The sequence below is a fragment of the Ylistrum balloti genome, unplaced genomic scaffold, assembly GCF_031769215.1.
Source record: "Ylistrum balloti isolate Yb309-2 unplaced genomic scaffold, AGI_CSIRO_Ybal_v1 Utg369820, whole genome shotgun sequence".
NCBI classification, from domain to species: domain Eukaryota; kingdom Metazoa; phylum Mollusca; class Bivalvia; order Pectinida; family Pectinidae; genus Ylistrum; species Ylistrum balloti.
Window position 1 is genome coordinate 369,064 of NW_026781988.1, and position 72,089 is coordinate 441,152.

The window sequence follows — 72,089 nt, forward strand, 5'->3', positions numbered from 1 at the left end:
ACACGTGATACTCTGTCTGGATACGTCCCTATAGATACATGTATTTCTACGAACAACAGTGTGGATGTCGATGTAACTGAACTTAACTGTCCTATCGCTTACTCAGAGGTAGAGGAGGCTGTTAAACGGGCCAAATTAAATAAGGCGCCAGGATCAGATGATGTTCCGGCGGAAATTCTGAAAAATAATGTATGTGTAAACCTTTTATTTACGCTCATTGACAAATGTTTCCAGTCAGGTGCATCCCAAAACGCTGGAGGGAAGGAATTATCAATCCTATAACCAAACCTAATTCTACCAATCCACGGGAACCGCTAACATACCGAGGGATAACATTGTTGACGGTACCGTACAAAGTCTATTGTGATGTACTTAATAAACGCCTTACGTCATGGCTGGAAAAGCACGGTCTTATTGAGGATGAACAAAACGGTTTCCGTAGAAACAGAAGTTGCCAGGACCACATTTACTCCTTATATACAATTATTAACAACAGAAAACTAGCGAAACAATCAACTTATGCCTGTTTTATTGATCTAAGGAAGGCTTTCGATTCCGTCAACCGAGGCCTACTCCGACATAAACTTCAATGCCTAGGTCTACGAGGAGGAATTTTTAACTCGCTACGCTCGTTATATGATGACATCAGATGTTGTGTGCAAATCAACAATCATCGTACGGAATGGTTCAACGTAGATGTCGGTTTAAAACAGGGGTGTTTAGCGTCCCCTACACTATTCTCTATATTCATTAACGATTTGATCAAGGAGCTTCGACAGCTGAATCTTGGAATTGATGTGGATAATACAAATATTGCGTCGTTATTTTACGCTGATGATATTGTGTTGTTAGCTCCGTCTGCTGAGAATTTACGTGTAATTAACCACGTCGGTGATTGGTGTGCAAAGTGGGATTTAAAAGTTAATTATGGAAAATCTAACGTGGTCCATTTCCGTCATATTAACCAGCCTCGCACTACATGTAATTTTACACTCGACGGTACCACAGTTACTATCTCAGACAGATATAAATATCTGGGTCTCTGGTTCGACGAACATCTCACATTCAAAGTAGCAATCCAGGAATTATCCAAGTCAGCAAGTAGAGCCTTAGGTGCCCTCACTACAAAATTCCTGAGTGTAGGAGGTATGGAATATAAGGTATTTACAAAACTTTTTGAATCACTTGTACAACCTATCTTATTATATAGAGCTGCAGTATGGGGACATACGGAGCATCGGAAATTGAACAATATTCAAACGCGTGCCATGAAACTCTTCTTATGTGTCGGTAAACGTGCGTCAAACTTGGGTTCGTTAGGAGATATGGGATGGACTTCATTAGTAACAAAACAAAGGATGGAGGTTTTTCGTCAATACATTCGTTTACAAAATGTGGACGCAGACCGTCTTCTTCACAAAATTCATAAATGGTCTATATGAAGAGGAAACTCGTGGGAAGCTAGAGTTAAACGCCTAGCATCAAAACTTAACATTAGAGATATCATAAACAGTGCTAATAGTAATAGGTGGAAAATGTGTAACATCGGGCGAAGCCTTCGTATCCACGATGAAGCTGTGTGGTTCACAAAACTCTGGACAGATAAAGGAATAAATGGCAACAAACTGCGAACGTATCGACGTTTTAAGAAAGATATGATACCCGATAGTTACGTGATGTCTATCATTCCAAGAAATTATCGTCGTGCATTGTCGCGTCTTCGTTTGGGTTGTCTCCCCCTTTCCATAGAGACAGGTCGATATACAAACATTCCTCTAGATGACCGCCTGTGTAAACATTGTGAGAGTGGTCAAGTCGAAGACGAGATACATTTTCTATGTGACTGTCCAGTTTTTAATGAAATTAGAAGTGATCTTTTTAATGAAGCTACAGCCATTTTACCAAACTTTCCTTTATTAACTTCGTGTGAAAAATTTGTAAGGTTAATGGAGATGCCGGATATTCAGTTTTTATTAGCCAAAACAGTCTTTTTAATGCTTAAGTACCGGCGCTCACTTGTGTAGGAAATATCAGTATATTTTGACGAGGTCTACATGTAATTATCAATACAGGACATTATAATCGTAACTTTTATTGTTTTAACCATAACTTTAATGCTTAACTATATAGTGTCTCATAAGCCGATATCGGCTGGGTATCACTTTTATTAATAACTGTTCAATATTGTTTTTATTACTATGTACTGTGATATGTGACACTCAAATAAAATATATTGATTGATTGATTGATTGACTTATAGTGGTTGTCAATATTTTGCATGATTTCATAATTTTGCCTTGAGCAGTATTTTGTGTCATTACCTGCCACAGGCAAAATGACCTTACCTATGTAAGTAGGCCTTGCTGGTATTGTGACTGGTATCCAATCAAATATTACAATTAGCATATGGATTTGTTAATAATTGATTAATTTCTATGTGTAGCGAACAAAGCAAAATGAAAGGCCTTGCTGGTATTCCAATCAAATATTACAATTAGCATATGGATTTGTTAATAATTGATTAATTTCTATGTGTAGCGAATGATGGGGAGTCTATACAGCTAGCGGCCATGTCGAACTCAGGTGGTACGTGCTATGGATTGAATGGACACCTTTTTTGATAACGGCGAGGTACACTCATCTCAGGGGTGACATTCCCAGGACCCCTGGTTTTCTGATTATAATTATTTTGATAAGGAACAGTTATAACAAAGCGATTAACGGTGTTCGGGGCAGTCATAGAGGAAGGGTTGGCTCGGTACACACCTCCTATAAGCCACTAATAAGAGGACAAATTTGGATACGATATTGCAGGTGTTGGTTGTCGTGGAGAGTGTGTAACAGGATTTAAGACCGAACAGTGCACTCATGGGACTTGATCCCTGAACAAGGTTAGTAAGAACGGTGTGTGACAGCTCCAGGACAAATTTGAAACGTCATCTGTCATGTCACACAACTTCTATTTGTGGTGTAAAAAAAAACAGTGCATCAAAGAGCACGTATTTAAATTATATATATGTGTAGATATTTAACCAGATTGATTAGGTAGTCGAATTTGGGAAATATGTATCTCTAGATTAATCGATTTATATTTACACTTCGTGTGTCCAGCGATGTTTATTTCTCGAGTATGTTCACTTCCCAAGCCAATTCCAATCTATGTTTGTTTCCTTGTTGGGAGATTTAGTGTCCAGCAGCTGGATGACACTCTTCATGTGTTTGTGTCGTTAAATTAATCACCCAGGTGTGCAAATCGTGTGTCCAGCGCTGTGTATTCCCCAAATATGTCTATTTTCGTGCTTAATGTCCGACCAAGGTGTTTTCTTGTTGAGAAATTGGCTGTTCGGGGAGAGTTTCGGACACTGTGTGACAAAATAGCTGTAAAATTAAGGTAATTAATTATTTTAAGATACTTAATTGGTAGTAATTAGTGTTAGTTAATGATATATCATTGTGGTGGAGGGATTATATTGATTATATTTTCTTCACATATTGGAACATGTTTTAGATAAGTTGGAAGTTCAATGTACTGTTACAGTTGAGCAGAGAGAAGGATAATTATATCAAATTTAGATTCTCTACATTCCAGATGGACGTTCACATGCATCAATCTCAATATTGGGTTGAGAGGTTTGATAGTTTAACAGTGGTGTAGTCTATCTATCTATCCTATAGTATTGCTTTTTGTATATATATGAAAGTCTGGTTCAATCTCATAGAACTATGTCTTTATAGATATAATTACTGCAAGAAAAGTTGTTACAAAATTGGGTGTCAAAATTAGTGTATCGCAAGATACACAGAATGTTACAGAATGTAGTTCAATATTATTGTATCCCAGATCCCCGGCAGTCGGCGACGGGTCACCCATGGTCACAATAATTGACAGAAAAATCCACGAACGCTCACAAATATTTGAAACCTAAGTAAAACATTCCATAGATGATGACACTACTGTTACTTTACCATCAATTATAGTATAAATTAGTCGAATAACATTCAAGTAGGCCAAAAAAACGAAACGATATAACCTGGCTTCTGCTAGAAAACTAATGGCTGCCGGAGTGGGACAGAACGCGCGCTTCCACTTGTGACCTCACTACTGAAGAGCTCTGTTACAGTGCCGTTCGATGATCTCGTTCAGGTGTGTTTTTAGCGTTTTCGACAATAACTTTGGAATGCGTGGATCGTTTTCGGCGATTTTTGCGGTAAATGAACGAGCAAAGGTTATTTGATTTTATGACACATATATGACAAAGCATTCAGGTTCCTCTTTAAGTCGAGTAATCTTTGGCTGACTGTTGAAGGATTAAGTTGTAAGATTAATTTTATCAAATACGTAATATCAGGGGACTGGGTGTGAATTATGAATGCACCGTTATTCTGTAACTGTATTTACAGTGGTCAGCACTGCTATCTAGTAATCCTATTAGCCTATTAACAAACTTAGCTATCTTTAGGAGCAGCGGTCTGCCATTGATGTTGCGCCGCCGTGGTAAATACAAAGCTGAAACATGAAATTCTCCCGGTACATATGTCTTAGTTCGTGAATTTGCTGAAGTCCACCCTGATATGAAATCCAACCAATGGGGTACTGGATCGTGGCATGGCCATGACCAGAGTTACTAGTTTAGGGATAAAAAGAGGGGAGTTTTGGGGTAGGAGGGGGAGCTCGACTGGACAAGACTCAGCGACAGACTCACATTGCCAAATAAATTAAGAGACCATCTTTCGTCGTCAGCTTGTTGTGTTACACACATGCATCAATCTCAATATTGGGTTGAGAGGTTTGATAGTTTAACAGTGGTGTAGTCTATCTATCTATCCTATAGTATTGTTTTTTGTATATATATGAAAGTCTGGTTTAATCTCATAGAACTATGTCTTTATAGATATAATTACTGGAAGAAAAGTCTAACCATGATACTTCAAGGAAGATAGGCATGTAAATACATTTAATGTAATTACTTACTTCTTTATCTATCTGAAATGCTGTGTACACCCTATCTACCTTCCTCAACTACAAATATAATTATAATAAGTTAGGACTATTACTTTGCAATACATTTAAAATAAAGAGGTATAAAGTCCTTTCGATTTGTCTAAATCCTCATATTGGTAGGATAGTAATTGCAGCATCTTTGGTATTTCAAAGGTTTTATCTAGTCAACTTCATCATAGAGCTATTTATCATTTGGCTTGTTGGCGATAAATATATGGTTGTGTGTATTTTGTTTTTACCTATTTTGATTTGTTCACATTATTGTCGTCAAATTTGAAATAAGTATATAAGAAGATATAAAATCGCTTAAAATTAAGAAAAATAGCCTCTGGTTCTTTGATTTTAGTAATTTTTGCATTCTAAGGTGTAGGAGTATGGAGAAAGTAATATAGCCTCTAAGTACTGTCAGTACTTTGATTATAAGATAAATTGCTGGAAATAAATGTGTCACTAATTCAAACTACTGTTTAATGAAACTTATTCATTTGATAAGCAATGTGTCAAGTAACACATCTGGATTTTCATATGGGATTGGTTGAAATAAGTTAGCTTAAACAATAGTTCGTTTAATGTTCTAAAGTTTATCAATATAACACACATAGGTAGTTCACAGGGGCGTGGATAATTACTTGCATATATACACTTAGGTTGGTGTAGTCTGGGCCCCGAGAATCTGATCAGTGGGTGTACAGCTTCGGCCAGTTAATTAATTAGAGACTATCCCCACTTCCTTGATAATCACACTTATGCAATTTCCCGTTCGGACAGTGGCCACCTAGTAGTAGAGTAATTATCAGGGTCTATTTCAAGTAACAAATTAGCAGGGAGGATCTCAACCTTGCACCTCGAGCACAGGTGGGCATACTTCAACAATCGTATCATCTAGCAACAAGTTAAGGCCACATTAGGGGATGGCCGGACAAGCTTGGTCCAGAGTAAGATAAAAGGGGGAGATCTTTAGGTTAGAAGACACTGCCTTGGGGGAGCCCACCAGACGGACAGACGACATCACACCTGTATCCAGTGCCAGTAATAAACTACAGAAGTACCAGCAGCCGAGTTTGTCTCTTGTTTTGTAACACTCCCCTCCTCCCTGCCCCCTAGACAATTGTAACAAAACGAGTAAAAAAAAAAAAAAAAAGGGGGGGGGGGGGTTAATGATAACTTTGGAATGGTGTGTATCGTAGAGAGCAGCATCTTAGTTTAAAGTACATCAGGTCAAAAGTCAGTTAATGCTGGACCGAGGAAAAGATCCCGTGAGTGATAGGTAGTGATGCACGCCTGATAACGGGCGGGATGTGTACCCAAGTGGTGAAGCACCGTGGCAGAATATCGCCAGTATGATGCTCTCTTTTGTGTGTCTCGCGCTGGCGCACGTATTTGTAAATAAACAAGATAAGAAACAATGTATAAGGTAGATAAAAGACGGGAAGTTGATAACGGGAAACTCTAGTCGCACGTGCCTTCGGGGGCTGGGTTATTGTTGTCCAATTGGGACTAGGCTTAAATTAAGTATTTTGGTATTATTTATACAAAGACAATAGCCAGCAGAAGTCTAGTCGTGTTTGAGATCGAGTAGCTAGAGAGAGTTGGGAGTCGGACGTGGAGACGGGCAGAGTCTCGTATGGGACCTGCTCCGCGTTGGAGCGGGGCCCTGGCCAAGTTGGCCCATGGACATTTGTATGGAACTCTTTGATATGGACGGGTAGGTGTTTAGTTTTTGTCTGCCTTACACAGGTGGTTATTTTTGGTGCCACGACATGCTGCTGTATGTTGATTAGGAACTATCTTTTGTAATGGATATTAACGCGAAGTACTAATTATGGAAAACCACTATACGATGAAATAAACGTTTCGGCCAACCCAAGTAAACACCGTGTTTAGTCATTGTGTTACACAATGCTGTTTTGAGTTTGATACCACATGAATCCTGTTTGCAGCAACTGACTACATAGTTACTTAACCAAAACAAAAATGCCTGGACGGGCCAGAGGACGATCCAGAGGTCGGTCTCGAGGAAGTGGAACTCCTCAGGAAGAGCCTTCCAGAAGACCAGGGAAAGAACAAAAAAGCGCACCACCAGTAAGCACTGTTTGTTAATAATTACAGAATCGTGTTCTAATGAGAGTCAATTTTTATTTCAATTTCTAAAATGTATCAGTGTTTTCCAATAAAACTTCTAGTTCAGCAATTATTCTCTTCCAATAAGGTATAATTTGCAAAAATTATCATGATCAAGACAATTGGTTGTTCATTATGCACTTACTACTGAGGGGTAGAGTACATTTTACATTGGGAATTTTGTAAATCAACAGAATATATTTTTTATTATAGAAATATAGATAATAGTGTGCTGAACTGTCAACACATTTAAACCAGGTTTGGAAGATGAAATTATGTAGAGATATAATTGTAACCTGAATTCTGATCAATCTAGGTAATACTCACAGGGTGTTTTGTAGGTAGGAACATTTGTATATGTTATTCTTTTACAAGTTAAAATAATTAACTTTTGATAGGAATCAATTTGAAACACAATATGGATTTATTATTTCATCATACTGTCAAATGAGTTTGATTGTGTTACTGTTTTTCTCCAGACAACAGTAGCTGAGATTTATTGTGTTACTGTTTTTCTCTCCAGCCATCAGTAGCTGAGTTTTATTGTGTTACTGTTTTTCTCCAGCCATCAGTGGCTGAGTTTGATTGTGTTACTGTTTTTCTCCAGCCATCAGTAGCTGAGTTTTATTGTGTTACTGTTTTTCTCTCCAGCCATCAGTAGCTGAGTTTTATTGTGTTACTGTTTTTCTCTCCAGCCATCAGTAGCTGAGTTTTATTGTGTTACTGTTTTTCTCCAGCCATCAGTAGCTGAGTTTTATTGTGTTACTGTTTTTCTCTCCAGCCATCAGTAGCTGAGTTTTATTGTGTTACTGTTTTTCTCTCCATCCATCAGTAGCTGAGTTTTATTGTGTTACTGTTTTTCTCTCCAGCCATCAGTAGCTGAGTTTTATTGTGTTACTGTTTTTCTCCATCCATCAGTAGCTGAGTTTTATTGTGTTACTGTTTTTCTCCATCCACCAGTAGCTGAGTTTGATTGTGTTACTGTTTTTCTTTCCAGCCATCAGTAGCTGAGTTTTATTGTGTTACTGTTTTTCTCTCCAGCCATCAGTAGCTGAGTTTTATTGTGTTACTGTTTTTCTCCAGCCATCAGTGGCTGAGTTTTATTGTGTTACTGTTTTTCTCTAGCCATCAGTAGCTGAGTTTGATTGTGTTACTGTTTTTCTCTCCAGCCATCAGTGGCTGAGTTTGATTGTGTTACTGTTTTTCTCTCCAGCCATCAGTAGCTGAGTTTTATTGTGTTACTGTTTTTCTCCAGCCATCAGTAGCTGAGTTTGATTGTGCTGAGTTTGATTGTGTTACTGTTTTTCTCTCCAGCCATCAGTGGCTGAGTTTGATTGTGTTACTGTTTTTCTCTCCAGCCATCAGTAGCTGAGTTTTATTGTGTTACTGTTTTTCTCCAGCCATCAGTGGCTGAGTTTGATTGTGTTACTGTTTTTCTCCAGCCATCAGTAGCTGAGTTTGATTGTGTTACTGTTGTTCTCTCCAGCCATCAGTGGCTGAGTTTGATTGTGTTACTGTTTTTCTCCATCCATCAGTAGCTGAGATTTATTGTGTTACTGTTTTTCTCCAGCCATCAGTAGCTGAGTTTGATTGTGTTACTGTTTTTCTCTCCAGCCATCAGTAGCTGAGTTTGATTGTGTTACTGTTTTTCTCCATCCACCAGTGGCTGAGTTTGATTGTGTTACTGTTTTTCTCCATCCATCAGTAGCTGAGATTTATTGTGTTACTGTTTCTCTCCATCCATCAGTAGCTGAGTTTTATTGTGTTACTGTTTTTCTCCATCCATCAGTAGCTGAGTTTTATTGTGTTACTGTTTTTCTCTATCCATCAGTAGCTGAGTTTTATTGTGTGACTGTTTCTCTCCAGCCATCAGTAGCTGAGATTTATTGTGTGACTGTTTCTCTCCAGCCATCAGTAGCTGAGATTTATTGTGTTACTGTTTTTCTCTCCAGCCATCAGTAGCTGCCCCTCCCCCTAGTGAGGCTATGAGTATAGTCAATAACAGTAGGGGACATTACTGTGGTGGATTGACAACACCCAGACCAGGGGCAGGAGATTTCGTGAGAGCTCCAGTGTTGGAGATGACTCAGTTGAGAGTTGGAACCAGAGATGCCAGACAAATAGGAAGGAGAAGGGAGGATTTTTATTATGCTGATGTCCATACCCGTCGAGCTCATAACATAGACAAAAAAGGTTAACCCTGTGTTTTCTTCTTTTTATCATTTTCCAATGATTTAAAAAAAAATGACTGCAATGAATTTGGGAGCTGTGACGGCATTCTGTATAAAACTTGTTCAGTGAGTGATAGATCACACTAGCATTAATGTACCAATATCAAAATTCATGTGTAATTTTTTTAAGAAGGCATTAATGTACTGATATATACTGTACATTGATCAAACCATTATGTATATTACATGACCTCACAAAAGCATTCACAAAGCTTTTTCACAGCGATTTCAGGGTGGTCAGGTGGCGCAGTGGTAACACTCTCGCAGTGGTAACACACTCGCAGTGGTTACACACTCGCAGTGGTAACACACTCGCAGTGGTAACACACTGACAGTGGTTACACACTCGCCTTTCAACAAGTAAACTAAGGTTCAGTACTTTGATTGGAAGAGGTATGAGGTCATCTGCCTGACCCTTTGCACACTTGAATCTGCACCACCAAGCTTGGTTAATATAAGCTACTTGCTTTTTCATAATTACTATAATGAAAGAATCTAATCGTGACCAGTATGATGAGATAATTAGGCTCTTAGACTCCCTGTAAACATATCCAGTCTGTTCATGGTACATTGAACAGGTGACCATCACAAAAGTTTTGTCAGTATTTTGATTGTGGAGAGAATTTAAAAACATCACAGATTTCCTTTTGAACTTTAAAATAAATGTGAAAAAATTGGCGTTTAAGCAGGTAATGTAGGTCACTCTTGTTTGTTTGGATGAAGATGTTCAGGAACGTGTTTTTCACGAGGAAACGTGCGTAAAAAAGAAAAGACACAAGACAAAAAGTTATTGTAAAGATCATACAATCTTTTAGAATTGTAAAACTTTTAAGATCTTTGACGAGGGACATGCTGTCCTACATTGTTTAATAACTTGTAGATTTCAACTACTTCTCTTTATTTTACATTGCAGGAAGTTCTGGGATGCCGATACAACTTGTGGCCAACTTTTTTACTTTTGACTGTGATGAAGAGTGGGCCCTTTACCAGTATCACGTGGACTTCAACCCAGTGATAGAGAGTCGTAAGATGAGAGCAGGACTACTCTCAACACATGCTGAGCTTCTGGGGCGAACCAGAATGTTTGATGGAATGATCTTGTATTTGCCTCGAAGACTGCCACAAGAGGCAAGATAAATAGAACACCGATGTTATTTAGATTTGTAGATGTTGGCATTTGTTGATTGGACTTTTAAAAGGTCATCAAAAAAACAATATGAATTTGTTTTACTGTAATTAACTTATGGGTCTAAGATGCTTAGGGTGGTCACTTCCCTGCAATTTCACAATACAAATACTTTCTGTATTATGTCAGGACATTCAAATTAAATTTATTGATGTTCGTATACCATACATGCACCTTCTGTGCTGATGTGATATGTACAGCTAAATCCTTGACTTCTAGTTATTAAACAAATTTGCATTTTGACCCTTACATGGTTGTAACTATCCTTTTCTATTCTCTTCAGACAACTAAGGTTTTCAGTCAAACAAATCATGGCGGTGAAAATATTCGCATTACAATCAAATTGACTAACACCTTCAACAGTTCCAGTCCGCAGTTCTTGCATTTTCTCAACGTATTATTAAAAAGGTAAATTGGAAATATTAATCCTAGAATTAACTAAAAATTTGTCTTAACAGAAAATATGATAAGTGTTTTATAACATAAAGGATTTAGTGTTTAGGGTGATGCCATTGATAATTTAATGTATAGACTGCTCATTAGAACTGATATGTGACTTACCAAGGTAACATGGCTAATGGGTGACTTAGCTACGCTGACTTTATTACATCAACACTTTAACTGTACTGAAGTATTTGACATACTAAAGCAGCATTGTGTAAGCTTTTACACTTACTGACCTTGACAAGTTTTATCTCTAGGTTCATGGCTTTATATCATTGATCATTATTTGAGTGTTGTTCGTTGACCTCCTTTATAGTGAATTAAAAATTTATTGTCATTATGCTTTTGATGATTTTGGATGGATTGGTGATGATATTTTCATTCTGTTTAATGATTGAAAAGTAAATTTGTTTGATTTTCTACAGAGCACTGCACCTGATCAACATGGAGCCAATCGGTAGGAACTATTATAACATGGAACTTTCTGTCGAAATTCCTCAACACAAGTAAGTTATTTTCTTTGAATTAACCTTCGGCCAGGCTTACTATAACTATTTCCCAGATACATGGTCACTACATGTGTATTATGATGATGACACTTTTATTATGTAACACATAGTGGTTATTTCTATAACAACAGGTGATTTTTGTTCCAACAGGTGACAAGGTATATACCGTAAGCTTCTGATCTTGAACAACAAATGTTATTTGAGTAAATGTGAAGCAATAACTTCATGCATACTGTAAGGATTGGTATGAGGTCATGTTGTACATCTAACGTCAGTTTCTGCAGTGAAAATAATGATATCCGGTCCTACAAACAAATACAAAAAAGGAACCAGTTCCTGGAGTTGTAATGGAGATCCATTTTCACATTTCTCCTCTGTAATTATATACACTTCTCCTTCCGGAATCATATTTTCTTTGTGTTATGTGGATATTTGTGTATGTGACTTGTGTTATGTCTGGCTTTGTGTGTGTGACTTGTGTTATGTCTGGCTTTGTGTGTGTGACTTGTGTTATGTCTGGCTTTGTGTGTGTGACTTGTGTTATGTCTGGCTTTGTGTGTGTGAACTGTGTTATGTCTGGCTTTGTGTATGTGACTTGTGTTATGTCTGGCTTTGTGTGTGTGACTTGTGTTATGTCTGGCTTTGTGTGTGTGACTTGTGTTATGTCTGGCTTTGTGTGTGTGTGTGATTGGGCTTTGTGTTGACTTGTGTTATGTGTCTGGCTTTGTGTATGTGACTTGTGTTATGTCTGGCTTTGTGTGTGTGACTTGTGTTATGTCTGGCTTTGTGTGTGTGACTTGTGTTATGTCTGGCTTTGTGTGTGTGACTTGTGTTACATTGGGCTTTGTGCATTTGTGTTATGTCTGGCTTTGTGTGTGTGACTTGTGTTACATTGGGCTTTGTGCATGTGACTTGTGTTATGTTTGGCTTTGTGCATGTGACTTGTGTTATGTTTGGCTTTGTGTGTGTGACTTGTGTTATGTCTGACTTTGTATATGTGACTTGTGTTATGTGGGGCTTTGTGTGTGTGACTTGTGTTATGTCTGGGTTTGTGTTTGTGACCTGTGTTATGTCTGGCTTTGTGTATGTGACTTGTGTTATGTCTGGCTTTGTATGTGTGACTTGTGTTATGTCTGGCTTTGTGTGTGTGACTTGTGTTATGTCTGGCTTTGTGTATGTGACTTGTGTCTGGCTATGTGACTTGTGTGATGTCTGGCTTTGTGTGTGTGACTTGTGTTATATCTGGCTTTGCATATGTGACTTGTGTTATGTCTGGCTTTGTATATGTGACTTGTGTTATGTGGGGCTTTGTGTGTGTGACTTGTGTTATGTCTGGGTTTGTGTTTGTGACTTGTGTTATGTCTGGCTTTGTGTGTGTGACTTGTGTTATGTCTGGCTTTGTGTGTGTGACTTGTGTTATGTGTGGCTTTGTGTGTGTGACTTGTGTTATGTCTGGCTTTGTGTATGTGACTTGTGTTATGTCTGGCTTTGTGTGTGTGACTTGTGTTATGTCTGGCTTTGTGTGTGTGACTTGTGTTATGTCTGGCTTTGTGTGTGTGACTTGTGTTATGTCTTTGTGTGTGTGACTTGTGTTATGTGGCTTGACTTGTGTGTGTGTGTGACTTGTGTTATGTCTGGCTTTGTGTATGTGACTTGTGTTATGTCTGGCTTTGTATGTGTGACTTGTGTTATGTCTGGCTTTGTGTGTGTGACTTGTGTTATGTCTGGCTTTGTGTATGTGACTTGTGTAATGTCTGGCTTTGTGTTTGTGACTTGTGTTATGTCTGGCTTTGTGTGTGTGACTTGTGTTATGTCTGGCTTTGTGTGTGTGACTTGTGTTATGTCTGGCTTTGTGTGTGTGACTTGTGTAATGTCTGGCTTTGTGTTTGTGACTTGTGTTATGTCTGGCTTTGTGTTTGTGACTTGTGTTATGTCTGGCTTTGTGTGTGTGTGTGACTGTGTGTAATATCTGGCTTTGTGTGTGTGACTTGTGTTATGTCTGGCTTTGTATATGTGACTTGTGTTATGTAGGGCTTTGTGTGTGTGACTTGTGTTATGTCTGGCTTTGTGTGTGACTTGTGTTACATTGGGCTTTGTGCATGTGACTTGTGTTATGTTTGGCTTTGTGTGTGTGACTTGCGTTATGTGGGGTTTTGTGTATGTGACTTGTGTGATGTCTGGCTTTGTGTGTGTGACTTGTGTTATATCTGGCTTTGCATATGTGACTTGTGTTATGTCTGGCTTTGTGTTTGTGACTTGTGTTATGTCTGGCTTTGTGTGTGTGACCTGTGTTATGTCTGGCTTTGTGTGTGTGACTTGTGTAATGTCTGGCTTTGTGTTTGTGACTTGTGTTATGTGACTTGTGTAATGTCTGGCTTTGTGTGTGTGACTTGTGTTATGTGTGTGTGACTTGGTTATTTGGCTTTGTGTGTGTGTGTGTTACTTTGTGTGTGTGACTTGTGTTATGTCTGGCTTTGTGTTTGTGACTTGTGTTATGTCTGGCTTTGTGTGTGTGACTTGTGTTATGTCTGGCTTTGTGTTTGTGACTTGTGTTATGTCTGGCTTTGTGTGTGTGACTTGTGTTATGTCTGGCTTTGTATATGTGACTTGTGTTATGTGGGGCTTTGTGTGTGTGACTTGTGTTATGTCTGGGTTTGTGTTTGTGACTTGTGTTATGTCTGGCTTTGTGTGTGTGACCTGTGTTATGTCTGGCTTTGTGTTTGTGACTTGTGTTATGTCTGGCTTTGTGTATGTGACTTGTGTTATGTCTGGCTTTGTGTGTGTGACTTGTGTTATGTCTGGCTTTGTGTGTGTGACTTGTGTTATGTCTGGCTTTGTGTATGTGACTTGTGTAATGTCTGGCTTTGTGTGTGTGACTTGTGTTATATCTGGCTTTGCATATGTGACTTGTGTTATGTCTGGCTTTGTGTGTGTGACCTGTGTTATGTGGGGCTTTGTGTGTGTGACTTGTGTTATGTCTGGCTTTGTATATGTGACTTGTGTTATGTGGGGCTTTGTGTGTGTGACTTGTGTTATGTCTGGGTTTGTGTTTGTGACCTGTGTTATGTCTGGCTTTGTGTATGTGACTTGTGTTGTGTTATGTCTGGCTTTGTATATGTGACTTGTGTTATGTGGGGCTTTGTGTGTGTGACTTGTGTTATGTCTGGGTTTGTGTTTGTGACTTGTGTTATGTCTGGCTTTGTGTGTGTGACTTGTGTTATGTATGTCTGGCTTTGTGTGGCTTGTGTTTTGTGTGTGTGACTTGTGTTATGTCTGGCATTGTGTATGTGACATCTGAAATGAATGGCTAAGAGTTTGTGACATGTGTAATATCTGGCTTTGTGTGTGTGACTTGTGTTATGTCTTTGTGTGTGTGCTTGTGTTATTTGTGTGTGACTTGTGTTATGTCTGGCTTTGTGTGTGTGACTTGTGTTATGTCTGGCTTTGTGTGTGTTGTGTGTGTGACTTGTGTTATGTCTGGCTTTGTGTGTGTGACTTGTGTTATGTCTGGCTTTGTGTGTGTGACTTGTGTTATGTCTTGTGTGTATGTGTTGGCTTTGTGTGTGTGTGTTATGTGTGTGTGTGTGACTTGTGTTATGTCTGGCTTTATGTCTGGCTTTGTGTGTGTGACTTGTGTTATGTCTGGCTTTGTGTGTGTGACTTGTGTTATGTCTGGCTTTGTGTGTGTGACTTGTGTTACATTGGGCTTTGTGTATGTGACTTGTGTTATGTCTGGCTTTGTGTGTGTGACTTGTGTTATGTCTGGCTTTGTGTGTGTGACTTGTGTTATGTCTGTCTTTGTATATGTGACTTGTGTTATGTGGGGCTTTGTGTGTGTGACCTGTGTTATGTCTGGCTTTGTGTGTGTGACTTGTGTTATGTCTGGCTTTGTGTTTGTGACTTGTGTTATGTCTGGCTTTGTGTGTGTGACTTGTGTTATGTCTGGCTTTGTGTATGTGACTTGTGTTATGTCTGGCTTTGTGTGTGTGACTTGTGTTATGTCTGGCTTTGTGTGTGTGAACTGTGTTATGTCTGGCTTTGTGTATGTGACTTGTGTAATATCTGGCTTTGTGTGTGTGACTTGTGTTATGTGGGGTTTTGTATATGTGACTTGTGTTATGTCTGGCTTTGTGTGTGTGACTTGTGTTATGTCTGGCTTTGTGTGTGTGACTTGTGTTATATCTGGCTTTGTATATGTGACTTGTGTTATGTGGGGCTTTGTGTGTGTGTGTAACTTTGTGTGTGTGCTTTTTATGACTTGTGTTATGTGGCTTTGTGTGTGTTTGTGTATGTGGGGCTTTGTGTGTGTGACTTGTGTTATGTCTGGCTTTGTGTGTGTGACCTGTGTTATGTCTGGCTTTGTGTGTGTGACTTGTGTAATGTCTGGCTTTGTGTTTGTGACCTTGTGTTTGTGTGACATGTGTATATATTGGCTTTGTGTATGTGAGAAATAACTTTGTGTGTGTACTTGTGTATATGTGACTTGTGTAATGTAGGGGCCTAAAGGCAATACAAGGAATATTACCTAAAGCAACATAACATTATATGCTTAGTGTACCACACTTATTGTACCACACTTTTCCAGGACCACCTATAAGCATGCTTAGTGTACCACACTTAGATGTTCTGGTTATCATCTGTCCTGTCCTTAGCTACCACCTGTATATGCATGCTTATTGTACCACACTTTGATATTCTCGCTATCATCTGTCCTTAGGACCACATTATAAGCATACTTATTGTACCACACTTTGATGTTCTGGCTATCATCTGTCCTTAGGACCACCTGTATAAGCATGCTTATTGTACCACACTTTGATGTTCTGGCTATCATCTGTCCTTAGGACCACCTGTATAAGCATGCTTATTGTACCACACTTTGATTTTCTGGCTATCATCTGTCCTTAGGACCACCTGTATAAGCATGCTTATTGTACCACACTTTGATTTTCTGGTTATCATCTGTCCTTAGGACCACCTGTATAAGCATGCTTAGTGTACCACACTTAGATGTTCTGGCTATCATCTGTCCTTAGGACCACCTGTATAAGCATGCTTATTGTACCACACTTTGATTTTCTGGCTATCATCTGTCCTTAGGACCACCTGTATATGAGCATGCTTATTGTACCACACTTTGATGTTCTGGCTATCATCTGTCCTTAGGACCACCTGTATAAGCATGCTTATTGTACCACACTTTGATGTTCTGGCTATCATCTGTCCTTAGGACCACCTGTATAAGCATGCTTATTGTACCACACTTTGATGTTCTGGCTATCATCTGTCCTTAGGACCATCTGTATAAGCATGCTTATTGTACCACACTTTGATTTTCTGGCTATCATCTGTCCTTAGGACCACCTGTATAAGAGCATGCTTATTGTACCACACTTTGATGTTCTGGTTATCATCTGTCCTTAGGACCACCTGTATAAGCATGCTTATTGTACCACACTTTGATTTTCTGGTTATCATCTGTCCTTAGGACCACCTGTATATAAGCATGCTTATTGTACCACACTGATGTTCTGGCTATTATCTGTCTTTAGGATCACCTGTATAAGCATGCTTATTGTACCACACTTTGATTTTGTAGCTATGTTCCACTTTACTAGCTATCAGCTTTACTATAAAGAATATGTACAATATTGAAACAATTCTATTTAAAATCATCATTTTTAAAATTTTTTGTGGTATGGCTTTATATATAAAATGTTTACTGCTTGTGTTGTTTTTGTACAGGCATATAACATAAAGATTGGAGATGATCTTCAGCCGATGTTAGTGAGCCGAGTTAAACTAACTGGCATGAAGACCAAAAGTCTGGAAACACTCCTCCTTGTTCCAGAGTTATGTTTTCTGACTGGTAGGAATAATGTTAACTTTTTTCTGAATAATATTGATGGAAAGAGTTAGGGAAATTCGTCATTGGTAGAAGTAGTGCCAGGACTACGTATCTACAATAAACATATTCCATAGTTTGAGAGTGGAGGCATAAATTGTGAATAGAAAGAAATCAGCGAGAAATTTTAACAATCCTTTTCTTCAAACCCAGATATGTTTAGAATCTTGGCTGCTTAAGTGGTCACTTGTCATTAACACCAACTTTCATTTCAATAATCTTTCTATGAATACAGTGCTAATCAGTCTTATTTGGCAAAAGATTGCTGACAAGCATCATAGCCTTTCATCTTGCTGTTGAAGTCTTGAGAAGTCTAACTGGGGGGTCACCATAGCTCAGTCAGTAGTATGATAACATAACCTTCACTGAAGATCTGAGGTTCTATATTCCATGGTGATTGGTGTTTCTTAGGTAGCTGAGCATCACACCAGTCTGTGTTGTCATTTTGTCCTTGGGCAAGACACTTCACTCCAATTTCTTTGGATGACATTTGGTGGGCCTCTTGTACATTGTTCAGTGAGGTAGACACCAGCTACTACAAGGAGACTATAATTGAAATGACTATGACTGTTGCCGGGCCAATAACCCTGCAAATTTAAAACAAACAGAAATCTAACTTGTAAGTCACTGTGGAGTTTTGGGCATACTTCGCTGGTCCTAGGTGTGACTGCTGTTTATAACTGCATGATCTTCATTTACTTCCATCAAGATAGATGGGGTGGGGGGAGGGGGGTTGGTTAGGGGGTGATGGGGTGGAGTGGGGCATGCTGTAATCAGGTTTTCCTTTTCACAGACATCTCCTGTTAGACTTATTTACATTCATCTTAACTAACCTCTGACATTGCTCACCTGGGTATTATTAATAACAGTTATGTGACTTTTGATACGATACTTGATCTTGATCTACTAAAGGGAATATTCCTGTTATTTAGATATTCCTGTTATTTAGATAAAGACAACTAAAGGGAATATTCCTGTTACTATAAATATAGATAAAGACAACTAAAGGGAATATTCCTGTTACTATAAATAAAGATAAAGACAACTAAAGGGAATATTCCTGTTACTATAGATATAGATAAAGACAACTAAAGGGAATATTCCTGTTACTATAGATATAGATAAAGACAACTAAAGGGAATATTCCTGTTACTATAAATAAAGATAAAGACAACTAAAGGGAATATTCCTGTTACTATAGATATAGATAAAGACAACTAAAGGGAACATTTCTGTTACTATAAATAAAGATAAAGACAACTAAAGGGAATATTCCTGTTACTATATATATAGATAAAGACAACTAAAGGGAATATTCCTGTTACTATAGATATAGATAAAGACAACTAAAGGGAATATTCCTGTTACTATAAATATAGATAAAGACAACTAAAGGGAATAACTAGGATAAAGACAACTAAAGGGAATATTCCTGTTACTATAAATAAAGATAAAGACAACTAAAGGGAATATTCCTGTTACTATAGATATAGATAAAGACAATAAAGGGAACATTTCTGTTACTATATAGATAAAGACAACTAAAGGGAATATTTCTGTTACTATAAATAAAGATAAAGACAACTAAAGGGAATATTCCTGTTACTATAGATATAGATAAAGACAACTAAAGGGAACATTTCTGTTACTATAAATAAAGATAAAGACAACTAAAGGGAATATTCCTGTTACTATAAATATAGATAAAGACAACTAAAGGGAATATTCCTGTTACTATAGATATAGATAAAGACAACTAAAGGGAATATTCCTGTTACTATAGATATAGATAAAGACAACTAAAGGGAATATTCCTGTTACTATAGATATAGATAAAGACAACTAAAGGGAACATTTCTGTTACTATAAATAAAGATAAAGACAACTAAAGGGAATATTCCTGTTACTATAAATATAGATAAAGACAACTAAAGGGAATATTCCTGTTACTATATTCCTGATATAGATAAAGACAACTAAAGGGAATATTCCTGTTACTATAGATATAGATAAAGACAACTAAAGGGAATATTCCTGTTACTATAAATATAGATAAAGACAACTAAAGGGAACATTTCTGTTACTATAAATAGATAAAGAAAACTAAGATGAATGTTCTTAACACAAAGTTTGATGGACAATTGACCACAATAGTTACTGATTGGTTCTTATTTAAATATCAGATGATATTAAAAGCTGATGTTTTATCTAAGGACCCATTTAACCCATTGATGTAATTAGTCTTTGTGACTTTTTTATGTTTGAAGATTACAAGCTTAAACATATCCAGGCAATGAGTGTGTGTATCAAGACGAGAAAAAAAATGTTTACTGATATATCCATTCGCTCACTAGCGAGTAATAATATAGTGTCAATTTTAACATTACAGGCTTGTCAGATGATGTTAGGAGAGATTTTACAGTGATGAAAGATGTTGCTTCCCACACCAGGATTGCTCCAGAGGGCAGATGCAATACCTTGTCTGGCTTCATGAATCAGATAAATACGTAAGAAAGATTTTTATGTCACCCGAGAGTTTTGTTTCAGTTCAATGATTATGCTTGGGAAGGGAAAACTTTATTTAGACAAATTGAGAACCCTGTAAATTGTAATGGGAACATGAATATTTGATAATTAATGATTTGAACAGTGAACGATACAACACAAAAATAGAAAAGTCATTTTCGGTACTAAAATGAGTCTGTCTGAATGACAACTCACCCTTTAATTTTGTGGTGATCTTTAAGACTGAGTATCACAGGAAAACCGAAATAGTGGTTGGGTTCACCTTTCACCCAGGCGTTCAGGGCTTGTTTCAGGAAACAGACATAAAAACGTATTGGATCACATGCCTGATCATGTCGGTTTTCCAGGGGAACTCCAGTTTCTTCCATCAGTAAGATCCCTCAGGTGCTTCCACCCAGGCCAACAGGAGTGATTTATATAGAAATGTGATTAGTGAAATTAATGATGATGCTAACACAGTTGGAATCTTGGTGATATTTCCTACTTAGTTATTTTCAGAAATCGGGTACCTACCTAAAGAATATTTGGTCTGGATGCTTAGTTAATTCCTCATACTATCACTACCAACATGTGCACACTCTGAAAATTTGAGGTAAAATTTCATCTGTTGTTTTTAGAACACCAAAGGTTGTGGAAGAGCTGAGAGGATGGAGACTTCGGTTCTCACAGAACCTTCTGCAGCTAGGAGGACGTGTCTTACCAAAGGAAGCCATTTACCTGTCAAATGCCCAGGTAATTTGAGTTGTTTGAGACATAAAAGCTGAGAAGAGCAAGACAGCTTTGGGGGGACTATTTCTACTTTCTTCACTGATGTTACAGTTCAGTTGGTAGAACTGCTCTTTGTCAATCCCGGCTTCATATTGTCCCTAACATATCTCCTACACTCATTGACCAATCTTCAGCTAAATTTTACAATTAAATATCTTATGTGAAATGTTGTAATCTGAAATAAGATTGTGTTTACTTTTTTTACAGTGCTGATTGTACAAAGATTGTTCAAGGTTTGTCTTTACGTCCTGTGTATTTCTGACCTACATTTTGTCTGTTTGTCTTTACGTCCTGTATATTTCTGACCTACATTTTGTCTAATGTTTGTCTTTACGTCCTGTATATTTATGACCTACATTTTGTCTGTTTGTCTTTACGTCCTGTATATTTCTGACCTACATTTTGTCTGTTTGTCTTTACGTTCCTACATTTTGTCTGTTTGTCTTTACGTCCTGTATATTTCTGACCTACATTTTGTCTGTTTGTCTTTACGTCCTGTATATTTCTGACCTACATTTTGTCTAATGTTTGTCTTTACGTCCTGTATATTTATGACCTACATTTTTTGTGTCTTAATGTTTGTATTTCTACGTACATTTTGTCTTATGTTTGTCTTTACGTCCTGACCTGACATTTTTTCTTATGTTTGTCTTTACGTCCTGTGTATTTATGACCTACATTTTGTCTAATGTTTGTCTTTACGTCCTGTGTATTTATGGCCTACATTTTGTCTAATGTTTGTCTTTACGTCCTGTGTATTTATGACCTACATTTTGTCTGTTTGTCTTTACGTCCTGTATATTTCTGACCTACATTTTGTCTGTTTGTCTTTACGTCCTGTATATTTCTGACCTACATTTTGTCTGTTTGTCTTTACGTCCTGTATATTTCTGACCTACATTTTGTCTGTTTGTCTTTACATCCTGTATATTTCTGACCTACATTTTGTCTGTTTGTCTTTACGTCCTGTATATTTCTGACCTACATTTTGTCTAATGTTTGTCTTTACGTCCTGTATATTTATGACCTACATTTTGTCTGTTTGTCTTTACGTCCTGTATATTTCTGACCTACATTTTGTCTTATGTTTGTCTTTACGTCCTGTGTATTTATGACCTACATTTTTTCTTATGTTTGTCTTTACGTCCTGTGTATTTATGACCTACATTTTGTCTAATGTTTGTCTTTACGTCCTGTGTATTTATGACCTACATTTTGTCTTATGTTTGTCTTTACGTCCTGTGTATTTATGGCCTACATTTTGTCTAATGTTTGTCTTTACGTCCTGTGTATTTATGACCTACATTTTGTCTAATGTTTGTCTTTACGTCCTGTGTATTTATGACCTACATTTTGTCTTATGTTTGTCTTTACGTCCTGTGTATTTATGACCTACATTTTGTCTGTTTGTCTTTACGTCCTGTGTATTTATGACCTACATTTTGTCTTATGTTTGTCTTTACGTCCTGTGTATTTTTGACCTACATTTTGTCTTATGTTTGTCTCACTTCCTGTATATTTCTGCAGTGTAACTACAATCAGGAGGATGCTGATTGGAGCAGAGATCTTTGTGGCAAGGAAATGATAACAAGTGTATCTCTAGTTAATTGGGTAATTTGTTATACCAAGCGTGATACAGGAAAAGCCTCAGATCTGGTGAACACACTTAGTAAGGTGGGACCACCAATGGGCATGACGATCAACTGCCCACAGCAGTAAGTACACACTTAGTAAGGTGGGACCACCAATGGGCATGACGATCAACTGCCCACAGCAGTAAGTACACACTTAGTAAGGTGGGACCACCAATGGGCATGACGATCAACTGCCCACAGCAGTAAGTACACACTTAGTAAGGTGGGACCACCAATGGGCATGAGGATCAACTGCCCACAGCAGTAAGTACACACTTAGTAAGGTGGGACCATCAATGGGCATGACGATCAACTGCCCACAGCAGTAAGTACACACTTAGTAAGGTGGGACCACCAATGGGCATGACGATCAACCGCCCACAGCAGTAATTACACACTTAGTAAGGTGGGACCACCAATGGGCATGATGATCAACTGCCCACAGCAGTAAATACACACTTAGTACGGTGGGACCAGCAATGGGCATGACGATCAACTGCCCACAGCAGTAAGTACACACTTAGTAAGGTGGGACCACCAATGGACATGACGATCAACCGCCCACAGCAGTAAGTACACACTTAGTAAGGTGGGACCAGCAATGGGCATGACGATCAACTGCCCACAGCAGTAAGTACACACTTAGTAAGGTGGGACCAGCAATGGGCATGACGATCAACTGCCCACAGCAGTAAGTACTCACTTAGTAAAGTGGGACTTCCAATGGGCATGAGGATCAACTGCCCACAGCAGTAAGTACACACTTAGTAAGGTGGGACCAGCAATGGGCATGACGATCAACCGCCCACAGCAGTAAGTACACACTTAGTAAGGTGGGACCAGCAATGGGCATGAGGATCAACCACCCACAGCAGTAAGTACACACTTAGTAAGGTGGGACCACCAATGGGCATGACGATCAACCGCCCACAGCAGTAAGTACACACTTAGTAAGGTGGGACCACCAATGGGCATGACGATCAACCGCCCACAGCTGTAAGTACACACTTAGTAAGGTGGGACCACCAATGGACATGATGATCAACTGCCCACAGCAGTAAATACACACTTAGTAAAGTGGGACCACCAATGGACATGAGGCCCAAAGCAGTAAGTACACACTTAGTAAAGTGGGACCACCAATGGGAATGATGATCAACTGCCCACAGCAGTAAGTACACACTTAGTAAGGTGGGACCACCAATGGACATGATGATCAACTGCCCACAGCAGTAAGTGAACTACTTAAGTCATGTAATATTGGATTGTTTGGTGTTATGTGACAAACATTTCTTCGGGATGTACACAGACCATGTGACCTAATCATTTTTTCGGGAGGTACACAGACCATGTGACCTAATCATTTTTTCGGGAGGTACACAGACCATGTGACCTAATCATTTTTTCGGGAGGTACACAGACCATGTGACCTAATCATTTTTTCGGGAGGTACACAGACCATGTGACCTAATCATTTTTTCGGGAGGTACACAGACCATGTGACCTAATCATTTTTTCGGGAGGTACACAGACCATGTGACCTTATAATAATCAATGATTTTAGTGTATAGGTGATACATATATCAAAACCAAATTCTATATTCCATAAATTTCTAGTCGGTCAGCTGTCAGGATTGACATGTCAATAAATAAAAGGTGTATGCAAGTTATTTCTAGACATGACCAGTTCATAGCAAACCCATTTGTAAGATCAATTTTAAATGGTTTTTAAAATTTTGGTTGTCGTTGGTGGATGATAAAGGGTCACAATTAAGATGTGAAGGTTTTAAGATTTTAATTGTTGTTGGTTGATGGTGAAGGATAAAAAGATTTTAGTAGTCATTGGTTGATGTTGAAGGGTCAAAGTTCACATTTTACTTCTTTTGAAAAACTGAAGCTGTAGTTACAGATTGTGCTGTACACCATTCCATTATTGGGAGTGGAGGGATGGAGAGTGGAGCATGCCTGTGGAAACCCCTGCTTACCCTGGTTTTGTTTTGTTTCCATAGATGTTTGTGGAATGACGATAGCTTTTCTACTTTCCTGAACAATTTAAAGAGATATGTAACAAGAGAAACTCAGCTAGTTCTGTGCATCCTGCCCACCACAAGAAAGGATCGGTATGATGCAATCAAAAAGGCTTGCTGTGTTGACCATCCAGGTAGGATTGGAGTAATTGTGTATAAAATAGCTAGCCTGATGAGAGATAATATCCATCAGTAAATTGTTAATGAAAGGATAACATTTCTTTTGTTTTAAATTTACTGTATGCTGTCGCCATTTGGTCAGTTCAGGTGGCATATTGTCTCATCATACTCGAATGAAACACTCGATATAGAAGTCAAGGTCATCACCTTCTTTTATAGGTCAAACAATCATACTTGTTTGTGGTTTCCATCTTGAGGACATCTCTCAAGCCTATCAATGATTCTCTTGTTATATGATACAGACGTTGTTGTAAACATACACACAGATCACACACAGATCACCTTCTGGATGTATACACACAGATCACACACAGATCACACACAGATCACCCTCTGGATGTATACACACAGATCACACACAGATCACCCTCTGGATGTATACACACAGATCACACACAGATCACACACAGATCACCCTCTGGATGTATACACACAGATCACACACAGATCACACACAGATCACCCACTGGATGTATACACACAGACCACCCTCTGGATGTATACACACAGATCACACACAGATCACCCTCTGGATGTATACACACAGACCACCCTCTGGATGTATACACACAGATCACACACAGATCACCCTCTGGATGTATACACACAGATCACACACAGATCACCCTCTGGATGTATACACACAGATCACACACAGATCACACACTCCAGATGTATCACACACACACAGATACACACACACACAGACACAGATGTATACACACAGATCACACACAGATCACCCACTGGATGTATACACACAGATCACCCACTAGATGTATACACACAGATCACACACAGATCACCCTCTGGATGTATACACACAGATCACCCTCTGGATGTATACACACAGATCACACACAGATCACCCTCTGGATGTATACACACAGATCACACACAGATCACCCTCCAGATGTATACACACAGATCACACACAGATCACCCACTGGATGTATACACACAGATCACCCACTAGATGTATACACACAGATCACACACAGATCACCCTCTGGATGTATACACACAGATCACACACAGATCACCCCATGGATGTAAACACACAGATCACACACATATCACCCACTGGATGTAAACACACAGTTCACACACAGATCACCCTCTGGATGTATACCAATCTTAAGAAATAATATCCAAGAATTGATAAATTTTCATGTTGTGTTCAGATAAAAGTTTCATCCCAACTAAAACAATAGCTTGTGTGTACTACATAATTGGTATAATTGCTGATAAACATTTTTGTTTAGTGCCTAGCCAGTGTGTGGTAGCCCGTACTCTGGCTAAGAAACAGATGTTGATGTCTGTGGCAACAAAGATTGCCATTCAGCTTAACTGTAAACTTGGTGGAGAGGTCTGGCGTCTTGACATTCCTGTAAGTTCTACAAAAAAATGTTATGTTAATAAGGGACATAAACAACTTCTTTTGTTATTTGTTTGAAATAATTTTTTCTTCAAAATCACAGAGATGTTTAAATGACCATCACCATTCCATGGTCATATGGAATGGTTCCTTGGTCCCTCATTGTACATACTTGACAAATAACAAGATACTCCTTGAAGTAGAACAACACACACTGACCAGCACAAAGACCTTTTTGTTAAACTAGCTCTGGATTGACAAGAATTATTGTAGAAATATTTGCTCTAAGATTTGATATCAAGAAGTCTTTACAATTTATCTTTTCTCCAAAATAGCTGAAGAATTTGATGGTTATCGGTATTGATACGTACCATGACTCGGCTAGAAAAGGCAGATCTGTTGGAGGTGTGGTATGTAGCATTAACAGATCCATCACAAGGTTCTACTCCAGATGTACCTTCCAGCACACTGCGCAGGAGCTCAACGATGGACTCAAGATCTGTGTTAGAGGTAGGGAGGGTAAAGATCTGAAGATCTGTGTTCAAGATAGGGAGGGTAAAGTTCTGTGTTAAAGGTAGGGATGGTAAAGATCTGTGTTAGAGGTAGGGAGGGTAAAGATCTGTGTTAAAGGTAGGGAGCGTAAAGTTCTGTGTTAAAGGTAGGGAGGGTAAAGATCTGTGTTAAAGGTAGGGAGGGTAAAGATCTGTGTTAAAGGTATTGAGGGTAAAGGTCTGTCTTAAAGGTATTGAGGGTAAAGATCTGTCTTAAAGGTAGGGAGGGTAAAGTTCTGTGTTAAAGGTAGGGAGGGTAAAGTTCTGTGTTAAAGGTAGGGAGGGTAAAGTTCTGTGTTAAAGGTAGGGAGGGTAAAGATCTGTGTTAAAGGTAGGGAGAATAAAGTTCTGTGTTAAAGGTAGGAGGATAGAAATCACAACTAGTTGATCACCGATTGATACATTTAAGCAAGTGTGTTCTTTTACAGGTAAAATCTTGGGGCTCACTTTCCATAATTTTTCAAGAATTTACCACCTCTTGGTTTTGTATATAGATATAGCTGTATAAATCTACTGATACTAATTTATCATGAATATTACGAATTTGTGGTCGAAGTAAAATCAACAAAAATAATACCTCTCCACAAAAAATAATTCTTTCACTGTAATTTTCTTACCCAGTATAGTTGCATCCCTGCTTTGAATTCTGTTTGATTTCCTTGTCATACCCGAGGGGTAGATGGGGGATCATTCTGACAGGCCAACAGGATAATGATGTCGCAACAAGAATGCCAAGCATGGAGATAACATCAATATTTCATGTTTAGATGCCAAAAAGGGAGAAAATAATCCTTCAGTTCCCTTTAGGGTGAGATACGGTGGTCTCAACCCTCAGGGAAAGATTATTAAGTAGGCAAACTTTCCGCAGCCACATGTTGTCTGACCTTGTTTTTTTGCCTGGAGTTGAGATCATCCTATTTCACCCTTAAGGGAAAGATTTTATTAATCTTCAGTTAACAAACATTGAAAATGTAAAATTTTTGGTAGTAATTTTATGATGTTCAAAGTAGAATCATTTCTGATGATCAAAATTATTTTAAAGATGTAGTTTTATGAAAATATCAATTTGAAGTATACAGCCATGTATTTGTTCCCCTGATGTGGGGCATAAACATTTATGATAACAAATAGAAACGATTTGTGAATAATCTGTGTTTGATTGTAGATGCATTGAGAAAATATCATGAAGTGAATGGCATGTTGCCAGAAAAGATCGTCATCTTCAGAGACGGTGTTGGGGATGGACAGCTCCCAGCCGTACATGAACATGAGGTGCCACAAGTTATAGGTACAATCAGGGAGTGTGCTGGAGATGATTACAAGTAAGTTAGACTTATTGTGGTATCCAAATTCAACTGTAGCTCCGGGTCATCTGTTGTTAAGTTACCTTCCTGATATCTGAGAATAGGATGAAAATTTCTGAATGAAATTATATATAACTAAAGATTCACTTTCAATAATTGTTTTTATATGTCAGTGAGATTAGACACCTGAGTGAGCATATTCAAATCTTCTCTAAACTTCTATACATATAATGTTATAATTACAAGGAAATATGAACATTTCAACGTAATCATAATTCAAACTCAAATTCAATAATATTACGGCAAAAATGTCAACAAAAGAAAGATTTACAGAGGGACTCCGGAAAAAGTACTGAAAAAGGAGAATAAGACCAGGTGTTGTGGAAGAGTAAGCATCTTCTGCTTCATCCATGACACCCACCATGTAAATCTTTGTCAATCCTACTCAATAGTTTTTTTCACAATGATAATTGTAATACAGATATAGTTTATAGCTGATCAGTTCACACAAATCAAATATATCTGCATTTTAAGAAAAAAATGTTGCTGTTTTACAATATAAAAAGCAAAACTTTTTGTAGAAAGTTTAGCATTGTCCATTAATTCTTTTAGTTTGATTTATTATAGGAAAGTCATTGCTATTAAGTTACATGTTTTATGATATTGAAGGGACAATATAGATAATTATTTTTACACATTTTGATACCGTTATGTGCTATTTTTGGGCATTAGGCAGAAGTATGAGAATTTTACTTAACAAATAAAAAGGAATATCAGAATTTGTATTAGAGGCAGCTGTGTCAGGTTTCAGTGAAATATGGTTAAAAAAACACAGCAGTCGACAAAGCATTCCTTCCAACTTTGTCATACTCACTGCTTCCAGTCTTTGTACATGGAACAAAATCTTCATCGGTGAAACATTGTTGCACCACTGTAACTGCCATTGTTACTGTTACGGTGTGATTGGTGTGATGGTTTTGTCTAATGACAGGACCTGTGTAAGGTCTCCTCACACATATTCAGTGAGGTTTCAGCCTGTTACAAATGGTCTGTTGTACATATTGTTCTATCTGCAATCTCCTTGTTAATATAATTCAAATTGGCAATGTAACAATGATTATTGTGGGAAAACAAATTGTCATTTTTGTACATAAATACTGCTCATTGATATAAAGGTGTGAGTAGTGACCCTGTCCCTTAATTCTTTCACTTTTTATAATGTTGGAGGTCTGACATCTTTGCGAAATGTTATCATGATTCTGTATTTATTGCAGTTGCAAGGTTGCAGTTGTTGTAGTAAAGAAGAGGATAAACAGTCGATTCTTTGCAAAGGCTGGAGTAACATTCACTAACCCAGTACCAGGAACAGTTATTGATACAGAGGTCACTAAACCAGAGTGGTAAGTACCAGGAACAGTCATTGATACAGAGGTCACTAAACCAGAGTGGTAAGTACCAGGAACAGTCATTGATACAGAGGTCACTAAACCAGAGTGGTAAGTACCAGGAACAGTCATTGATACAGAGGTCACTAAACCAGAGTGGTAAGTACCAGGAACAGTCATTGATACAGAGGTCACTAAACCAGAGTGGTAAGTACCAGGAACAGTTATTGATACAGAGGTCACTAAACCAGAGTGGTAAGTACCAGGAACAGTCATTGATACAGAGGTCACTAAACCAGAGTGGTAAGTACCAGGAACAGTAATTGATACAGAGGTCACTAAACCAGAGTGGTAAGTACCAGGAACAGTCATTGATACAGAGGTCACTAAACCAGAGTGGTAAGTACCAGGAACAGTCATTGATACAGAGGTCACTAAACCAGAGTGGTAAGTACCAGGAACAGTCATTGATACAGAGGTCACTAAACCAGAGTGGTAAGTACCAGGAACAGTAATTGATACAGAGGTCACTAAACCAGAGTGGTAAGTACCAGGAACAGTCATTGATACAGAGGTCACTAAACCAGAGTGGTAAGTACCAGGAACAGTAATTGATACAGAGGTCACTAAACCAGAGTGGTAAGTACCAGGAACAGTCATTGATACAGAGGTCACTAAATTGATAGAGTGGTAAGTACCAGGAACAGTAATTGATACAGAGGTCACTAAACCAGAGTGGTAAGTACCAGGAACAGTCATACAGAGGTCACTAAACCAGAGTGGTAAGTACCAGGAACAGTAATTGATACTAAACCAGAGTGGTAAGTACCAGGAACAGTAATTGATACAGAGGTCACTAAACCAGAGTGGTAAGTACCAGGAACAGTCATTGATACAGAGGTCACTAAACCAGAGTGGTAAGTACCAGGAACAGTAATTGATACAGAGGTCACTAAACCAGAGTGGTAAGTACCAGGAACAGTAATTGATACAGAGGTCACTAAACCAGAGTGGTAAGTACCAGGAACAGTAATTGATACAGAGGTCACTAAACCAGAGTGGTAAGTACCAGGAACAGTCATTGATACAGAGGTCACTAAACCAGAGTGGTAAGTACCAGGAACAGTCATTGATACAGAGGTCACTAAACCAGAGTGGTAAGTACCAGGAACAGTCATTGATACAGAGGTCACTAAACCAGAGTGGTAAGTACCAGGAACAGTAATTGATACAGAGGTCACTAAACCAGAGTGGTAAGTACCAGGAACAGTCATTGATACAGAGGTCACTAAACCAGAGTGGTAAGTACCAGGAACAGTCATTGATACAGAGGTCACTAAACCAGAGTGGTAAGTACCAGGAACAGTCATTGATACAGAGGTCACTAAACCAGAGTGGTAAGTACCAGGAACAGTCATTGATACAGAGGTCACTAAACCAGAGTGGTAAGTACCAGGAACAGTCATTGATACAGAGGTCACTAAACCAGAGTGGTAAGTACCAGGAACAGTCATTGATACAGAGGTCACTAAACCAGAGTGGTAAGTACCAGGAACAGTCATTGATACAGAGGTCACTAAACCAGAGTGGTAAGTACCAGGAACAGTCATTGATACAGAGGTCACTAAACCAGAGTGGTAAGTACCAGGAACAGTCATTGATACAGAGGTCACTAAACCAGAGTGGTAAGTACCAGGAACAGTCATTGATACAGAGGTCACTAAACCAGAGTGGTAAGTACCAGGAACAGTAATTGATACAGAGGTCACTAAACCAGAGTGGTAAGTACCAGGAACAGTCATTGATACAGAGGTCACTAAACCAGAGTGGTAAGTACCAGGAACAGTCATTGATACAGAGGTCACTAAACGAGAGTGGTAAGGAGCAGATTTAATTGTCTAGACTATTGTTATGACCTCAGTTTAAGGCTGGTAGACATAACATCTTAAGCGTATTTTAAACTTACATATACTTTATGCTCTGTATAGTTTTAGACCATATTACAGTACTAGTCTAGCATCAATTTCGGCCTGCTTATAAGCCTGTTTGTTTTTAATGCAGTTCTTTATTACTGTCCTTTCAACCTTAAGAATTTGTGTTGACTCATTGTCGTAACTCATTTTTAATGATTCTGTAATTGTACCTTTCTCTGTCATTCATCCATTAACTATTACTTCACTCACTCATTAAAAGATATTTTGAAATGTTTAGAACTAATTAATATCTTAATACTATATTGTAATTTTACAAGGCCTAAAAATACCCATTTTTCTTGACGTATCAGACCATTTTCAAGTAAGGAGTGTTGTTAATGAAATTCTGATTCCTTCTCCTTAGACTACTGTTTGAAAAAAACATCAAAGTGTTTCCTTGAGGTATGCATTCAGTTCTGTTTGCTGAAAATGTTGAACCAGTTGACAGAAAAGATATTCAATAGGAAGAAAATAGTAGCTTTCATTTTACTGTACATCTGTTTAGTTGTAAGTTCATGTATTCGTGTTTTTAATTAGGTTTGACTTCTTCCTGGTGTCACAGTCAGTGCGACAAGGAACAGTAACTCCTACACATTTCAATGTTATCTTTGATACAACTGGTCTAAAGCCTGACCACATGCAGAGACTCACCTACAAGATGACACATCTCTACTACAACTGGCCGGTAAGTTATACCTAGTGATATTCACCAGAGAAAATAAATCTGTTACTTGTGTTCAGTACAATATACTTACTTGTGTTAAGTAAACTGCTGTCTGATCTGTGATAAAACAAATACCTTTTGGCTCAGCATTATTGCTATCACCTGCTTGCATTGTTATTATTTCTAAGATATCCAAGAAAGACTTTGGATCAGGTTTATCACAAAGTTGGGAAGCAGTCATGTGACCTTGAACTTTATCTTACGTTCAAATTTGTTTTAAAAACAGACTTTTTAGTAGTAGAAGACTTCAATTTAAGGTTAAACTTAGTACTGTGATAAGTTTTTTTACAAGCTGAAAGTGAGGTTATAGTATAAAGTCTAAATTTCTTATTTCAGGGAACCATACGTGTGCCAGCTCCATGCCAATATGCACACAAGCTTGCCTTTCTCGTGGGACAGTCACTTCACAAGGAGCCTTCCTTAGACCTTGCTGATCGTCTTTACTTCCTGTAAAACATACATTAACCTGACAAAGTCAAGCATTACCATGAACTACTTACTCTCTACAAGAACTTTTTACTGAGGATGTCATAATTATTACAAACATAAACCAGGTATTTTTTTACTTATTGATGTTGATCAATTTTATTGATTTTATTGATCAGATGTCATCAGTAAATCAGACTTACTCCAAGTTACCCATATATCAGCTATTGTTTGGTGTCCTTAATGTTACAGTTTTTGATACCCATTCACAGTTAATCAAAACATGTGTATAGACAGAGATGTTATATATGTCTTTGGTATAGATTATAGGTCAATATACAAGACAGGAATGATATGTATTCATGAATAGTTGACCAATAATAACTTAAACATTGTGCTGTCATACGACCCAATTTGTACATCTTTGATACAGGGCTGTGCTCTAGTGAGCTACTGGGTATCACTATGTTAGGGTGTCAGTCCTTATATTTTACATATTACAGGTCGATCATCTTTACAATTATGCAATGTTTTTATTACAAAATACCTATCACCACATTTATCCTGTGACAAGCAAAATATGTTAACCTATAACTATTGACTCTATAATTCAGTGGATGTTTTATCTCAAATGATGAAATATGTTGTAACAAAATAAGAGACAAACTCGGCTGCTGGTACTTCTGTAGTTTATTGCTGGCACTGGATACAGGTGTGGTGTCGTCTGTCCGTCTGGTGGGCTCCCCCAAGGCAGTGTCTTCTAACCTAAAGATCTCCCCCTTTTATCTTACTCTGGACCAAGCTTGTCTGGCCATCCCCTAATATGGCCTTCATTTGTTGCTAGATGATACGATTGTTAAATATGCCCACCTGTACAAGGTTGAGATTCCCCTGCTAATTTGTTACTTGAAATAGACTCTAATGATTACTCTACTGCTAGGTGGCCACTGTCTGAACGGGAAATTGCATAAGTTTGATTATCAAGGAAGTGGGGATAGTCTCTAATTAATTAACTGGCCAAAGCTGTACACCCACTGATAAGATTATCCTGGCCCAGACTACACCAACCTAAGTGTATATATGCATGTAATTATCCACGCCCTTGTGAACTACCTATGTGTGTTATATTGATATACTTTTGAACATTAAAAAAACTATTGTTTAAGCTAACTTATTTCAACCAGATCCAGATGTTGTTACAACAAGACAGCTGATGTCTAACTTTGATCTACAGTATGTTGTATAATACAAGACAGCTGATGTCTATCTTTGATCTACAGTATGTTGTATAAGACAGTTGGATCTACAGTATGTTGTATAATACAAGACAGCTGATGTCTATCTTTGATCTACAGTATGTTGTATAAGACAAGACAGCTGATGTCTATCTTTGATCTACAGTATGTTGTATAATACAAGACAGCTGATGTCTATCTTTGATCTACAGTATGTTGTATAATACAAGACAGCTGATGTCTATCTTTGATCTACAGTATGTTGTATAATACAAGACAGCTGATGTCTATCTTTGATCTACAGTATGTTGTATAATACAAGACAGCTGATGTCTATCTTTGATCTACAGTATGTTGTATAATACAAGACAGCTGATGTCTATCTTTGATCTACAGTATGTTGTATAATACAGCTGATGTCTATCTTTGATCTACAGTATGTTGTATAATACAGCTGATGTCTATCTTTGATCTACAGTATGTTGTATAATACAAGACAGCTGATGTCTATCTTTGATCTACAGTATGTTGTATAATACAGCTGATGTCTATCTTTGATCTACAGTATGTTGTATAATACAAGACAGCTGATGTCTATCTTTGATCTACAGTATGTTGTATAAGACAGCTGATGTCTATCTTTGATCTACAGTATGTTGTATAAGACAGCTGATGTCTAACTTTGATCTACAGAATGTTGTATAATACAAGACAGCTGATGTCTATCTTTGATCTACAATATGTTGTATAATACAAGACAGCTGATGTCTATCTTTGATCTGGAGTATGTTGTATAATACAGCTGATGTCTAACTTTGATCTACAGTATGTTGTATAATACAAGACAGCTGATGTCTATCTTTGATCTACAATATGTTGTATAATACAAGACAGTTGATGTCTATCTTTGATCTGGAGTATGTTGTATAATACAGCTGATGTCTATCTTTTTTCTGTAGTATGTTGTATAATACAAGGCGGCTGATGTCTATTGTTACACAGTAGGCGTAAACACACCGTACTTGTTGGTAACAGCTATGTTTATTACATGTTGAATAATAATAATGTTACATGTACAAAAGCAACACTTCATCAACATACAGAGTTCATATACTCATACTAGTGCTTCACGTTGTGTCTCGTATCAGAACTGTCCATCTGGTGGGCTCCCCAAAGGCAGTGTAGAGTTGGTTATGTTTGTTTAACTTTGGTTTGTTTGTGGTAAGGAAATAAGAAAATAGATAGCCATCACATTATTTTAAAGTGAATCAAAATATAAGAAATATCCGGTATTCATGTATTCCTTGATAAAAGCTGATGGAAAAATTAGATATTAAACAACTATACAGTATATTGGATTTTCCAAATTTCACTTTATCCTGAAGTAATATCTTTATGAATTCTTTTTATCTTACAGCTGGAATTGTATACACCTATCACATATATTTTCTGAATTCTGACAATGATGGAAAACAGGTATATTTTTACTTGTAGATATTGTGCAAATCACCTAAACTGTATGAAAAATATTTTTTGAAAATATAAATAAATGTTCAAATTTTATTGAAAGTATTTAAGTAGTTTTAGAAACAAAAACAAAACTGCCTGTGTATATTTTCTTGGAACTTTTATTTTCAAAAAGTGTTTTTATTCAGATAAACTAAAATGGCTTGCTACGTTTGTCTTTCTTTATCCTCATAAAAATACTGTCTATATTGTATAGTGTTGTATTTGATACCAAACAAACCTATACATTACAACATGTAGTATGTAGAAGGTAGGAAACAAACTTTATATTATAGTAATTAATATCTTTATAATCAAAGACACTGAGCGTGTGGTCTATAATTTTTCATATAATACATTTTTATATATTTTAGCCCACCATCATCAGATGGTAGGTTATTCAAATCACTCTATGGCCGTGGTCAGTCTGTCCGTCCAAAAACAATTTTGTTATCGCTATTTCTTGAGAAGTACAGGATGGATCTTTCTTAAATTTAATATGTAGGTTCCCTTTGGTCTCTACTTATGCTGTTTGATTTTAGGACTGATCAAGAAAAACAAAATGGCTTCCAGGCGACCATCTTGGCAGGTTAATATTATTATTGCTATTTCTGCAAAGGAATGTTCCAATTTCCTATCATTAAGAGTGAAAACAGAGAAAAGAAGGGAAAAGATCCAACATTCAAAGAGCATATAAACATCAAACAATGGTCGGCGCCAAGATCCCTCTGGGATCTCTTGATAATGAAAAAGATTGATAGAATATATGGCTGATGTGAAGTTGTACAAAAGTGCCTTTATAGCAGTTTTTACCTTCATATCACCACTAATAGTGTTCTTGAAGTGTATCTTGGTAAAACGGCCCCACGATCAAGGCCAGTTCAGTGCTGTTGAGGCTGTGTCCTTGGGCAGGCTTATTTACCTTGTTGTCTTGGTTAGCATGTGTTAGGACTCCAACATTGTGGAGGTGACAACCAATCATTGGTTGTATGGAAGCCTTTGCATGTTTTTTTTTCTATTTTGTTCTATTGGGAATTATTGGGAATTACTTAATGTGAAATATCTATTTTTGGAGAGGTGTAAATCAATGTTATATTTTAATTGTTACTTTGTGCAACATTTTTTGTTTGTAAATATCACCAGCAATATGTTAGATATTTTATTGTTTGCATAATTTTATACAAATAAGACAAAGATTTTGTTGTTATAACTTGTTCTTGTAGAAAAATTAAAATGATATATTAAATTACAATGTTTTTCTTTTCTCTAAAACCCCAATATACTCTATATGATTATTCGGTTTTTCTCTTTGTACTCTACTATAACCTATTTCCAAACATAATGTCATATCTTCATTCTTTGGTTGGCAGTGCAAAGATATGTCTGTGAACTCAACTGGAGCATCTTTTTTATGAAAAGTTTGTCAAAAGTCACAGACACAACCAATGAACTTTTGAATTGGAAATCCTTTATTTTCCATAATGGGACCCATCTCTTTGTTGCTAGAGAGGTCAGATCCACCATTTGTAAAAAAAAACTTGTAAACCACAAAAAAAAACGGTTTCATACCAAATTATGACAAAATTCTGTGATTTGTACAGAAGAAGGATTTATAAAATTTTGCAAAATTGTTTATGTTTGGCACTGCCCCTTAATCTACACTAATGATTCATACTAAATTGAGTCAAAGGATGTTTCTGAATAATTTGGCCAAAATATCTTCATCCCAACAAAAGATGAATGATTTTAAAGCTATTCCTCCTTATTCCCTGTTTGCCTGTATTAGGCTCCATCCATGTTCTCCAATGGGCATTGGACCCATTTATGGGACTCTTCCATACAGAGTGGGTTCTTCTTCCCCAAGGATTACTTCTGACCAGATAAGGAGCAAATCCCATCATCCCAACAGATAAAAGAGGAATTAAAACAACTTACTCCAGTGTGTGTCTATTGTGCCAATGTGTAAGTGTGAGGGTGTGAGGGTCAGTGTGTGGGAATCCAATTCACCCAAGGATGCCTCTAACCAAATCTAGATAAATTTCTTTCATTGCTTCTAAAAAAGAATTTCCCATAATAGGCTCTGATTTCAGGGGCACATATCCTTCCTATATATGAAATGAATTCCCTAAAATGTCCTGCTGTCCAAATTTGATGAAAGAAGAAGAATTTTATATTTATATTCCTGTATATTCCATCTCAAGCCCTGCACTCTCTGGCCCATCAATTTATACAATTTGGTTTCCTCTTCCCCCAAGGATGCTTCTTGCCAAAATTCAATACACCTTCATCCTAAAAGAAAAAAACTTTTAAATCTGTTACTCTATTTCCCATGCTTGGCCCTTTGTGGCCAAGATCCTCCATTCATACACAATTAGGTCTACTTTTCCCAAAGATGCTTCTGACCAAATTTATGCAAATATGTAAATTCCCTACAGAAGAGGGATTTTAAGGAATTTTTATATATATATATCTTGAGGGCCAAGGTCCTCTATTCATGTAAGCTTCTGATCAAAGTTGTAAAAATTCCAGTTGTTCCAACAAAAGGAAAAGGATTAAAAGACTTTGCTTTATACCCTATGAGGCCCAGCTCCTCAGGCCCCATAGGAGCCAGACCCACCATTTCAAAAAAACTGAGTCAATTCTTTCTTCAAATTTCAGGACCCAAAATTGAATATTTCAGTTTGTTACATGACCATGAAATAAATGGATATTGCGGTGAAAATATCTAAAATTTAAGCACAGTTACCCCATTTCAAAAATAACAAGAAATGCCTGTTCTTTAAAAAAAAATGGCATATGTATATGCATAATATTCTGATGCCTGCAGAGGTAAAAGAAACCGTAACACACTATTTTTAGCTTTTCATTGCTTTCTATCATCTCACCGGTTAGAAAATCATCATCACAACAAAAGTTATGTATCAGAAACTTTAGCTGTTAGACCTTAACATATTTAGTTAGATACACCAAATGTGGTACAATTTGTCTTATTATTTAAGTAGAAAATTGATTAATAGTCTCCATTTAATTGGGGGATCATTCGTATTGCATATTTTTTCAAGAAAAATTTTAGAAAAGAAAAAGAAATCCCGCGAGCCGGAGTCGAACCAGCGACCTAAGGATAGCTTTGACTTATACCACTACAGTCCTCCGCTCTACCAACTGAGCTATCACGGGAGATATTAACGTAGGAAGAAAATATTGTCGTACTTGATGAATATCACTTCCTGTCCGCTGTTTTTGTATACATGGAACATCCACCATTCTCTTACTTTTTCTATGATATAAAATCAAAAAGTATTTTTCTTTTTGTGTGAAAGTGATAAAAGTGTATACTGGTACACTGGTTTAGCGAAAGTTAAGCTTCGTCGTCTCGCTCGACTACTCCGCTCAGCAAACGACTTCAATTCAAAGAAAGACAACTCGCATTGGGCCATGGCACAGACTCAGGCGATTTTGATAAATTATAGAATCGATCGATCGCACTAATTTAGTTACTTAAGAATCCGTGTTTAACTTTCAGTAGAGACATAAACAGCATGTGTAGACCTCAGCTTTAATAAACGGTATATAGATTAAGTGTGTGACAGAACCAAGCAGTAATGTTTTGTAATATAAGGTAATGCTACCCACAAATATACGTCACTGCCTAGTCCGTGTTATTCTGGATTCTAAGCCGATATAAAAAGTCGATTGGACGTCATTTCAGAATGAACGTTATCAGTAAAAATATCAATAACATCATAATAAATGTGAATATTGACATTAAATTTCATATTAGAGACAGAAATTTTCAGTGTAATCTACAGTTTGATTGAATATTGATCCCCCCCCCCGAGTCATTTATTGGAATGGAGTTTAAGATCCAATATTGTTACAGATACTCAGTTCGGATTTAAATCAGGACAAAACAAAACAATACATAATGTGTATTTGTATGTTATAGTAAAGCTTTTGACAGTAAAAGTCATTAGAATTTAAGCGGTACAAACTTTGGAAGAGCGTTGTTAGGGTAGACTTGCTAAATATAATCATATCTATTTATCATAGCGTACGATCGTGTATAAATTATCCGCAGTGTTCGATATACTTATCGGAATCGCTATCGCCGATTGTTTGTTTTTATTGATTATCTTTAAATGACACGGAGGGCGAGATCATAAATTTTAAAGTAGGTTGGTTGTTGACACTCAGCGATCTTCAATGCTAGTTTGTCTGCAAAAATTGTACTGCAAAATTGAATTTAAATGTTATCATTGAAAAACAAAAATGAACCATGAAGTACAATGTACGGCATTCCACCAATAACTAGCGAGACGTTAAAGACCTTTTCCCTCGCAGTCTCACAACCTTTCACAAATGTTTTACACATGTTTCACACTCGCTTTCATACCTGTCTCACCAGTTATATGAATGGTGTATTATGGCGGTAAGGTTATTTTGCCTTGTTAGGGCATATATAGTTTCAATACATGCAAAGCATGTAATTCTTGTTCTCGTAATACTCCCACTTGTCCCAGTTGCTCAAAGATTAGTTAGACCAGTGGCCAGTGAACAAAGCAAGAGTAAAATTAACATACTAAACAGATCAATCTGGTCATTCACCATAAAATTGTTTACAATTCTGTTTGATTCATATTCGAAAATGTTCAAGAACTTCTTCTGGTTATCTCTAACCAGCCATTGAGCAACCGGAGCCGAACGCCTGATTATCTCTAACCAGCCACTGAGCAACCGGAGCCGAACGCGTGATTATCTCTAACCAGCCATTGAACAACCGGAGCCGAACGCCTGGTTATGTCTAACCAGCCATTGAACAACCCGGAGCCGAACGCCTGATTATCTCTAACCAGCCATTGAGCAACCGGAGCCGAACGCGTGATTATCTCTAACCAGCCATTGAACAACCGGAGCCGAACGCCTGGTTATGTCTAACCAGCCATTGAACAACCCGGAGCCGAACGCCTGATTATCTCTAACCAGCCATTGAACAACCAGAGCCGAACGCCTGATTATCTCTAACCAGCCATTGAGCAACCGGAGCCGAACGCGTGATTATCTCTAACCAGTCATTGAGCAACCGGAGCCGAACGCGTGATTATCTCTAACCAGCCATTGAGCAACCGGAGCCGAACGCGTGATTATCTCTAACCAGCCATTGAACAACCGGAGCCGAACGCCTGGTTATGTATAACCAGCCATTGAGCAACCGGGGCCGAACGCCTGATTATCTCTAACCAGCCATTGAACAACCGGAGCCGAACGCGTGATTATCTCTAACCAGCCATTGAACAACCGGAGCCGAACGCCTGGTTTTGTCTAACCAGCCATTGAACAACCGGAGCCGAATGCCTGATTATCTCTAACCAGCCATTGAACAACCGGAGCCGAACGCCTGGTTTTGTCTAACCAGCCATTGAACAACCGGAGCCGAATGCCTGATTATCTCTAACCAGCCATTGAACAACCGGAGCCGAACGCGTGATTATCTCTAACCAGCCATTGAACAACCAGAGCCGAACGCCTGATTATCTCTAACCAGCCATTGAACAACTCGGAGCCGAACGCCTGGTTATCTCTAACCAGCCATTGAACAAGCCAGAGCTGAACGCCTGGTTAATTCTAACCAGCCATTGAACAACCAGAGCCGAACGCCTGGTTATCTCTAATCAGCCATTGAACAACCCGGAGACGAACGCCTGGTTATCTCTAACCAGCCATTGAACAAGCCAGAGCTGAACGCCTGGTTAATTCTAACCAGCCATTGAACAACCAGAGCCGAACGCCTGGTTAATTCTAACCAGCCATTGAACAAGCCAGAGCTGAACGCCTGGTTAATTCTAACCAGCCATTGAACAACCCGGAGCCGAACGCCTGGTTATCTCTAACCACCCATTGAACAACCAGAGCCGAACGCCTGGTTATCCCCTAATCAGCCATTGAACAACCCGGAGCCTAGTCTTTAGTCTGTTATATAGATTTTTTTCGTTTTTTTTTCTATAACATATTATTCTTGGAAGTTTATCGGTCTCTTTATCACTGATGAAAGACTCAGGGCTATATTACTACCTATATAAAGTTGATAGTTTCAGCGGCGCCATTGTAAACATACTCCCAGGGTAACCGGAATACCGCAACAGCATCCTCTTGAAAGCCTCGGCGTTTCTACAACCAGCTTAATGAACCATTATCCAGTCTTAGGCTGAAAGTTTGCTCATTTCTTCACCCTAGCAGGTAATGTATACTCCACAAAAAATGAAAGCATAAAGTTCTCCCCTGCAGTACACCTTAGCTGTAAAGAAATGACGAAATATTTGGTCAGGTATTACATCAAGCATGATCTCCCTTCTCGACAAACTACCCTAAAATCAGCCAAGCATGACAATGTCATCGTCTGACTTTGTGAGATTCTTAAGTCTCGCAATTGCGATGTTAATGGATGATCATAGTCAAACTGCTGTCGCCTCTTGTACAATTAACTGTCTTTTTACACGTTCCCATGCTACTGGATCAGTTTCCGATCGTCCCAGGAGCGGTCTATTTGGATTCGTGCTAGAGGTGCCCACACCAGGTACTGAATTGTCATTTTATTTTCCACGCGTATCCCACTTTGATGAACTACTGACGACACGAGGAACGTCACACAAACTTTTCTTCTACAGTATTGTAAAGAGTAGATTTGTCCCTTCACATTCATATAAAATTATGTACAAATATCTCAGAATATCATAGGTTTTTGATTGCATAATTTAATTGTGTGGCGTTTCCTTTTTGTTGAGTATATTTGGAATAATTTGTGAATTTTTTTACTGCTGACTTTCGCACTAGCTAGTGTAGGGGTCTTGTAACCTACAGTATTAGGACGTCGACAAAAGATCTTCTTATCTCCGTTTCTTTTGTGGTTTATCTTTTCCCTTTACTAATTTCCCGGGTCGGTTCGAGTGCCGTCTTTAGAAACAATATGATATAGCGATAGTTTTAAACTATTAACATACGTCAATGACATTTTAAACAATTTTAGAAAATTAAGACTGAAGATCTATTCACTTTTGTGGGTTTTTTTTGTACAGTCACCCATTCTGATTTCCCAGAGTTAGTGACCAGACTCCAAGGGCCGAGAGATATGGAGATAAACATTCTAAGTTTCCAGAGATTAAAAAAGTTAAGGAGTCATATTCTGAATTCCAACTGAAAGATACCATTGCAGGGGTTTAATGATGCAAAATGGTGTTGTCTCTTTGTTTCTGAAACAATATGTCGAGCATTCTTTATTCGTTGTCAGACTGGACATGTTTGACAGAAATCATACGTGGTTTTTTTGTAAAATAGTTTTTATCGTCATGCGTGTCTTTCGTACAATCTTTTTAAAACAATTTTTTACTCGAAGTATGGCGTACAATATACCACTTCATTTCAAAAATTTACCAACACTAGAATATTCTAAATACCTTTCATCATGCTGATACTGCTGGTGACCAGAAAGGTACACGGTAATAGACCACTGCTGGTGACCAGAAAGGTACACGGTAATAGACCACTGCTGGTGACCAGAAAGGTACACGTGTGTAATTAAATTTCTTTTACAGGGCAAGTAAATTGGATTTACCTTACTGACGAACATATCGACAACAAATGACTGCAATATAAAGTATGGCCAATTTATTTCCAGGAAACCTTAATAATGCTGGTCAGCAGAGATACGGTGTCACTTGTAACAGTAACACTGACCAGTAAGAGCCCGCCCCCTCCCACCTGCAATACTTAACAGAAGTTATACATCTTTGGCAGGGTCCCCTTGGATGTGAGGATCAAAGGAAAAGGCAGGCTGCCGACCCGTGGTCGTGAATGAGTCGACATAATCTTGTTCAGAGAGTCGAATCTTGACAAGAATTTGACGGGCCTCGTCTGTCATATCTTCCAGTTTGTTCTTCTGAAATTTGATAGACTGTCCTCTAAACACCAACAAACAGCCAAGCCCTAACGATTCGAGTTTTTCAAAGAACTTTGTAGCTGCCCAGGCTGGATGTGTTGTCCTTGGTGAAGACATGCGCTGTTCCAGTGGCACGGGTGGAAATAGGCGGTACTGGCAGGCGTGTGACGCTGTTACAATTCGTCCTTTCGAAGTCATGAGTTTCCGAATCTTTTGACAACATTTGAATAGGAATTCACTATCTGGCATTTTGTAAAGATTACTGGAGTACTTGTTGTTCAGTTTGGCTTTGTTGGCGAATATCTGTCTGGGTATTGGTCTAAAGTTCGTTTGAGGATTTTGTCCTGAGCTTGAAGCTCCGACATTTGATGGTTTCTGGTCACGTGCCAAAAGATTCAAATTCGGAATGGATACTGGGACAGGAGTTTGATTATCGAAGTTCTGTTGAGAATATGCACTAGTGGCCGTGGCAAGTGAGGAGTTCCCCGAAATCAAATTACTTATTTGTCCTACGTCCATTTGCTGATCGGGAAACACTGGTCCGCCAGAGGGCGTGGTCAGGTTGTGTGGTCTCGGGGCTGCATAAGATGTTGTATAACCGTCACGAAGTATCATAATGTCGTTACTTGATGGGACGTAAGGTTCAGACCTAATGTCGGAGATCTGAAAGTCTAATGAGCTGGACGGCACGTTTGACAGATCGATCTTGCTCACAGTTGCTGTTCGTGGAATATAATCGTCGTTGTCGTAGTCCTCTTCCTTGTCCTCTATTTCTATAACATCTTTAGTGTCCATTCCCTCGTTTTCTATACATGATGTTGTCACTTTGAAATTCTTGGAATCTGTGGATTCAAACTCTTCGTCTGCCATAGCTGTCAGCTCTGATTGACGGGAATGAATCGATCTATTGCTATCATGCTCTTCTTTCGGCGGACCGAGTAGCAACGCAATCTTTTGTTGAATGATAACACGAACAAGGGAGTAGGCATTCCGAACCGTATCTTGGTCAATTATCCTAGGAGGTAGGAATGATCCGCGATTAACCATTGCTAGGCCATTCTTCAGTGCTGTTAGTACGGCACATAATCTAACCACGTGACCGGAAGCGAAGTTAACCGATCCTCGGCATTTTTCGTGATCTGCAAACCTGCCTTTAATGTTGTGAAGATCATCAAAACACCTGAAATGGAAGCCGTCACAACCATGAGTGAAATATAGAACTCAACTTGTCATTAATAAATATAAATAAGTATTAGTATTATTTGATACAGGTTGAATGATAAGATGAGTCATCACATCAGGTATTTTTACAAAACAGAATAGGTTCAATCGATCAACACGTGCCAAAACATGATACTTTTGTAAAAATTACAACATAACAAAAATCCATTGCCGCCATCGAAACAAGAAAATTTGATCCCAAAAACAGCACGTTTATACAAACATCTATAAATAATTTACTATAAATCCAGTTTATCCAAACCTTTTTGTAATGACAGAAAATTCTAGATCTGTATTGGATTTTGAGTGATCAGTTCCATTATCGAAATACATGACGACTTTATCATAATATGTGGTCAAATATTATTATATTTATCCTCACACTATCTAATAACACGAACTCGTCATAATAAAGATCAAGATTGATGGGAAAGAAGTAGACAATATAATATAATGTATTATTATACTAAACATTAAACATGGACATAAAGAGGAACTGATTTAGAGAATACGAGATGAAACATGTACTACACATAGAATCTAGAAATTCATAAAACAAGATACTTTGAAGTACAATAGATATGACGACTTTAAGATATGAAGACCGAATTCAAAATACACTTATATAAAGTAGAGTAGATACTACACAAAAAGTACACTATACATCATAAAGTAAACATAAAGAGTATATCAGCGTACAATGTAACTTTAAGTATACTATATACAGTGTATCTCAAAGTCCGCTACATAGTGTATCATTAAATACACTATATACAATATATTATACAGTACACAATATACAATGTAACATTAAGTATACTATATACAGTGTATCGCAAAGTCCGCTATATAGTGTATCATTAAATACACTATATACAATGTATTATATAGTACACAATATACAATGTAACATTAAGTATACTATATACAGTGTATCTCAAAGTCCGCTATATAGTGTATCATTAAATACACTATTTATTATATAGTACACAATATACAGTATAACATTAAGTGCAATATTTTATATACAGTGTATGATAAAGTTCGCTATATAGATTGTATCATAAATTACACTACATACCGTGTATAATTAAGTACACTATTCACAATGCATCATAAATTACTCTACAGCGTGTTATCAAGTACACTAGCTATAACACGCAGTACTTATCTACAAAGTGTAAAGTACACTGGGTCTAATATAGTACACTAAATACAAAGAACACCAGTACCCTTGAATATCTATACTTAAGTTACTTTCCTTCAGTATTGTTAAAATTGTTAGTATATTTTTCTCTCTATTTCTGTAACTGTTCGTCATTGGAGGACACATCAACAGAACAAGTTAGATACACATCAAATGTGTTAAAGTTCTGGCTAGATACAACACACATTATATATCATATATACATACTTCTGTAATTCTGTTTGTCCGTCTGGACTGAACGTGTAGGTGATGTTTTGAACCTGGTGAAGGTTACGGACGGACGATAGGACAGACTGTATAGACGGTGAGTTATGTGTCGCTTCTTCACTCTTTTCAGTGGACGGATACCAGTCAGGTGCGCATAAAAACAGGGTTCTCTCAAGAAGTCCTTCTGTATCTTCACGATCAAACAAAGCGGAAAGGTCCAAGGCTTGAGCATTTGCAGAAAAAGTTATATATTTGTTATTGTGCTTTTGATAACTTTGGTTCGTCGCTGGGAGATCAGGCCCATCATACAATCGTCTTAAAACGACGGGCTTAATTTCTGCTTCAAATTCTTTGCGTGTAAACCAAGATCCAAAATCGTCTAAAATAACATAAACAGAACTTATGGCACTGTGGTGATCTGACGACATGTCCTCATCTGACTGAAGCAGTCTTTTAATATTCTGTTCATCAATAATCAGCCTAGGGACAGATTGGTCGCTATTAACACTGTTCAAAGCCCCAATCTCTTGTTCAAGTTTTGAGTTTTCGTTTTTCACTTTTCTGAAGACCGTCGTTTTTCTCTCGCCACGCCTTGCAGCCACGACTGTCCATAGAACAGGGATTTCCTGCCAGTGTGAATTGACATCAATGACAGTGTTGGGACCCATACAACTAGCCACCGCAGACAATAGTGGACATAGCAATAACTCCTTAGCACAACTCAAAATAGCGGCATGTCCACTCACAAATCGGTCCACATCCGTACTCAAAATTCCATTCCAGTTCACTCGAATATGTTGTGCGCTTCTAAAACGGTCTAAATAGCTTGTTTTAGTAGAAAAATCCTCGTCCGCCATTGTTCCCTGTAGCAGCTATATACACTACACAAGCATAGCGCTACACACCACCGATCGATAGAATAATATGTAGATTTTATCCACAGAATGATGTTTATACTAGCCACAGCTACATGTGAAGTCTGGTATATTTTGTTGTTGTGTTTTTGACGCTAAATCCAGGTAAAACTTTCGTATGGTCGATAACTAGGCCTACACTACAAAAACGTTCGTTTGAAGGCTCGCTACACAAAGCTCGCTCGTCCTACACGAATCGTCTGCTAATGGCGGAAGCGTGCTAATTTTAGACCTGTACGCAGCCAGTTGTGTCGCTCAAGCTAATGCAGCTATCGCCTTAGCAGGGGGCGCCAACGGGGACTGCAATTAGGACAACAGTGCTAATTAGCGTCTTGTGTGTGATTTCTCACTTTCTGTCGACCAACAATGCTAACGATAACAGTTGTGGTAGTCTTGATGATCACATATCGGTGACAGTGGAGTGTCTAGATTCACAGCCCTCAATGTATATGTATATACGCCTTGGGGACGTTTCAACTCAGCATGTATATAAACGTAAAGTCGGATTTTCACCTCTCATGACTCACCAGCTCCCCCGATCTCTAAACACTCCATATTGAACGTTAACGTGTAAATAATGAACGAATTCATTCATTTTAAATGTTTCTAGTAATAGTTTATCAAAGAGACATATGGAATCAGATGTACTGTTACGTATTTTCAAGGTCATGAAATCACTTCTGAAGCTGTTTGTTTTTGTGAATCTCTGGATGTTTACCACACTACCTGAAAACTCTCTCATCAAGAAAGAGTACAACAAACCTGAACATCTGTGAAAGATTATTTTCGAGATATTGTTTGTGAAATAAACATCGTTATATTTAAATATTGGTCAGGCTGGGCATGCTGTTTACGGTACTAAGTACCAGAGACACAACTTTGGTTTCTAATGTAAACAAATCTCTTTCCTATTTTTTAATCTTTGGTATCATGATTTTTATGCAATGAAAACACCCATCTGTGATTCTTTTTCGTTTTTTCTTTTTGTACCTAATTAAATTTGATTTTTGCAACTGAAATAAAGAAGTAAATGGCTATTTTGATCCTAAGAATGATACATATTCCCAATCTATGGTGTTTACCTGCTGGCACCGTCTGATGCCACATTCAAGGGCCTGTCTCAGTATCACGGTGTTTGCGCCGAAAATGTCGGCAACAGACAGACAAACTCACAACTCAGAGTTTCGAGAGAATAGAATGATGAAAATAATAGGGAAGTTTAACGTGACATTAATTCCTTGAATCGAATTTACATATCGTGGCAGAGACAAATACAAAATGTAAAACACATATTGTGTTATGCGGGTGTCGTCGATAATACCCTTCCGGAACATCTTGTCTTATTTACCTTGTACTTTTTCAGGAGTCTGTAAATATTTCTGAAGTCTATTTATGTCATGATTTTGAATCATACTATATACTCAGTTTTCTTGTCAGCCCTCACAGAAACATACTATATACTCATTTTTCTTGTCAGCCCTCACAGAATTTTACGATATACTCAGTTTTCTTGTCAGCCCTCACAGAATCATACTAAATACTCATTTTTCTTGTCAGCCCTCACAGAATCATACTATATACTCAGTTTTCTTGTCAGCTCTCACAGAATTTTACGATATACTCAGTTTTCTTGTCAGCCCTCACAGAATCATACTATATACTCAGTTTTCTTGTCAGCCCTCACAGAATCATACGATACGGAGTTTTCTTATTGTCATACATATTTCTTAACTATAACAATTAATTATACAAGAATTTTTATCTAGAGTCGTGTTCTTGAACAAAGCATTAACTCTATAGAGCTATTATTGCGACTACAAGTATCAAAACAATTGCATATACACAAAACAAATTAGCACATTAAGAAATTAAAACATACATCACAGATAACTTTACAAACACTTCTAGCTAATAAAACTCATGCAGCATATATAAATGATAATTAAAGGACCGGAAGGTCCGATATACATATCGGCCAATATGGAAATGAGTAAAATTTGACCGAATACATACTAATATAGCATAATCTAAAACAGCGCGTAACAACTGGGAGATAAGTTAGAAACTGGCTGATTGTGTTTTGAAACACATAGCACTAAAAATAGATAAATAAATACAACATTCATTTTAAGTGACATAAAGCACATGGAAATAAAATGAAAAACAAACAAACAAAGGGGTAAAACGGACAAACAGTGGCATGATACTGCACAAAAGCATCAATAAGCTGTAGCTACATATTGGGCCGTCGAAAGCGTGTAACACCCTGCAGAAAATCATTTTCTATAAACCTAGCTGCTCTTTCTTGTATTTTTTTCTAGTTTCCTGGTGTTTTATGCCACAAAAATGCTATGCTAAAGGACAGCAGCTAAAATTTGAAAAAAATGAAAGATTTCAAAATAGTAATTTTGCATTTCCTTGAAAGATTACATCCAATTTTTATATAAAACAATAAATATCACGGCTACTTAGAAGCTTTTCTACAAATGTTAAAGATTTGTTGATCAAAATTCAAATCGCTGTCGATGTCAACACCCAACAATTTAACAGAACTTTCACATTCAATTGTATGATTGCCAATATTAAAAAACTGAATCTCCTTTGATGTTATTCACAAGCAAATGGCCAGAAATTTTTGCATGCCAGTTTTACTAAACCAGTTTATCAAATTTTGACTTTCTCTAGTACATCAGAGAGGTGTTTTTGGTTATGATTAGAGAAGGAGAGTGTTGTCATCGGCATAGTTGTATAAAATACTATTGTCAATATGATAAAAAATGTTATTTATAAAAATTATTTAAAAACAGAGGGTCTGGAGAACTCCATTAATAATCAACCCCCAGTCACTGGCACTGGGATCCAGACCAGTCCTCTGGCGTCTGTTGCTGAAATAGCTGCAGAACAGATCAACCGATGAGCAGTCGAGTCTATATGTCCTCAGCTGTTCCACCAGCAGTCCATGAGAAAGGCAGTCGAAGGCCTTGGACAGATCCATCAGGATGGCTCCAACATATATATTGCTGTCTAAGGCCTGGCGCCAGTCCTCCAGAAAACGCAGAAGAGTGGTCTGGCCCAAAGCCATTCCTGAAAGCTGCAAGGAAAGGGTTAAACACATCATCGAATCGAGTATGAAGTTGGTCATAAAGGATCCTTTCGAAGTTGATAAGGCACTTACAGGTCTATAATTTTCATTGTTCATATGATCCTTTTCAAATAAGAGTGACCTGGGCCTATTTCAACCTATCAGGAAATTATTTTTCTGCTATACAGAAATTAGAGAGTCAGAGCCAGTTTACTCATCTTGGCAGATATACCATCAACAAAAATTTTAGTATGAAGTTTGTTAATGACTTTTGACAGAACTGATAAGTCAATAGAAGAAACGCCAAAAGTTTTCTCTCTTCGAAAAATTATGTATGAATGGACTGGCGTATAGTCCTATAGACTAGATTTCGATGCCCCCTATATATATCACCACGAATTGGAAATCTCTTGCATCTGTTGAAAGCCACATGTTTTTAAAAAATTACCTTACTCAATCTACTATCAAAAATGGCGGTTTATTGGCTCTAGGAATCTTTTCATTAATTGGGAGGTGTTCGTCAATAACATTGTTAAGCAGAGTTTCATGTCCCATAGAAATATCATCTGTGTTGTCAAAAATATAAATAGCATGAAAGGGCACAGATGATGGTTGTTCTTATACTGCTCTATATTAAAATGTCTAAATTATGTGAACTTTACGCCCGGGTAGTTTAGGAGTTGTTCCTATATACCTATACCATTAAGATTATGCTATCACTAAATCCGCAGCTAAAATGCATGGCATTATGACACAATGAGAGTTGATTGTGAAAGTACACCATCCACAAGGGATGGCGCACAACCTTTAACAAAGCATCTAAGTGAACTTACTGAAAGAAAAAAGGCAAATAGATCCGGCAAAAAAGCACGGGAGTTACTTAGATAAAATAAATAAGTCAAACATATGGCATATATTAAAATATTGCGAACATAAATAGACATGTGTGTACTTAATTCTGATGTGGAATATACAATGTGATCAAGTTCAACTTCTTATTATCCGGATTTAAGCATCCGTCTATGGCTTCTAAATGTAGTGTTAACCTATTACCGGAAGTGCGATAGAAAACACTGCCGCTTAGTTTGACTTGCAGTATGAGGAACGATGTGTATTTCATTAGTGGCACTGTTTGTGGAATTTTTGCCCTATCTATGTGTGGTGACTGTGCCTATCTACGGCTCCTTTTGCGGTGTTGATCTTATTTTACGAGTGTCTTTCCTTCTATATGCATATGTCATATGTAGCGAATTCGTGCCTGGTGTTTTGGTAAGAAAGAGAAAATTATATCATCCTTATCCGGAAGAATTACAAAGATCGCTCCTCATCCGTAATGTACAGTATGCAATGAAAAAAACACGAAGACGTTTTCTCAGATGCCTCAAAAATTCACAACGAGAAAACTTTTGCAGGAGTATCTATTTCTGTTTTTAGCAGACGACATCTGTTCCAAGTTCTCCTTTTCTCACTATAGCACACCTGGTCCAAAATACATCTACACATTGTACTGTAGCAGGGACGTAGATAACTACGTCCCTGACTGTAGTGACTGTAGAGTCATGTCTCTCTCATCCCCCTGCATAGTTTGAACGGCTTTTTATTATCTATCCACGATTTAACTTTTGTCTGTGTCACGGTCGATTTCAGAACAAGTTTGACTTACCTCCTACCTGTATGTGCATTGTGTATCAAACACTTCACTGAAAAATTGAAATTTTCTTTTTACAAGAAATGTCTCAGAAATTCTAATTGACTCCATCAAGTTTTTCTCACTAGTGAAGTTAGAATCCTTTTCTTGGAGAAAATCAAATAATCCAGGCTTTCTTTAAATTTCCAGATTCCTCATTCCGAAACCTAAATCAGAAAGTTAACATTCTCCTCTCAAACTATACTCAAGTGGAAGAGCTTTCCAGATATTGTCATAGACACTACAACAAATTAAATAAAATCAGTCCACTGCTGTCACTTATATATATATATATATAAAAAAAAAACAGGAAAAAATAAGAACAGTAATTGAAATTTGACCCTTTAAATAATACTTTACTACTCCTTGACTGACATTTATCATTATCTGTTTCTAATCTGGTATTTTCTATTGTATCTCCTCTTACATTCAGTTACAAACAAAGTATATTAACAGGAAGTGATATTTAGATTTCTGTATGTCCATTTTTGAGGGTTGAAGAAGTGAAAGATATAAAAGAACCAGTCAGGGGTCAATCACTCTTGGCTTGGTAATATTGGCACATTGGCAACATAATTGGCTAAAGCATCTTTGTAGAGCTCTGGGCCCAGTACTAATTACTCAAAACTTGTTAGTAAAGAGTTGACCAATGGTTAGTAAAACTGTGACACTTGAATTAAAGATTAAAAGGAATGGTGTCAGATTGATATTTAGCATGCCTCAATTTCCTTTGAAAGTCCTTGTCAGTAGCAACAATATAAATTTTGCACCAAACACTGGTTAATTTTATCATAGCTTTGAATAACTGGGACGAGGTTTTGATTTTATCGGAGAAGCAGGGTTTTTTGTCATCTCCTGTTACACAAGATTGGCTGGCATCAAATGCAGGAGATGGGATCTTCAAACTTTTTCAGCCTTTCAACATTTGTCCTATGCTAATGGTTAAAAACATAACTTTGAAGAGCATCTTCTAAAGAAAATATAATGACATTCCTTATATCTAAACAGCAATACTTGATACCATTATGATAATTTCTATTCAGTACCAGGTATTGCCATACCTGAACATTGGGATCCTGTGCCTGATCTGTTTTTACCTGCCTGTTAACCTCGTTCCTTACCCATTGGTATGGATATACGACAAGGTCCTGTGGATGTCCGAGTTTGGGCTACAGGTAGCGGAGATTGTGCTGGCACTCAATTTTGTCATGCATGTCAGTCAAAGAGTGATGGAAAAAATTGAAGAGGAACAGTCGCCAGTTTTAAAGGTATCAATATACATAATGAAGTTATCAAATAATGATTGTAATGTTCAATACCTGTAGTTTCATCCTGTATGTATAAAAAAGAAAGAGAGCGAGCTATGATATTATTTATATCTAGTTACTAACCATGGTATGTAGTATCGTGTACATACAGTACCAGATATCCAAAAGAACAGAATTAAGTTTTAACAAACTGGGAATATATTGAGTTTATTTTCATAGGCAAATGTCTAACAGTTTCATGCAAACAGCGGATTTATTAATTTGAGTCATATTAATGATGCTGAGTTTGACAAAAGAAAATGACTTTGTTTCAGTTTGTGGTTATCTGCTTCACATCCCTGTGCTATGCCATGATGGCATCATTTGGTCTGGCCATTTACAAGGAGGGCTCTATGGTCCAGCTATGGTGAGTTGAACATTGATGTATAGCATTACTTTTTTTTTATTTATTCTTTATCTGATTCATGAGAAGATTCAAGTGTAGGTACTGATCCACTTATCTGACTTTATCAGTGAAAAGTGTACAAAAATTTTCACGTGGAAATGTGTTGTCATTTGTTAATGTTGAAGTTGTCTTTTGCCAGTGTTAAAGTTGTTTCTTTTGTCAATGATAAATATGTATCTTGAAGTACAGATGAAGTTGTATCTTTCGTCTGTGTTGAAGTACATTTGAAGTTGTATCTTTCGTCAATGTAATGTTGAAGTACATTTGAAGTTATATCTTCTGTTAGTCAAGATGTACATTGAGTGTAAATAGTTGTAAATTATTCCTCACAGGCTGCTGTTCCTAGTAATGGTGTTGTGTCTGGCCGTTCACAACATGATGTGGATGTCACAGGAAGGTAAGTCTCTTTTCTCGCTCACTCCTGTGATAATGACAGTCCCTCTCCCTCCTGTGATAATGACAATCCCTCTCCTCCTGTGATAATGACAATACCTCTCCCTCCTGTGATAATGACAATCCCTCTCCCTCCTGTGATAATGACAATCTCTCTCCCTCCTGTGATAATGACAATCCCTCTCCCTCCTGTGATAATGACAATCTCTCTCCCTCCTGTGATAATGACAATCTCTCTCCCTCCTGTGATAATGACAATCTCTCTCCCTCCTGTGATAATGACACTGTGATAATGACAATCTCTCTCCCTCCTGTGATAATGACAAATCTGTTATAATGACAATACTTCTCCCTCCTGTGATAATGACAATCTCTCTCCCTCCTGTGATACTTTCAAATCCTCTCCCTCCTGTGATAATGACAATCTCTCTCCCTCCTGTGATAATGACAATACCTCTCCCTCCTGTGATAATGACGATCTCTCTCCCTCCTGTGATAATGACAATCTCTCTCCCTCCTGTGATAATGACAATCTCTCTCCCTCCTGTGATAATGACAATCTCTCTCCCTCCTGTGATAATGACAATCTCTCTCCCTCCTGTGATAATGACAATACCTCTCCCTCCTGTGATAATGACAATCTCCCTCCCTCCTGTGATACTGTCAAATCCTCTCCCTTCTGTAATAATGACAATACTTCTCCCTCCTGTGATAATGACAATCTCTCTCCCTCCTGTGATAATGACAATCTCTCTCCCTCCTGTGATAATGACAATACCTCTCCCTCCTGTGATAATGACAATCTCTCTCCCTCCTGTGATAATGACAATCTCTCTCCCTCCTGTGATAATGACAATCCCTCTCCCTCCTGTGATAATGACAATCTCTCTCCCTCCTGTGATAATGACAATCTCTCTCCCTCCTGTGATAATGACAATCTCTCTCCCTCCTGTGATAATGACAATCTCTCTCCCTCCTGTGATAATGACAATCCCTCTCCCTCCTGTGATAATGACAATCCCTCTCCCTCCTGTGATAATGACAATACCTCTCCCTCCTGTGATAATGACAATACCTCTCCCTCCTGTGATAATGACAATCTCTCTCCCTCCTGTGATAATGACAATACCTCTCCCTCCTGTGATAATGACAATCTCTCTCCCTCCTGTGATAATGACAATCCCTCTCCCTCCTGTGATAATGACAATCTCTCTCCCTCCTGTGATAATGACAATCTCTCTCCCTCCTGTGATAATGACAATACCTCTCCCTCCTGTGATAATGACAATACCTCTCCCTCCTGTGATAATGACAATACTAATCTCCCTCCTGTGATAATGATCTCTCTCCCTCCTGTGATAATGACTGTGATAATCTCTCTCCCTCCTGTGATAATGACAATCTCTCTCCCTCCTGTGATAATGACAATACCTCTCCCTCCTGTGATAATGACAATACCTCTCCCTCCTGTGATAATGACAATCTCCCTCCCTCCTGTGATACTGTCAAATCCTCTCCCTTCTGTAATAATGACAATACTTCTCCCTCCTGTGATAATGACAATCTCTCTCCCTCCTGTGATAATGACAATACCTCTCCCTCCTGTGATAATGACAATCTCTCTCCCTCCTGTGATACTGTGATATCTCTCTCCTCTGATAATGACAATCTCCTCCTGTGATAATGACAATCCCTCTCCCTCCTGTGATAATGACAATACCTCTCCCTCCTGTGATAATGACAATACCTCTCCCTCCTGTGGTAATGACAATCCCTCTCCCTCCTGTGATAATGACAATCTCTCTCCCTCCTGTGATAATGACAATCCCTCTCCCTCCTGTGATAATGACAATATCTCTCCCTCCTGTAATAATGACCATCTCTTTCCCAATGTTACAATATAATAATGAGACAGTCACCTTCTAAGTATCAACAATTTAGGTCCTTAGCATCACTGACAAATCCTAGGACCAACAAACTGTAAGTTACAGTATCTTATTCTAATTTGATATTAAAAGATTCTGTTTACTTGTTTGTCTTTTTAACTATCTACCATTCAAAAGCAACATAGAGATTGGTGTTCATTTCTGTCATTTCTCACGTCACATTTATTTCTCTTTTCTCTGCTCTGAATTGGTTGTGGTCTAATTTACTGATTAATCTTAGGTATCCTGTGTGATGCGGCTTTTTCCTGTCTGTGCTGTGTGGCAGTGCTGTATGCCATGAAAGATGAAACTCAACTTATCAAGCACCCACTTAATACACCTGAAACCTGGTATAGGTAAGTTACAGGTATCATTATGATATTTATCTCTTCTGGTACAGGTACATTGCCATCCAGATGTAAATATTTTCAATTTCGTACATGGTTCTCAAGTGGTACAGATATATGAATATGAGAATAATTTGTAGCTCATTTGATCCTGCTGTACCTCTGCATCTATTAACTTTTTTTCCCAAATTGCTGTTAGTCATGATAAGTTGAATGGATTTTACCCAAATTTGGTCTGAAGCATCCTTTGAGGAAGGGAAACAAATTTAATACTAATGGTTGGTCTCAACCCCTTAGACTGGAGGGTCGGGTAAAAGGGGATAATTTTGCAAATTATGCAAAATCCTCCTGTAGAAATAATAGGAAGGGCTGACCCAATAGTAGAAATAAAACAAATTCTTAAGATGTTACTTCTCCTAGAGGACTTGATTTTGACAAAATTTGGTTGAAAGCCAGGGGAATAAATTTTGTGTAAATGATGGGTCTCGGTCCATTTGTGAGGGAGGGGCCGAGTTGAATAAGGGAAATGAGCAAAATTTTAAAAAATCCTTCTTCTGAAGGGATGTCAGTATCATGTCCAAATTTGATCCGAAAGATTATTGGGTGAAGAGGAATTTATATTGTATAAATGGTTGGTCTGGAACTACTGGGTAGAAGGGATGGGTCACAATAGGGCAAATACGAAAGTTCTTTAGAATTCTTCTTATTCAGTAGGAATTATTGAAGTTTGCCTAAATTGGGTCTAAAGCATCCTAGGATGAAGCTAAATTTGTGTAAACGGTTCATCTGATTGCCTTGGAGCAGAGGGGTGGGGTGTGATAGGGGAAATAGATTTAAATCATTTAAATAATTTTCATTTAGTTTAGATGAACCAATTTCAGAGAACTAAACATGCTGGGTGATACAGGCCCTATGGGCCTCTTGTTATATGTATCTTAGTTTACCGTTGAATGAACCCTTTAATTACCCAGTGTACAATGATAGAGAGCATTAATGATAAAGTGAAGAATAAAATTGTAAATAATGTTTGATAAATAGGTTTATACATCTAATGACTTGATTTGTCATTTCTCACTTACCAGTTTGGTAACTATAAATACATGTATCTTGTGAAAGAGAATTATACAGTCTGTATCTTAGAGAGACAATTTGTGTTGCATGGATAATACATGTATAATAAAATCAGGTAGAGTCATGAATCACTACTTAAAGTGTGTCAGAAAATAATTTACTGAGTAGGGAATATTGATGCCAGTATCGTCTTGTAAGATATTTGTGGGATAATATATGTTGATGTGTTTCACAGATATGACAAGAAACAGTCCCTCATCAGCATTGGGAGGTATATCATTGGCAGCTCAATAGGTAAGAAATCAATGGATTTTAGACATTTTAGAAAATGTAAAAAATTCAGATTTATTTGTCAAATAAAATTTGTGTCCATGATTGTCTCTCCTTTAACTTTGCCATTTTTCAACTTTTACTATTATAATTGACATTAAAAAACACTTTCAATAGAACCTCCAAGACTGAATACAAGCTGAAAGTGTACGTATCAATGTTAAAGATCAGTTTGTAATGTGTTCTCTGATGTTTATGTTGGATAAATGGAAGAAAACATTGCTGATGACTTTCATGGTTAGTATAAGAAAACAGTTTTGGATAACAGTGTGTCTTAATTTTGAGCACAAATCTGCAGTGTTGCCAGCCTCTTATCAAATAATATCTAGTCGTGGCCTTCAAAGTCAAGGAGTACAGGGTGTTTTATAGGTAAAAAGTCCTTACAATCAATTCTGTTGTATAGTTATTACAGCTGTTCACATTGAAATCATGTTGCATGTTTTTCTCAAAGATTATTTTGACTATATAGATGTAGAAAACAAATAGGAAACTTTTGACTACTGATCAGACGTAAAAGAATATTGGGTGATTCTGGAAATTTTTCACAATTTAAGCAGGTCATAATATGGCCAGTATCATGTTGTCCTGATGATGTCAGGTGAACATTTCCTGATTTTAAAGACATATTGCTTGTTTTATTTTTAATCTGCAGTCTAAAAGGTTGATGTAACAACTTTTCATGTTAATACACAAATGATCTAGATGTGGTGAGTGTGACTACAATAGACTGTCAGGACTCTCTATAGCATTATATATTTCATCTTATGTGTCTCGATGTGAAATTTCAGTTCTAACCATTGGAAAAGTGTTGTTTGAATGATTACTTTAAAAAAGATGGCTATTAGGCAGTATAGAAAATCAAACCTTGACAAACCCTAGTAAACTTTTGAAGGCAATGGCTTGCAGCAACCTTCATACTCAGATATTTCCACATGATTTGCAAGCAAAAATAAAAGACAGTTTTATAAAAGTGAGATGAATGTCAAGGCCTACAGGTCTGCATTTGAATGAAATTGTTTCTACAGAAACCAGATGATTTCAATATTGATAATGTATGTGAAAAATTATGGATGTTAAAGATTTTTTACTATTTTTGTTACATAGATAATGCTGGTCTTGCTCTTGAGTTCTTGATGAAGTTTTTGCGACCTTTCTTTCTGGTCACCTTGGGTATTCGGCTTTACTGTATTCTGTACATTACAGAAAAAGTCACCAAGAACTTCTTTGACAAGGTAAGAAGATGGTAACTGTGTAATTATTAGTTGTGGAATGATAGGTCTACTTATCAAGGTATTCAATAGCTGTGACCTGGAAGGCAATAGATTGATAGTGTATTTTCATGTTGATAAATATCATGGTGATTTGTTCTACTATTGATTTTTTAAAGATTTTTTTTTTATATTTAACAAAAATGCTTCTTGAAAGCAATATTTTTTTATATTTAACAAAAATGCTTCTTGAAAGCAATATTTTTTATGTTTAACAAAAATGCTTCTTGAACGCAATATTTTTCACCAAGTTCTTGCCAAAGTTTTTCATAGTGTTTTCTTATTTATGAAAGGGTCTTTGAGACCTTGATCAGGGATAGCACTAAATACAGGAAAGTGGTAAATCCATATTGTTTCAAATATAATCTATATGTACTTAAATTCACAAAGTATATTTTAAAAGGAGGTGGTGAGTCCAGGTCAGTGTTTTACACACATCCTTGAAATGACCCAATTTAATTAACAACATGGTGGAAGGAAGTGATATTTTAAAAGTTGTTCCCAGTAAAATGTAAAAGCTGCAATATGGCAGCATTTTGCTTGTAAAAATTAATGGCAAAGTATCTAAAAACTTATCACAAGGAAAACTCCCATTTTTGAAAATTTTCATTTGGTATACAGCTAGGTTATCCTATCTTTATTAGGCCCACAATGTATGGATTGTGTCAAAATTACTGTCACACCAAATAATTTTATCATTGTTAGATTAATTATTCACCTTTTAAAACATGAAAAAGTTTCCAGTGAAGAGGAAATTGATACTAAATATTTAATTAGATTAAGACTTGTAATGATAATAGAAATGATATTGTTCACTACAGTACAGTCTCGTCTCGAGTCCAGTTGTGTATTTCATCAAAGATATCACAGAATAGTATGTGTAGGTTTAAAATGAATAACACATATTACAATACTATTGCTACAGCGTCTTTGTCTCAATATTCACCCGTTATAATTATAGTGCCTTTTTATATAATTTTTATAATTTATTGTCAATACCATTCTCACACTTCTACAATGGATTTACCTGCTACAAAAACACGAAGGAAGATGCTTTATGAAGCCGTAGGCAAAACTGGTAGGATGTTATACAAGTGTTTTATTATCTTGTAAACTGTATATTTAGACCTGGCAAACCAAATGGCTCAGAAGCATGACATGAAGCTAATTTTGAGAAAAAAGAAAAGAAATGACATTTACCTTTAATCCAGGTCATAACTGTCACTGTTCAGAGCTGAGAGTTCTAAGTTTGTTGTGGAAGTTGGTTCAAATTGATTGGATGTGTCCACTGCTACTGGTGCACTTGTTAAGGTATTTGTGATGAACAGTGATTGTATTTTTGATGAATGTTGAATACTTATTGAGGGATAAGTAATAAGAGATGTATTTACCACTCTGTCCCTTAGCTGCAGAGAACCTGACCAAGACATTACTAGTATACCTGTAAAATGTTTGTATATTTTCTGTCACAGGACGATTCCATGGAAGACTACTTTGATCAAGAAGAGCGTCTGTCTCCGTGGCGATCCCCCATTACCATGAAGCTTGCTGTGATTTTTATGTTCACACAGATGACTACAAACCTGTTCTATGCTAGTCGAGGAATTTCCTTTGCCAGGTTCTATCCCCTCGAGTTCCTGGAGAACTTCTACCCAAGTGACATTGTTTTGGGTCGTGTGCTCCAAATTCTGGTGGTGAACGTGTTTTACATGTGGCGTCTTTACTGTGCAGAGGAATGGGAGTGGAGTGACTGGTTCTCTTCATAAATGTTCTGAATTATCCCCTCTACATACTGATCTTCATAGGCTCCCCTCCAACTTCCAAGTCTTGATCACCTAATTCTCCCCTGTGATAGTTAACTCCCAGTTATCTCCCCTGGGACTGATTCTGCTCTGAGGTCCATTTTTATACTTCATCCAGTTATTCCTCCTGGTACATTTCACTGCACTTTAAGTATATATATTTCAATGGTTGCCAGGCTACCATTTTTGATTTGGCTGTTAATAGATAATAGTTTAAAGATTAATGTCCTATTTCTGTAAAGATATGTTCAAATTTCTTATCAATAAGAGCAAAAGAAGAGAAGGAAAGAGAACACAAAGGAAGAGATCCAACAATGATGGGCAGCAAGGTCCCTCTAGGATCTCATGTTAATGAAAAACATAGAATATATGGCTTGTGTGAATTTGTACAAAAGTGCCTTTATAGCAGTTTTTACCTTAATATCAATCATTATATCACAACTAACAGTGGACGCAAACATCCATCTGGGATCTTTTGTTACTGATTATTAAACTCCCCATGTAGTTAAAGGTTGAAAGGTTATCACTTGGTGTGTATCCATCTAAGTGTGTGTCCATCTGTACAAGCATGTGTTCAAGATATCTGTTGAACTGATGGAAATGGCCAAACGGAGTCAAATTGACTAAAAACTTTGAAGGATGTGGATATGATAGAAGTTTCTTGAGGTGCTTTATCAAAATATTAAATTTAAGGACTCTACAGTCTCTGGAGTGTAGGTAAAATTTACATTGGAAATTGAGGAAAATGTCTTCCATTTTGATAGGACGTAATTCAGACCTAGTGAGAAGATTTAGTACAGGAGGACATTTTGATGGTAAGCTTATATTGACCGTGGCTGACCCCCAGTGACTTATGGGAGGGCCACAAAGGGTCATATTGACTCACTTAAAAAAAAAAAATGTCTCTAGACCAAGATATTTTAGAATTAAATAATATGCATGGATGAAAGGGTCTGAAGCTGCTTAACTAAAATTGTGAATTTCTTTACAGTTTTTACCTAATTTAATTTCCTATGGAAGAGATTTAATCTTGGTAACAATTGTTAACACAGGATGGCAGTTTAATGTTATGCACATTTTACATTGTATTACATGTACAATATATTTTATCTTACTTTATTAACAAGAGAATTTCCTTGACATATGTTACATCAACAAAAGTTTTTATAAAACTTAGGTGATCTTAAAGTAAGACCCTTTGGTCTCTTGTTTGATGAGTGTAGATGATACTCTATGAGATGGTGGAAATATGGTGCTTTCTTTAATAGTTATGTACATGTTAATGTAGATGTCATTAGGCTCTATTTCTATGCAGTAAACTTATTTTAAAAAATAAAGATAAATATTTAAAGTATAGAGAGGGAGAGAGAGCGAAGTAAAATAGAGAGAGAGCTAACTAAAATGGAGAAAGAGAGAGAGCTAACTAAAAAAAATATATATATATATGTATAGAGAAAGAGAGAGGGAGAGAGAGAGTAAACTAAAACAACCCCGGGAAGGATTTGCCTCGTTGTGATGTATCATTGGTCGGTGGGGCTTACTGCTGGTTATTGTTGACCCTAATATGGGGTCACCGGGTTCCTTCCGCTGTAAAACTCTCTTAGTGCTTAAATCTTGACCAAAAACTGTGATTACTACAAATTTCTATTCCTTGTTTGTAAATCAGTAGTCTTTAGTAATATGTACATGCCTACCATCTCTCCTCACGTGACCCTGGCTGTTGAGAAGACGATTAAGGACATAGGAAACGGTTTTGATTTTTTTCTAAACGCAAATCAAACGTTTCATGGAGCGGTTTATAAAGCACAGCGGGTACTTGCGGTGTCCGGTATAATCTGTCTCTTAGTTTCGAGCCTTCAAAATAAAAGCAGCCATGGTTACTGGGTCATAATTTCGATGCGTTTCGAGGTCACGTGACACCGGTACCATGACCGGGAGGATTCCACTTGTTACACTTACATTCATGTGTTTTCCAAAACTGACACGTCTGAAAGTGAATTACACCGACGTGAACACATTCGAGACAAAATTCTCTGTCCATATGAAGTGATCTCGACATAAACCACACGATAACGTATGTATTTGAGTATTTTTAACAACTGAATACGTCACAAGTTGACATCAGGGACGTACAACAATAACCTGTTGTGTACGTCCCTGGTTGACATTAAACAGGTCACCTTCCTAACGAGCAACTACGTGACGTGAAATCTGAAATTTTTTTTATGCGATACTCTGTACATCGTAAAAAAGGTTTCAGTTTATCAATTTAATTTGTATAATATAAATACCAAGATGTCTAACTTAAATGGATTTGTCCTAATCAAGAACAGCCAGTAAAACAAAAACGTGGAGGACCAACTTCTATTTTCCATTCCAATATTTGTTTTTTAAAATCCGAATAATGCATTGTTGCTTGGATGTAAAACATTGGCAGAACGCTGTCGGGTCGCTAATCAAGTGTCCGAGAGATTACGAACGTTCAATGATTATGAGGTTCCATTGTATCATAGCGATTTAATAACCCCCCTGTCGTTGATTAAAGTCGTATAATCATGTCGTTTCTATGGCTATTTTTAGGAAGCCTGCTGGTCGTTTGTGAAACGGTGTTGATCACTACACGAAGTCACACAAATTTATTGTTATAGAGAAGTTAAAATTGGTTTCTGAAGTCGTGACAACTGTTTTAAATGTTATTTAATCTCTGTTTAAACTTTAGACTTTTTCAAAATAAGTGATTTCTCATCGTTGTTTTTATCTATCAAAATTTGTACGAGTGATTCCCCTTTAAGCACTTTGTGAACAGGCTGTCAGCACGTAGTGGGAGTTACTGACAATATTATATTATAAATTAGATGGAGGACGCTACACACTATACGTCCCTAAATAGATAGTGCCAATCCCATGCCAAATGTATTATATATACAATGTATAAACGTATGAGTATATTCAACGTGTGTAGATATTTTTGATATCGTATAATTGATATATTGATTTTATTTTAAATGTAAAAAAAAGGTTTTTGTTACTAACCCAACTTGTCTTTGATCTGCAAATAGTTAGCGAAACAGTGCCTCGGTCTTTTACCGAACAGATCCTGATATATAGACTGGACATTCAGTATAGTAGGTATAATGTAGAATTGTGGGTAGCATCTTGTATGTGATACGGAGGGGACACTACACAATAAACAACCTATCGGTGATGAACTAAGTGTCTGTGTATTTATCTGGTGTTTTTGAGACATTTATTACCGAATCGCTACACATTTTCAATCGATGCAAATTGAATTGTTATCCTTTAAAAGATTGAAAACAAAACGATAGCTTTCCCAAAAAATTAAAATGGGTGTCACATGTGTGTCAGGTACTGAACTAAACATTTAATTAAAATATTTCATGTCAGTATTTTATGGGGTTTTTGTGTGCTAATATGAAACTATGTGTCAACGGTGGAGACATGCACTATCTATATTTTAAGTTACCATTGGAATGTCCATTCCAGTGAAAAGCTCATTCAGATTTGAATCAAACTTTCTATATTTTCTGTATATATGAGACGCAAAAACACCCACACTGTTAACATATTAAGATAAATCAACAAAGAAACCAGTAGAAATGCATCCTACCCACGTCAAATTCTCGGTTACATTGTACAATAAACATCAACATCAGATGAATGATACATCAATTTCGGTGATCGTTTGTACTTTTCACATTGATGATGTCCAACATTTCTGTCATTAGATCTCCACTGCATACAATTGTGCGATAACTGGTATAGTGATTATAAACATCAGGGATGTCGGTACTACCGTTAACAAGATGCGTCGTCGCTGCCATCTTGAAATGTCCCATCCGGACCAGGTACTCGAGAGTAAGAAATGCAGGACCGTCATCGTTATCACCTGTCGCTACTTGTATTGGTTTCACACTACAGGGTATAAAGACGGAGCTTTTGCGAGTAAGTAAGCCCAGGGCATGGTCTTTATGCGTTAGACCCATGTGATATTCAAGATGGCAGTCATGGCAGTTTGTTTCATATTTCGCTACATTTGCACTACTGACCTACGGTACGAACAAGACCTCTAGTAGTGAGTACTAGTAGGTCATTGTCGTCATAGGTCAAAGGTCATTCAGAATGATCTTCACGTCATCCACCTGTACCTACAGTACCTCTACTGAGTGAATGGCGATACAGCCGCTCCACAACCTTTGTTAAAAAAATGACAGAACATGTTCCAGAAATGACTAGGTGAGATCTAGTTTTAGGGCCTTAAGTACCAGTGTACGTTTCTGGGAAAACGATGTTTTGTGTATGACGTCATAAAAAACATTTTCCTATTCTTAAAGAAAAACGTTATACAAATAAGTTAGTCACACTCCCATTAAACATTGGCATGCAACGACGAAAATACCAGGATAGTTTGGGGAATGCTTCTATAGTAAAACAGTATCTTGTTTTCATGTTTTATAGCACAATAGACAGTTTGTTTACAATCAACAGCTATCCAGGACAACGAACAATGGTTCATCTTTAGCATTGAAAATGATACAGTACCGCTGACACGATCACGCTGTGGAAGTGTTTTAAACTATTTTTGAGATAATATACATTTGTATCGCTCGTCAACAATAAACAAATGGTGTTTACATGACACTTAAAGTGTGCAATCTTTCACTCCGCCTCGGCGGCACCAACCTGATATAATTATTGTCCTATCATCTCCACGGGTACACATAACAAAAACAGGCACACCACGATTTAAAATACATACAATATAATTATCAAACAAATGAAAAGAAAATTCCAGTGATAAAACAGTGTGTCTATTTCATTAATTTGTGTTTGAGTTGTTTTACCGGTGACTTAATAAAGATTAAATTTGTATCTGTAACTCAGCAGGGACTGCTTCGGGCAAATGGCATACTTCGTCATTTCTTCAATTCTTATTAAAGAAAAAGGAATACTATGTCTTTAATGCATGGTTGGCTCCCTAACGACATACTCCAGCTGTAAGACTGTTTAGTCTCTCCTAGAGATTCACTGTAGATTTCTCTACGGGAATACCCCTAACGACTGCAAAAAACATTAAACCTGCAAAGATAATCAAAATTAATATTTTTTATGGAAATTTGACGGCAAAAACTTGTGATGAATAGTTCTTTTTATTACTAATGTATTTTGAAATGATATTTAGCGGATAAAAAGAATTTAGATGAAAACGTAATAAAAATTGTTTTTTTTTTTTGCTTTTTTTCGGCGAAGAATCTTTTGTCAGATAAACTTTTCCGCCCTTGATTGGAAGGAAACATCAGCTGATAGATAACTTTTATCGTGTATTTAAACAAATATACCCTGTTAATTTTGCTTGGGGATGGGGCTTATTATATGTTGATAGAATTTAGATCAGCGACATTAACACCATAATAGGATACCATTCGTGATAGCTTACAGAACTGTAACACTAGAAAGTCAGAAAAGAAGAGCTCGTCTGGAATGTCCGAAATATTTTCTTTTTATATGGATTTACATCTTTACATATCATATGACCACGGTGTTATGTGGGTTTTCAGATAAGTGAAATATTACATGACAGCCGGAAATTACAGGGAAAATCGGGTCCTCGCATGCCTTTTTTTATTGTTTATTCGTAAATACTATTGTCCGGCGACGGTCGTCATGTCAAGTATATGTCACTGCAATTCAATAGCAAAATAGATTTTTTTGTAAACGAGTTTAATCTTATTTTATAACAAGAAAAGCGGTCTTCTATTTACTAGATACATTATCAGATATAAAATCACTACCGGAAACTACGTCTACCATCGATATCATACCGGAAGTTATTTCGCTTCGGCGGAAATGACATCAGCCCAAGTTTAACAGAATATAGGGACTGTACAGGCAGAATTTCGTAGAATCGATAGTTGCTTGACCTGTATTAAGCATTGTGGGAAGGTAATATGTTTACGAACTCCCAATGACATGAAAAAGATGTTTTGGTTCAAATAAAAATGTTGAATACATGGGAACTTTGTCGACACCGAATATTGCTGTAGCAATCTTTTTGTTGTATTTTTGCATTAATAGATGGTTAAATCCGACTAAAGTGATTTAGGGATACACTTGAGTATTAGAGAGCCATCCCTGGCCTCGGTTAGAATGTAATTCTGTAATTGTCTTTGATCGGATCAAGTCTGGATATAGATGGCTAGGCAATTATCATGATTGATATCCGGATGATATCCCTCTACGGATATTAGACTTCACATCAGATTATTTTTCTATTCAAAAGCTGATAACGACGAATGAGGTTATGGTAGGACCGACGGAGACTGGCCGAAATGTCAACAAGAGTCAAGTCTTTTGAATAAACGTAATGTGTGATTGATTTGCTACATTAAAGGACTGTCCCAACTAATATGAAAAAGTCGGACGAGGTTTCCGTTGAATGACCACGCACTAAAGTGTACTATAATTAAGTCTGGCACTATATTAGTGACCGATAGTTTTGCCAGACCAGTTTTTATTGGTATTTGAATTTTCTGGTGTTGAAGACTGTATAGTGTACTTGCTGTGTTTTGTGTTGGTATGCCTGAAGATAGAATAATCCTAAACGTCACCAACGGGTACCTGCTGTTTCGGTTAATTTACTGAATAAATGCATTAAAAGTTGATTAAATGGTAGTAATAACATGTCAGGTATTTACTACAATGTATTGTAACGTATTACCGAGTGATGTAACTCCAAGCTTGAAATATCTACCCACACAAATGGAGCATCCATTTATCAAATGATCCGTAATTTATATATTGTGTTGGAAAAGTTCACGCTGTAAGTAATCACCTGACATTTTAGTTTACAAGATTAACGACCTCTCGCCATCACGTTACATACATATATCTACATGTGCTATATAATTCATGTCCATAACACATTCAGCGATGTCTTTGAGTACGAGAGACCTCGTGGATATGTGTCATCTGATCTCCAGGAATCGGCCAACATTTTACTGGGATATGTACACTGTGATAGCTTCTTATATAAAAAATTGATTTAATTGTTGGTTGCAGTTTCAACGAAAGACGTGGTGTCCACCTGCAAGGGACATAACACGATGCTTAAATCTATGTAATATGGCTTGTTGTTTGATTGTACGGAGCATGACGTTTTACTTAAATGCACGGCACATGACGTTTTACTTGAATGAATACACGACGTTTTGCTTGAATGCATGGCGCATGACGTGTTGTTTGGATGCATGACATATTCCTTGAATGCACGGCGCATGACGTTTTAGTTGGGTGTGTGCCTGAGGTGTATCTTGGATGAGTACATAAATTTTTGCTTGAATGAATGAATGATGTTTTGCTTGAATGCATGGCGTATAATGTTTTGCTTGAATGCATGACGTGTTACTTGAATGCATGGCGCATGATGTTTAGCTTGAATGCATGAAGTGTTACTTGATTGAATGCATGACGTTTTGCTTTAATGCATGACGCATCATGTTTTGTTTGGATGAATGACACCTCCTTGAATGCATGGCGCATGGCGAGGCGTTTGAATGCATCACGTGTTGTTTGAATACAGGGTACATAACGAGTTGCGTGAATGCACTAAACATAATTTGTTTTATGCACTGAGATTGACGTTTTAGCATGGCGTGTTTCTTTAATCCGCAGGTAATGGCGTGTTTCTTGAAACCACAGGTAATGGCGTGTTTCTTTAATCCACAGGTAATGGCGTGTTTCTTGGGTCCACAGGTAATGGCGTGTTTCTTGGGTCCACAGGTAATGGCGTGTTTCTTGAGTCCACAGGTAATGGCGTGTTTCTTGAGTCCACAGGTAATGGCGTGTTTCTTTAATCCACAGGTAATGGCGTGTTTCTTGGGTCCACAGGTAATGGCGTGTTTCTTGGGTCCACAGGTAATGGCGTGTTTCTTGGGTCCACAGGTAATGGCGTGTTTCTTGAGTCCACAGGTAATGGCGTGTTTCTTGAGTCCACAGGTAATGGCGTGTTTCTTGAGTCCACAGGTAATGGCGTGTTTCTTGAAACCACAGGTAATGGCGTGTTTCTTTAATCCACAGGTAATGGCGTGTTTCTTTAATCCACCGGTAATGGCGTGTTTCTTGAGTCCACAGGTAATGGCGTGTTTCTTTAATCCACAGGTAATGGCGTGTTTCTGGAAACCACAGGTAATGGCGTGTTTCTTTAATCCACAGGTAATGGCGTGTTTCTTTAATCCACAGGTAATGGCGTGTTTCTTGAGTCCACAGGTAACGGCGTGTTTCTCGAGTCCACAGGTAATGGCATGTTTCTCGAGTCCACAGGCAATGGCGTGTTTCTTGAGTCCACAGGTAACGGCGCGTTTCTTGAGTCTACCACACGAATCTTCAGGACAAAGTCACAGGGACGTGGCACCCTACCCCGCGAATCTTAAGGACAAAGTCACAGGGACGTGGCAACCTACTCCACGAATCTTCAGGACAAAATCACAGGGACGTGGCACCCTACCACACGAATCTTCAGGACAAAGTCACGGGGACGTGGCACCCTACCCCGCGAATCTTCAGGACAAAGTCACAGGGACGTGGCAACCTACCCCACGAATCTTCAGGACAAATCACAGGGACGTGGCACCCTACCACACGAATCTTCAGGACAAAGTCACGGGGACGTGGCACCCTACCCCGCGAATCTTTTGGACAAAGTCACAGGGACGTGGCAACCTACCCCACGAATCTTAAGGATAAAATCACAGGGACGTGACACCCTACCTCGCAAATCTTCAGGACAAAGTCACAGGGGCGTAGCAACCTACCCCACGAATCTTCAGGACAAAGTCACAGGGGCATAGCAACCTACCGCACGAATCCTCAAGACAAAGTCAGGGGGACGTGGCACCCTACCCCGCGAATCTTCAGGACACAGCTACAGGGACGTGGCACCCTACCACCAGAATCTTCAAGACAAAGTCACAGAAACGTGGCATCCTACACCGTGAATCTTCAGGACACAGCCACAGGGACGTGACACCCTACCACACGAATCTTCAGGACAAAGTCACAGGGACGTGGCACCCTACCTCGCGAATCTTCAGGACAAAGTCACAAGGATGTGGCACCCTACCCCGCGAATCTTCAGGACAAAGTCACAGGGACGTGGCACCCTACCCCCCGAATCTTCATGATAAAGTCACAGAAACGTGGCACCCTACCCCACGAATCTTCATGACAAAGTCACAAGGACGTGACACCCTACCCCGCGAATCTTCAGGACACAGCCACAGGGACGTGACAACCTACCCCGCGAATCTTCAGGACACAGCCACAGGTACGTGACACCCTACCCCACCAATCTTCAGGACACAGCCAGGGACGTGACACCCTACCACACGAATCTTCAGGACAAAGTCACAGGGACGTGGCACCCTACCACACGAACCTTCAGGACAAAGTTACAGGGACGTGGCACCCTACCCCGCGAATCTACAGGACAAAGGCACCCTACCCCACGGTCCATACATTTTGTGCATAACATCCTTAATGAGAAACATTTGTTCACCTTTAGTTTTTATCGAGACAAGAATAGGATGGTAGGACAAAAAAATCGGATAGGTGAGTCGCTCCTGTGTACGACGGTATAGACGATTAAGAAAGAAACAGATTTACTCTTGTTGTCGGGTCCACAACCAACGAACCACTGAATGACGTATTCAATAAATTCGGGTGATCAGATTAAATTTCCTCCAACGAAACTAACGTTTCTATAGTCAAAAGCTGTTTCGACGTTCTTTATCAAAATCGCCATAAGCAACGTCAGAAAATTAAATCGGACCCAATTTTCAACCAGTACAAATTGAATTTTTAAAAGGCCAGAATGTAATGGGCGTCAGTAAAGGGAAACATGTTGGACTAACTGGATCTCCGTGTGATGATCAAACCTATATACGTACAGGCATGGGGAGGCTATTCGGTTCTTGTTAATATTTCTATATGGTCGAACAATCTTTTGGTGACGAAAGGCGACAACATGAAGAAGCCCATGGTGGTACATGAATGTGTCTTGGATGTACACAAACTTTCGGGTCATTTAGAAAAGGCCTGGTATTATAAGGCCTCCGTATAGAGACGAAACATTTGGAGAGACAAGCTTCTTACAGTATCGGGACCAAACCATGCGCCTTAACACATTATACGACTATCCTGAAATTGGCATTCATGTCTCGTAAATGACAGATCAAGATGGCATTGTCGTGTTTTCATTGCCAGTGTCCGTCAACATGATGTTCTTTTTACTGACGAAAACAGGATTAGACTCGGACAATACCGCTAATTATCGTATGTCCGGAAAGTCCGTAATGTCGACATGTTACTGCCGTCGTTTGGCACTTGGACATTACCGTGTCCTGGTTACATTGACATTTCTAATCCCTCGAGTGATGTCAGCACTTGTATATCGGCACAAGAAACCACTTACTTTCGGAAGCTACACGTGTTGTTACAACACGTAGATAACGAGCTAACAGTTCTTAGTTAATTGACACGTGACCAACTTGTCCCGAGAGCGATGTGGAGAACTGCATTACGACACCGTTGGTGTACACGCGTTTATCAACTGTTTTCTCAATCAGAAGTTCCTTTAACAAAAATGTAGAAAAATAACAGTTATATAAAGGTAATTCATGAATACAACAGCATGGGGAATAATACTGATCTGACCCAGTCCTATCCTGAACACAATTTCTACTGTACCCGACCGCCAATATATCACCTCCACCCTGTTCTACTGCAGCCCTCCACCAATATATCACCTCCACTGTTTTATACTGCAGTCCTCCGCCAGTATAACCTCCACACCATCCTCTGCTGTACCCGTCCGCCAATATATCACCTCCACCATCCTCTGATATACCGCACAGCGAATTATCATCCCCGTCATGTTCTTCTGCAGCCCTCCACCAGTGTAACATCCCTTATCGTCTGTCTGCTATATTCATCCAGTGTAACCTACATCATCTTCTGTACCTCTCCACCAGTGTAACCTACATCATCTACTGTACCACTCCAACTGTAAAACCTCCTTCATCATCTACTGTACCTCTCCACCAGTGTAACCTCCTTCATCATCTACTGTACCTCTCCACCAGTGTAACCTTCATCATCTACTGTACCTCTCCACCAGTGTAACCTTCATCATCTACTGTACCTCTCCACCAGTGTAACCTTCATCATCTACTGTACCTCTCCACCAGTGTAACCTTCATCATCTACTGTACCTCTCCACTAGTGTAACCTTCATCATCTACTGTACCTCTCCACCCTCCACCAGTGTAACCTTCATTATCTACTGTACCTCCCCACCAGTGTAACCTTCATCATCTACTGTACCTCTTCACCAGTGTAACCTTCATCATCTACTGTACCTCTCCACCAGTGTAACCTCCTTCATCATCTACTGTACCTCTCCACCAGTGTAACCTTCATCATCTACCTCTCCACCAGTGTAACCTTCATCATCTACTGTACCTCTCCACCAGTGTAACCTTCATCATCTACTGTACCTCTCCACCAGTGTAACCTTCATCATCTACTGTACCTCTCCACCAGTGTAACCTTCATCATCTACTGTACCTCTCCACCAGTGTAACCTTCATCATCTACTGTACCTCTCCACCAGTGTAACCTTCATCATCTACTGTACCTCTCCACCAGTGTAACCTTCATCATCTACTGTACCTCTCCACCAGTGTAACCTTCATCATCTACTGTACCTCTCCACCAGTGTAACCTTCATCATCTACTGTACCTCTCCACCAGTGTAACCTTCATCATCTACTGTACCTCTCCACCAGTGTAACCTTCATCATCTACTGTACCTCTCCACCAGTGTAACCTTCATCATCTACTGTACCTCTCCACCAGTGTAACCTTCATCATCTACTGTACCTCTCCACCAGTGTAACCTTCA

At 37.9% G+C, this 72,089-nt stretch overlaps 3 protein-coding genes and 1 non-coding gene across 4 annotated transcripts; 2 read left to right on the forward strand and 2 right to left on the reverse strand.

Moving 5' to 3' along the window:
* The first annotated feature begins 6,976 nt into the window (after positions 1-6,976).
* Positions 6,977-32,301, forward strand: LOC132545048 (piwi-like protein 1). Its single transcript, XM_060208716.1, is given in 16 exon segments — positions 6,977-7,084; positions 9,076-9,316; positions 10,268-10,482; positions 10,824-10,948; positions 11,410-11,563; positions 17,239-17,362; positions 19,788-19,905; positions 20,542-20,656; positions 22,220-22,407; positions 24,336-24,487; positions 25,799-25,923; positions 26,247-26,421; positions 27,628-27,784; positions 29,041-29,166; positions 31,662-31,809; positions 32,185-32,301. Coding segments are annotated over 16 exon segments (2,388 nt in total).
* A 5,801-nt stretch (positions 32,302-38,102) lies between these two features.
* Trnay-gua (transfer RNA tyrosine (anticodon GUA)) lies at positions 38,103-38,192 on the reverse strand. The gene is given in 2 exon segments: positions 38,103-38,138; positions 38,156-38,192. It is a non-coding gene; the product is annotated as a tRNA-Tyr (tRNA).
* A 4,594-nt stretch (positions 38,193-42,786) lies between these two features.
* On the reverse strand, positions 42,787-46,611 carry LOC132545049 (uncharacterized). The gene is made up of 2 exons (XM_060208717.1): positions 45,581-46,611; positions 42,787-44,125 (listed from the first exon to the last, which is right to left on the reverse strand). Exons 1-2 carry the CDS (start codon positions 46,435-46,437, stop codon positions 42,787-42,789), a joined length of 2,196 nt encoding a protein of 731 aa, XP_060064700.1. The 5' UTR covers positions 46,438-46,611.
* Positions 46,612-50,678: 4,067 nt separating this feature from the next.
* Positions 50,679-63,321, forward strand: LOC132545017 (uncharacterized). Its single transcript, XM_060208681.1, has 8 exons — positions 50,679-50,845; positions 52,307-52,531; positions 52,846-52,937; positions 53,309-53,373; positions 55,536-55,650; positions 56,948-57,006; positions 58,147-58,274; positions 59,783-63,321. The coding sequence occupies exons 1-8, from the start codon at positions 50,684-50,686 to the stop codon at positions 60,074-60,076; spliced, it is 1,140 nt and encodes a 379-aa protein (XP_060064664.1). The 5' UTR covers positions 50,679-50,683; the 3' UTR covers positions 60,077-63,321.
* The last annotated feature ends 8,768 nt before the right edge of the window (positions 63,322-72,089 follow it).

Excerpts from the sequence above, each read along its gene's own strand:
- LOC132545017 (XM_060208681.1), top strand. The coding sequence starts at position 50,684 with ATGTGTATTTCATTAGTGGCACTGTTTGTGGAATTTTTGCCCTATCTA. Across the intron at positions 50,846-52,306 it reads AATTCGTGCCTGGTGTTTTG|TACCAGGTATTGCCATACCT; the intron begins GTAAGAAAGAGA and ends ATTTCTATTCAG. Across the intron at positions 52,532-52,845 it reads AACAGTCGCCAGTTTTAAAG|TTTGTGGTTATCTGCTTCAC; the intron begins GTATCAATATAC and ends ACTTTGTTTCAG.
- LOC132545049 (XM_060208717.1), bottom strand. The coding sequence starts at position 46,437 with ATGGCGGACGAGGATTTTTCTACTAAAACAAGCTATTTAGACCGTTTT. Across the intron at positions 44,126-45,580 it reads GGACAAACAGAATTACAGAA|GTGTTTTGATGATCTTCACA; the intron begins GTATGTATATAT and ends CTTCCATTTCAG.